The 68,584-nt window shown below is 46.5% G+C and overlaps 5 protein-coding genes across 6 annotated transcripts in view; 2 read left to right on the top strand and 3 right to left on the bottom strand.

Annotated features, from left to right (window-relative positions):
* Window positions 1-8,825, bottom strand: part of MANBAL (mannosidase, beta A, lysosomal-like) — an 8,979-nt gene extending 154 nt beyond the window's left edge. Inside the window, exons 1-5 of the mRNA XM_014941299.1 lie at window positions 8,782-8,825; window positions 6,839-6,887; window positions 5,415-5,497; window positions 4,886-5,084; window positions 1-2,353 (exon numbers count right to left, since the gene is read on the bottom strand). The exon at window positions 1-2,353 is cut by the window's left edge and continues 154 nt beyond it. Of these exons, the coding sequence (XP_014796785.1) occupies window positions 2,246-2,353; window positions 4,886-5,035 (258 nt within the window). The 5' untranslated portion in view covers window positions 5,036-5,084; window positions 5,415-5,497; window positions 6,839-6,887; window positions 8,782-8,825 and the 3' untranslated portion in view covers window positions 1-2,245. The remainder of the gene's footprint in view (window positions 2,354-4,885; window positions 5,085-5,414; window positions 5,498-6,838; window positions 6,888-8,781) is intronic.
* Window positions 8,826-20,391: 11,566 nt separating this feature from the next.
* On the top strand, window positions 20,392-28,159 carry GHRH (growth hormone releasing hormone). The gene is made up of 7 exons (XM_014941254.1): window positions 20,392-20,569; window positions 23,621-23,720; window positions 24,353-24,484; window positions 25,358-25,462; window positions 26,062-26,199; window positions 26,545-26,641; window positions 27,238-28,159. Exons 2-6 carry the CDS (start codon window positions 23,641-23,643, stop codon window positions 26,606-26,608), a joined length of 519 nt encoding a protein of 172 aa, XP_014796740.1. The 5' UTR covers window positions 20,392-20,569; window positions 23,621-23,640; the 3' UTR covers window positions 26,609-26,641; window positions 27,238-28,159.
* Window positions 28,160-35,252: 7,093 nt separating this feature from the next.
* On the bottom strand, window positions 35,253-40,923 carry LOC106887605 (dolichyl-diphosphooligosaccharide--protein glycosyltransferase subunit 2-like). Its single transcript, XM_014941231.1, has 8 exons — window positions 40,866-40,923; window positions 40,570-40,687; window positions 39,581-39,695; window positions 38,716-38,910; window positions 38,178-38,264; window positions 37,529-37,624; window positions 36,299-36,374; window positions 35,253-35,387 (listed from the first exon to the last, which is right to left on the bottom strand). Exons 1-8 carry the CDS (start codon window positions 40,921-40,923, stop codon window positions 35,254-35,256), a joined length of 879 nt encoding a protein of 292 aa, XP_014796717.1. The 3' UTR covers window position 35,253.
* Window positions 40,924-42,840: 1,917 nt separating this feature from the next.
* On the bottom strand, window positions 42,841-59,877 carry RPN2 (ribophorin II). Of its 2 annotated transcripts, none has more exons than XM_014941281.1 (16): window positions 59,728-59,877; window positions 59,448-59,650; window positions 57,310-57,405; window positions 56,475-56,650; window positions 55,527-55,602; window positions 55,039-55,173; window positions 52,763-52,939; window positions 51,395-51,513; window positions 50,876-50,981; window positions 48,179-48,270; window positions 47,191-47,305; window positions 46,326-46,520; window positions 45,788-45,874; window positions 45,139-45,234; window positions 43,909-43,984; window positions 42,841-42,998 (listed from the first exon to the last, which is right to left on the bottom strand). In XM_014941281.1, exons 1-16 carry the CDS (start codon window positions 59,813-59,815, stop codon window positions 42,865-42,867), a joined length of 1,971 nt encoding a protein of 656 aa, XP_014796767.1. In that variant the 5' UTR covers window positions 59,816-59,877; the 3' UTR covers window positions 42,841-42,864. The 2 variants fall into 2 exon arrangements, with proteins under 2 accessions (XP_014796767.1, XP_014796768.1); XM_014941282.1 differs by lacking the exon at window positions 51,395-51,513 and adding an exon at window positions 52,008-52,126.
* A 7,399-nt stretch (window positions 59,878-67,276) lies between these two features.
* Window positions 67,277-68,227, top strand: LOC106887621 (caltrin-like protein 2). The gene is made up of 3 exons (XM_014941252.1): window positions 67,277-67,426; window positions 67,595-67,756; window positions 67,956-68,227. The coding sequence occupies exons 1-3, from the start codon at window positions 67,363-67,365 to the stop codon at window positions 67,958-67,960; spliced, it is 231 nt and encodes a 76-aa protein (XP_014796738.1). The 5' UTR covers window positions 67,277-67,362; the 3' UTR covers window positions 67,961-68,227.
* Window positions 68,228-68,584: the final 357 nt, after the last annotated feature.

Below are 68,584 nucleotides of genomic sequence, written 5' to 3' on the forward strand. Positions count from 1 at the left end.
TTTATCTTAATCCCTCTTCCCCCCAACAAAAACAAACACCAATATCCAGGATTTCTACTTAGCCATGAACAAGCCAGCCTGCAAACAGCCACACAGAGATGTTGATGGAGTAGCCTGCTATTTCAGGTGACAACCACACAGCGCTCATCACTAACTGGTTCTCAGCCATAGAGGCACTTTTATATTTCGGGTAATGCCTGTGCCTCTTTCAATAGTTGCAGTTGTGTTAAGCATCAGCCCCCTCCCCTTTAGGTAACCTGCAGAAAGCCAGAGTTGTTAGATTAAACACCCACCTTCCCCATTTATTAAAATGGAAGAAGTGCTCTGCTGTACCTACCCAGGGCAGTAGCAAGGCTTTTCTTTCCCCTGCATATCACAGACAGGAACACGGGTCCATAATGGAAACTCATAGCACAATATTGTTCTTTGTTATTTGCGTGGGAAATTTGTGTAATGTTTCTTTGTACTGGGAACTCAAAGCAACTTTAGAGTGCTTGTGTCTCCCGTGCTTTGTTCTCTCCTCCTAGTACTGCTTCATGTAGCACCAGAAAAAAAAAGAAGAAAAGGAAAACGCTGAATTTAAAGCAGAACTCTAAGCTGGATTTTAAGCAGTGTGACTCGGTGTCAGCATCCTGGTTCAGAGAAGCAGAGAGCCTGGAGCAGGGAAGCAGGGAGAGGTTAGAATCAAAGGGGTACTGGGATCCACCTGACACCCACCAAAGGCAAGAGCGAGCAGAGAACGTGGCCATTCTCAACACTGATGGTTCCTGTAAACGTGCTGTTCAACTCCTGTTAGAGAACACGCAGCACAACACTGCTACCCTATCTGGGCTCACGAGGCATTTGTGAAATGAAGATGGGAGTCTATATATGCAAAGAGGATGGCAGACTTGCAGCCCTGCCAGAGAGCCCTTTCCATCAAAGCCACTCTGAACCCTGGGTGCGCCTAAAAGAGCAGGTTCTCCTCCCATTGACTCATTCGTGATCAAACAAACCAAGATGTGAGCTGGCATCAGGAAGCTGGAGCTGCCCTACAGAGACTCTGTGGCTACGTCACCACCTATCTCTTCCCAGTCCTGTCTAGCCATATTTAAATCTAATACTAGATTGTCCCTGGGCCTGGAGAACCGGAGCCTGAAGGAACATAGTGTATGTGTCTCTTGCCATATAGTCATGCTACACAGCCAGCCTGCCACCCCTTGGATCTTAAAATACCACATCTCCTCAGGCTGAGATTGTATTTAACTCCAGGCAGAACAGAGCGAGGGGAGGTGCAGCAGACCGTAGCAGGTAAGGCTGGGAGGAAGTTTGCAGATGCAGCAAACACCAGCCGTGCTGAAATGAGCAGAGGGTCAGGACTCAGCTGGCAGGAGGGTTTGTCACCAGCACAGCCAGGTCATGCTGTTCCATACACGAGCAACACAGCACTGTGAGACTCCCACCCCGGAGCAGCTTTTCTCCAACATGCAGTACCTTGGTCTTCCCAAGTTTCCAAGAAAACCCCTTTAGCACAGGCATTAAATTCTGCACCTTCCAGAATGATATTGCTCCCTTGTAGTCAGTGCAGTCCCCACCACAGCCTCAGTTCCCTGAAACGTATCTGCTTTCAAAGGTGGGAACAGAAAAGAAAAGTGCATGGGTGGGGAATACGAAAGAGGTAGCGACGCTGGGGAAATGAAAGCTTTCATCTACAGCAGTCTGGAATCTGATGAGTTATTACCTAAAGAATTAAAGAATATAACAAAGACATTAGTATTAAGCCATAAAATGCAGCTATGTATTTCAGACTAGATGACAACAGAGATGAATACAAAGCTGTGTAGTGTGGTATCCTTGATCCATTTGATCCCTCTGCCTTCAAAAAACACAGCACAAACCAGTATCCAAAGCAGCAAACCCATGCTCCACCTTCCGCAGGGACTTTACTACAAACCCCAGCCAGCACGGAGGAGCTACAACAGGCCTCTCTACCCAGGAGAAATGACAGAAGTCACTTTAATGGTGACTGATGCATTAATCATGTCAAACGAAGTCCTGGATATGTGAAGTCCTCTTTGCTTGTAAGAAATCTATGGCAGAACCCTGCCCCTTCCACTCTTACAAGTACCTTCTCCCTTGTCCCCGAAAGGTAAAGCATGGCAATGCCAGAAAACCATGTAATATAGTTAGTTGCCTTTGATGTCATGTCCGAGGAAGCATGATTATAGCTGATTATTTTGTCTTTTGAGGCTCATCGGTCATGGCTTTATCGTTTCTTTTTGGTTTCCTTCTTGGGCTTCTTGCTGATCTGTGGAGCAGTTGCCTTTGGCTTCTTCACTGTCTCTGCATTCTTGGGCTCAAAACCGTCCGAGTCCTACAAGAATCAAATAAGAAACAGTCAGTAACTTTACTTTACAATCTGCTGACAGCTCACTTTGTGAATCTCAGTACAAGCCAAAGGAAGCAAATGCTGGGTATCTCTGTTGGAACGTATTTATATCAAACTGAGTCCACATTTAATGAGAATTGAGCAGCACCATCTCTGCTTCTTCCACATGTGCTTTTTGATGAGTGTGAGTTTATGCACAGAAACAGCTTGTTACCAGAGAAGCCGTTAAAAGCTGAAGTGTCTAAAACAGGCTTTGGAGAAGAAAAACAAAATCAACTTTAAAGGCAAGAAGAAAATGAACACTAAATGAAAACTATTCAAATCAGGAAAAGGAGAAGATACGATATAATCAATCACCAGTGTGCATGGAAACACTCAGCAGGTATTTCTGCCAAATGTTAATCATCATCATGTGCAAGACGAATATTCCCCAAAACAGTAGTAAGAATGTAAAGTTCAGTCTCTAAACCAAGCCCAAAATCCAGGAAGGGAACTGCAAGCAAAATTTTCTTCACCTGGACTAGCAAGGAATGTTTAGATACCCTGCTTGTTTCCTTCAGGGGAGATGACAGATAATATTTCAGCCATGGGAAATAAAGTCTAGTTATCTTGTAAAAACACAAGGGAACAGCGCCAGTCTCATCTGAGAAAGCACACACATGCAGATTGCCTCCTTTCATTAAATGCATTTGAGTATAAATATTGCTTTAGCATCTTGGTTTCTATCAGTTAGAGCGTGCCAACTGAAAAAGGACACACAAAAAACGGCTGAGCAAGACGTGCTAGTTTCAAGCTTCCAAGACAGCGCTCCAGATAATGGAGGGGGAGGCGAGCATCTGACAGTATCCTTTTAATCAGGGAGCTTGGTTCAAACGTCTCTCAAGTTACTGGGCTATTACAGTTCACATCTGTGTGGCTTTCCAAGGAAGGAGACTTGGCTGGCTTTCCAAAGGCTGGAATGGGCGCACGGGGAGCTGGCAGGCTCTGGAGGAATGGAGCAACGTGGAGTTATTAGTCAGGGATGCAGCGTGCTGCTGCCGTCAAGTGAACACTGCTGCCTTCTAATGTTCAAAGCAAGGTAGACTTCAAAGCCTGAAGCTTCCAAGACAGAGAAGCTCCTCAATATCCTACCCAGACTCAAGCATCATTCCCAAGATCTGGAAGGGTGGCCTTTGGTGTTTACAGTCTTGTAAATTAGTCATATGGACAGTAAATCAAGAGGACAGTATACATATGGAGAAAATAAAAAGTAGAGCATGCAAACATCAAAGCACACTTGCAAATTTAAACAGTAACAGGTCCTTGAGTTTTTATCATCTAAATTGGGGGCCTGATCTTCAGTTTCCCACTTCAAACTAAAGCTCTCACCCTTTTCAGCTCTCAAGAATCAAGCTACTCGAAAATTTATCAGGGGAAACCATGGACTCTGACAGACAGGTGCTGGTGGCTGCAAAATAACAGTGCAAGACTTGTGATGCCACTGCATCGTGACCAGCGGCCACCTGCTTCATCTGCCTGCTGGGAGCCACAGATCCTGCCGCAGGGAGCACGCACCCCTGCCGGGGCAGCATCACTAATCCTGTACAACAACACATCACACCTACAGTTAGAGGTGAAAGCTTTGGGTCACAAACTGTACCCTTCACACTCTACCTCACCCTCAGGCATTCCCTTCCCCAGACAGGCTGAAAATTTCCATGCTTCCTCTGCACATGGCAATAAAGATAGCCTGAAAACAGAACTTCCCCTGCCGAGCTCTTACTGAAAATACATCACACACATTTAGAGAAAATCTATTTCAAATCACCAAACTTGCAGCCTGATCACCAACACTGAAACACCTGTCCCCAGCACCACTGGCATTACCAAACACATGGAGCTCTTTTATCAGGAAAGGTAGGTAGATGCAGGTCATCCCACTGTGGCCCAGTCTAGGGGAACTGGAATCCTGTAGCTCACCTCAACCTTTCACTTCAACCTTCTCCTCTACTCACTGCACCAAAGGACCCTCCATTTGCCAGTGCAGGATTGGGTGTCAGGACTGAAAACTGCCTTCCTCATGTTAGAATATACTAGAAGTGTATCTCTTTGCCAAAAGTCCCCCACAAACTAGAGCCCAGAGTCATTTCCTGAAAGGCAGGTCCCGCAAAGGGGACACCTGGCTGGCAATTCATAAAGTAAATCAGCAGAAGGATGACAATATGGGGTTGGGACTAAAGGCTTCTCGCGTGCAGTCAGGAACATACTTTTTGCACGATTTGCCAGTGCTTTAGGTCACTTTTTTCACTGACATTGAGAGAGACCCTGGCTCAGGTATTTGTGCCTGACTCTCTAATCTGGGGGTATATCACAAGACAAAAGCTGGAGGTGGCAAAGCTAGAAGGAAGGAAAGAGAACAAACAATGATAACTGTCATCAATCCCACGGCCAGACCTCTGTGTCTCTACTCAAAGTCCCCTCCCACCCTATTTTCTCTGCCTCTGCCCATCTATGTCAATAATAAAGAGCACTACTTACTGTTTTATGGGACTTTGAAACTGGCAGGATTATGGCGAGCACACAGATAAGCTGGAAAATGGCTCCAAAGAAGAGTCCGTAGCGTAACACATTCTCCATGAACGTGGGCTCAGGGATTTCGGGTGGGGAGAAATCCAACTCTGCAGCCATCGTGAGTGCACCCTTCTTCTCCTCTAATGCTCTCCAAGAAAACTGGTTACTACAAGGGTGAGGGTGGGGGGAAGAACAATAATTTGCATCACGCTTTCTGGTATTCACTTTCCATTATCAAAAAATTACAGACTACCTCATGCAGGTTTTTTTAAGACACCCCTGAGCTACAGAACCCATAACAAAGAGCGAAACAAAACTTGCATTTTATTTGGATGCTTGCCTTTTACCACCTGCCTAAGAAAATAGTCCTCAAATGCTGGTATTAGTCCATTTGCAGGTGAGGGCAAGACAAACAAAGTAAGAAGAATAATCATGAAACAATAAGGGAAAAGCTTAATAAGATCACACAGGGTGACTATTATTCACTTTTACTTACATTGTATATGTGGTCACAGCCTCGCTGTTCCAGATGGTGTAGAAAACCAACTACTACTTAAACAAACCACACAGGAGGCAGATCTGTTGAAGAGAGAGGAATGAGTTATGTGTTTAAAGCTAAGCCTGGTTTTAGCCACCCGTTACACTAAGCCCTCTATACCTTGCAACGGTCACACAGGTAGTTTGTGGCAGAGTTAAAATATTGATCTCCTGGGTCCCAAGCTAGTTTCTGATCCACCAGACCAACCTTTCTTCTTTCCTTTATCTTTTGCTAATGGAGTTGTCAATTCATTCTATGAATGACTAATGGCTTTCTACAAAAACAGAGAACTCTCCTGCCAGATTTGCTGGAGTAGGCCACACAAAGTCCCAAAAGGGAAATTCAATTAGTCTGAGATGCCATCAGAGCTCAATTGTGATTAGTGCCTTACTCAGTTTTCCTGACCTGTATGATCCCAGTGTGTGCTTATTGAATCAGCATTACTTATTGATATTTACAATTGTCTTTATTACTAAAGCTTGGGTGTGAGGTTGTGCTGCATGCACATTTCAGTTGAACAGTAGTTATCTGCTTCCTAGAAACGATCTCCAAAGCTGGCCCTATATTTCTCAGGTTAGGAGGAGATTTCTACTACCTGCAGATGTGACCGAGCTCAGAAAGATGGCAAACTCGGAGTGTAATTTGAGTAAAGTTATAGTTGATAAATTTGAGAATCAATCAACAACTCAACGCCATTGCATAAGAGGCAAATATCATTTGGAGACATATTAAAAGGAGTGGTGTATAAATTACAAGAAATAATTATTTTGTTTTAATTCAGCAGAGGTACGGGATCTTATTTTGAATTTCAAAAGAAAGGAAAATATTTCCAACTGCACAAACCGCCAGCCCCTGGACTGGAGACAGTGGAATCCCTGTTGCTGGTGATTCAGAAGAGCAGATCAGATAAGCATTCGCCTGGGATGGGGTGTGAGTGTATATAATCCTGCCTTTGAATCAGGAGATATGAATAGGTGACCTCTTGTGCTCCCTTCCAGGTCTGTTCTTCAGTGAGAGAACATTTTTCAAATTCTGATTAAAATTCAATAAGCAAGGGCTGCATGGGACTTGTACATGAAGCCAGAATACACACTGGGCCACTCAGGCTCTGCAAGTCCCAACGCAGACCCAAAGGCTGCACCAGACACACAATGGTGACAACAAAGAAGTGGCTCATCCCTAACTGCTTTTAACTTCTAAAATGCCCTCTCTCCCAATTCACTAAGGCAGCAGATCCTAAGCAAGAAACAGAAACGTGGGAAACTTCACCCCTGAGTTGCATTTTATCTTGACTTTATTTATTGGGATATCATTTGAAAATGTTATTCTTGCCCACCCCCTTCCTCAAACAGAGCAGGAAGTGGTGTGGCTTCATTACTCACCCGGAGTTTTCTCAGGACAAACTCCTACTGATAATCCTGATTCATACACCTGAAACACAACACGCGAAAAATACACCAGGAAAGGAAACTGATGCAATGAAAACAAACAATCTCCATCCTAATCTTCTGAAAGTCTCTTTCTATTTCACCTCCCTCGAGGGTATTAGCAATTCCCTAACAAATCCCAGGTGACACAATCAGTATCAAGAGCTCCCACGCAGGCTGACAGCAGTCACCACTACCATTTTAAGCACTAACCCATGAAACAGGCGCAGAGAAAACCTGACAGCATGCACCAACTAGTCATATTAGAGTGTCCTTGCTTGCACAGCAGCCACAGCAGGCGACCCATATTCAGACCATTAGTTTTCCTGCTATCAGTGGAGCTGACCTAATATTAGCAAAATATTTCCCTGTTTGGATAAAAAAAAAAAAACCTCCTGTGGTTAATGCAAATCCCAAACCTGCAGATGCAGGGAGGCTAAACCTCATGCAAATGATCAGGCCAAAACTGAACAGCGGGGAACCGGGCTCAGTGTCAGGCACGTTGCCTTCTGCACCGAATGCAGGCTAAACCTCATGCAAATGATCAGGCCAAAACTGAACAGCGGGGAACCTGGGCTCAGTGTCAGGCACGTTGCCTTCTGCACCGAATGCAGAACTCTCTGCCTTGCAGCTAATCCAGCAGGTCCCTGCATGATAATGGAGTCTTCCTCCCTGTTCCCAAGAAGCTAGCAGCTTCACCACCTCTTCCTTAGCTAACAGCTCTTCTTCTCCACAGGTCATCAACCACCTTTTTCCTCAGACCGTCTCACTTATTAACATGGCTACACTTAAAGTCATTGTTCTTAAATTGCATTTAAAGATCAGTACTCCTATTTCAGGCCCTGAGAGGAAGCTCCCTCCCTCCAGTTTACTCATTCGGTCTAACAGCAGCTCCCACCTCTCCCCACAAGCCTGGCCATCTCACTGGAACATAACACCAGAAATAGGTCACAGACAGTTGCGCTGCACTACAGGAATTGATTTTGACTATCTGTTTAAAATAGGGTCTTGACTCTATTAGGGTTTTACAGCAAGCCAGCTACCCCCACACAAAAGGACTCAGATCTGTAGCAAAGCCAGAGCTGTACCACAGCACCCGCTGGGGGCTACTGAGGGCTGCAGGATCATGCTTTTGCTGTGCCATCACTGGAAGATGATGTGCTTGTCTCCCTGGGCACAGGATCAGGCCCTGCAATCAATAACCATGTGTCTTCAGGATCAGGGCCACAAAACAGCCCCCTCAATAGAGCTAGGACCGACTCAAACTTTTCTTTTTGCTGTCCTCTATTTCCCAGCTAACATCTTCGAGACCTAGCACTGTATGTTAGTATAGGAGAAAGCCACAGGAGCACTTCAAGTAATACATATTAGCTTCCTCTTGGTGTGGAAAGAACCAGCAACAGTATTGCTGCAGAACATGAACGTTTCTGACAAAGGATGAGGCAAAAAAACCGGGCGTTAGGTTTCTGGAATGACTTAGTAGGTGTTGGGATGGCAACTGACCGATTCATATTGGCTTCAGGGGGGTGTGCCAAACCGGGCACCGCCAAAACCACGACCCTCAGCGAGGCCGAGGAGCCTGTCAGTAGCCTCATCACCCCGGCTCCAGGCAGCCGGGTTTGCCAGCCCGGGGACTGCAAGGAGCGGCAACTGTGCAGCCCCACAGCAGGGAACACCCCGAGATCTTCCTCCCTCCTCCAGAGAGCGGCTCTGTGCCGCTCCCTGCGGCCAGCCACGGCACCGGCCAGGCTCCCTTGCACCCGGGGCTCTCCCGCCACCGGCTGAAGCCACCGCTCCACCCCTCCCAAAGGAGACCTTTCCAGCAGACCCCTCCTGCAGCCCCCGAACCCCCCGAGCTGCCCTCAGGCCTCCCCCTCACGGCCGCCCGTCCCGCTCACCGCCCCTCTCGGCCAGGCCTCGCCGTCCCGGAAGTGGTTCCCGCCCGGCAGGAAGTACAGCCCACCCCGCCCCTAGCAACCGCCCGGGGCGCCGCGTTGCTAAGGGCGGCCTGCGGGCGGCTCCGGGGCCTGCGGGGCCGGGTTTCCCCCAAAAAGCTCCTGAGGCCGCTCGGCTTCATGCAGCCGTGGGCCCCGTCCCGCCTGTGGGCGTCTGTGGGTTCCGACCCCGCGGCTGTGGGTACCCACGGTCAGGCCCGGGGTGCTCCACTGCCATAAGGGCTGCCCCGGGCCTTTAGGCCTCTGGGTTAATGTACTTGCCCCGAATTCAGTGCAAGCATTTTAATTCCTTCTATCAATAGGGTGGCCTTTCAGTCCTGGCAGGTTTCTCCTTATCTGCGAGGTTTTGATCTGCTCCCTTGAAGTGCTCTGGCAGCAACAATTAAGACACACGCTTCTGGCTTTGCTCTTGCTGGGGATATATTTTTTTTTTAAACTTTTAATGCCCCAGTTCAGTATCCAGCTCTGAAATGGAGATGTCTCGATAAGATGACCTACAAAGGCAAAAAATGGCTTGTGGTCTGTTTTGCTCCTTTGTGGTATTTAAAGAATCCGATTTGTTTTGTCCTTTTCCTAACCCTAAAATATCAGTAGTGCCAGGTTAGTTTTGCTGTAGAGCTATATTATCAGACAGCCTAAATACTCTGGGGAAAACCTAATCAGTTACTTATCTACTGAGGGAGTAAGGTATGGCATTTGTAATAAAAGGATTTTCTAGGCTGTTACCAAGCATTTGAATTAAATGGGTATTAATGAAAACAATTTCAAAGGTTTTGAGCAAATGGATTAAAAACCTTTCATCTTTTTTTTACTGCAGAAGACTTTACAGACAGCTGGAGAACGTGTAGGGCTGTGAGTTGCAGAGGCCAGAGACACTTGTACAAAGAAATTCTTCCATCATAAAAATCCTAAGGGAAAAAAAGGACTCTTATTAAAATAATTACCAGAGCTTCCCCTGCCCCTGGTGAGCAGCTGCACTGGCCAAGGAATAAATCCAGAGCTCAGGAAAGGCAGTCAATTCTGCCCTTTCAGCTCCCAAACACCGACTATTTAGGACATAAAAACATCGAGGAGGGAGAAATAATTCTGTGAATGTCGGGAGAGATCCTATCGGTATGGATTAAATGGCCAGATTAAATTCTTCCCAGTACAACTGGTACCCTGAATTTGGTGGGGCTGGTGTCCACATGCACCTTCCCATGGGCTCTGATCCTCGCAGTTTGAAGTTTGCAGGTGAAGGGGAAAATACACACTTAGATCGCACCAATACTGTGCGTTTTCTTCCTTTCTCCTCCTCTCCTGCAAAGAAACGGCATGACTTATTCTGAGCAGAAATAGGTGGAGGGGGGAACCACCAGTCTGTGACCCCCTGAGACTTTCAAACCCTTTGAGGGCAAAGCCAGGCTCTGCAGAGGAGACACTCCTTTGCCTTTGAGCCGCAAGCAGGTGGTGCCATTAGCCTGCGTTGGCTGCCTGCCTCCCGCCAGCACCACACTGACCCCTGTGCCTCAGCTGATTGTGAAATGATAAAAAAGGAAGTTATTTATTAACAAAACGGGAAGATACTTTTTTTCCCCAAAGCCTACGGGATGTGAGGGGGTTTCAAAGCTAAAATTGACTCAATAAGGGGAAATGGCAATTTTGTCAGCATCCAATTCCAAGTCGAGGGAGAGCTCAAGCATGAAGTCTCTCTCCAAAACCAAAACCAAATCATACTTAGCTCTTTTAGTTTTTCCTACATTTTTTCTTCGGTTTGCATTGCAGTATTTCCTGCATGTCTTTGCGGCGAGATCTATTTATTAACATTCATTGCACGTGTAGCGTATCCTGGTGCACCAAGGTCTTCTCACCCTCAGGTTGCATATCATTATTCAGCCAGGAAAAAATTAGCAACAACTGCTTTCATTTTTCAGCCCTTACTGGAAACCTGGCCTTCCTCACTCCCTCTCCATAAACTACATTTTACTTTTTCAATACCAGTAACGCATTTCACTCAAATTCTGTTTTTTTTCATGAGAAGCTTTCAAAGCACTTTCCCAGGTGAGCAGTAATAGCAGCGTTTGGATTCTGCTGGGAAACCAAGTCACAGAAAACACGCAGCCCAACACCCTCCCTGATGGGGAGGGGGGACGTTGAGGTAGTCACTAGAGTTCTCTGCAGAAGGTGGGCATCCGCAGACCCCTTCCTACACTCCCTCTCCATCCCAGAGCACGGATGTCTCAGTGCTTCCAAAAATCAGGAGTAGGGTCCTCAAATGGGGCACCAGCACCCAAGAGTTGGCAGCTGAAGGACCTTTGTGAGCCTGTTCGTCACGAGTCGGTGGCAGGGTTAGGACTGAAGCCCTGTTCACTGATTTTGGCTGGAACATGCAGCGTAACCTTCCAGCCCAGGCTCCTTTCCAAACTTAAATAAGAGCGGTAAGACCAAAGACAAACCCCTTGATTATTGAGATTCACCCCTGGAGTCCGAGCTCTGTCTGCCAGGGTTGGAAGAGAAAGGAGATGGTATGTAGAGAGCCAGAAATTCAGGAACCAGTAACTCTCAAGCCTGCAGCTGAGTGTAACATGCTGACACCTGGCTGAAACTCTTGGCAGTTCACTTGGGCGACGCTGAAGCTCTGCCAGGAAATAAACAGCCAGACAGGTACAGGCTCCATAAGTGGATCTCACCCGCAGAGCTCATCAGGCCTCCTGACAGATACACATCTCCCAGGCTGGTGCCATTTGTTCCATTGTAGTCTCAGTGATAGGTTAACGTTTGAAGATTAAGTAGGCTTTTCAAGCAGGCTTTTAACACTGTGAGACAGTCCTTTCTGATCGCGCTTCTTGCACATGTTGAATTACTGATTTATTTTGTCTATTTTTAATCTGATCCCTTGTTTCAGACTCATTCTCGCAGTGCAAACCGCCCTCTCATCCAGAGGGACTCCTTCCTTGAGATTATTTTGATAAACGTTCGTATTCAGCTTCCTACCACTCTGAATTCCTCAAGGGAAAATTCTCCCTGGGAAATCTATTGATGTTCAGAGGATTGAGTCCGTAGGATCTGAAGATCCAAATGCCAGCACTTTATCCGTCCAAGGTGGAAAAACCAAGTCTCATATAATTTTCTAATGGCAAGTCTCACCACACCTGCTGGGTTTAAGTTTTGGCTCCTCTGCTTCTTCCTTAGAAAAAACTGAGCCAAATCTTGTCTTTTTCATCTCATTTTTGTTTGCTTGCCTTCCACAGAAATGACTGCTTTTTTCAAAGAACTCAGGAATGAAAGTTACTGTGTACACACCAGTAACGGACAATATAATTAAATGATTGATGAACAATTAATTTATAACGTGCCTTAGTTCTGCCACTTGCAATAAGACAGTTGAACCAAAAATGTCTTCCATTCTCCCTCTAAGATGGCAAACAGGCAAAAAATACAACTTTTGATCTTAGACAGCTCTGTTTAGTTTACAATTAGGGTATTTGTGATAAGTTAGTCACCACCACAGCTTGCAAGTAAAAGAAAACCTGAGACAACAGCTGTGTGGGGCTCTCTCAGGAGTGGTGGGGACTGGAGAAGCTGGGGACCGACAACCACCATCTGTGCCGTTTTGGAGAAGTACAGAAAAGCTTTTGATAGCTGAGAATACGGGATGGTTGGGATTTTTTTTGCCATTTGATGAGTTACTTCTCAGTGTCATTAGCTGCAGCCTCACAAGGTGAGCAGGACCATTTCACATGCTGCTGGGCTTAGCTGAAGCCATACGTCGCACACCCAGAATAGACAGGGGCAATTTTTTAAAGCATGGCATGGAGACTGGAGGAGGCAAAGCTAAGAGGAAATCAATACCTGGGAAATTGCTGCAGGATCCTAACACTGTGTCCTTTGTCAGTGAAGGACTGGCACTGAAATAAAACTATCTGGCATGTGCTTCACCCAAGGACCATAGGGAGGTCAGGTCTGCATGGATGTGACTCCAAAATCCAGCAGTTCCAGCCGCAGAAGGTACCTGTGGCAGCTCAGACCTGGCTGTAGACTCCATTGGACTTGTGCTGGTGTGGGTTTGGAGGGCAAATGGACACTTGCCCACCATGTGCTGCTAACCTGAAGTGATGACCTGTGGGAGGGTGTTACACACCTCTGTTTGGGGAGCCAGCAGATGCTGATAACACTAGCTGCTGCGGGGCCTAGGGACAAATCAAGAGATATTCTCAAGAGAAAAAGCTGCTCATTTTGCAAAACAAGATGTCATCTGCTGTGCTGAATTATTATTGATACTAAAATGAAGTTGCCCCAAGGAATGCTACCACACAACTAGTACATTTAGAATTTGGACGCCACTGATACACACAGAACAGCTGTTGGGCTGTGAGGAGAGCAGGACTGTGGCCAGGGCCACCCTCCTGTGTGTGTAAGGGGTACCAGCTCTACCTGTGTGACTATTCCACTGAAAAAATGACCCTGAGAACAAAGACCAGAGTTGCCAGCTCAAATATACACTGCAACACTGGCAAAAACTGGCTCCAAACAACACAGGATCCTATCACAGTCTGCAGCATCTTCACCCAGAGATGTCAGCAGCCAGAGCACCCACTGTGGGAGTCGAGCCGAGGCTGAACTGCTGGCAGCAGTGGGGGTCTGGGCCATTGCTGCTGCTGCTGAAGTAGCCTCGCTAGCCAGAGGGAGAGCCCAAGGAGTCTGGCAGAGGAATTCCACAAATGACCTTTCTGGGTCCTGGGAAGATACAAAGGTTCTGACTAAAGCTGGGACAGGAAATCCTGGGGACAGAAAAGCTGCTCTATTTATGCTATTTCAGAACTCCTATACACCCAACGGAGCCTTCAGGGGTTTTTAGAAATTTCTGCTGCCTCCCGCAATTAAACTGAAGTCATAAAGGGAGCTTGTTGTTGCATGAGTCTTGCTGGGTCCAGCTGTGCAGGGCAGGAACCCAACCCCAGCAGCGCAAGGAAACCCCTAGGATGATGGGGCTTTATAAAGCCATCTTAGAAAGCAGCTCACTTGAGAGATGAACACAATCACAGCCCTCCTAATCTAAGCTGGGCAGCAGACAGCTACAAAACAAGTCAATTACAGACTGATTCCCCTTGATCTGAGAGATATTGCCCCGTATCTTACTGCAGCGCTGGGGAAGGTGATAGGCCAGGAGGACAGGGAATTAGCTCAAAACCATGCTATAGGATAATACCTTAGAACAGCGTAGGCTCTCGACTGGTTTAACAATGTGGTCTGATTCATCTGTTCAGCCAGTGTAGCACCAAGACAGTGGAAGCAGAATAAGTCATGCTGAAAAATTGGTGCAACCGGCCTCACACATGAGAGAACATGAACAGATTGTTTCAAAAAAGCAAACAAAAAAATCCCTTTCCAGTTTGCAGAGACAGCCCACAGCTGTGTGGACCAGTACAGGGCTTTTGGAAAACCTGCTCTGTGCTATCCAGAAATGCCCTTCTCTGGTGTTCAAGAGTGGATGGCACACATGATACACCTGCCTAATTTGCACGGCGGCTCCTCTCCCCATGAACAAGCTGGTGCTGCTGTTTTGTTTTTTTTTTTTAAACTGGAGGAAGGAGGTAGTTCTTGCTTCTCTCACATCGTTGTTCTGTTTCTCGATTCCACTAGAAGGGTCCTGGTCAGCTGCTCAGTTCAGAGTCAGCTCGAGCTCCCACTTTGGTCTGTTCAATCCTTTTTCATGATTTCTCTGCAAAGTGGCCTGGTCCTGATTTGACACCAAAGGGAATGTGAGCCCTCGGAGCACTCAAAGCAGGGAGAGCCCAAAGGTGTCGGTGCACATCTGTCTGGATACAGAATGACTTCTTTCCACCCAGTTTGGAAGGAAGATATTGCCTCATTGTGAAGTGAGCCATGATCACAGTGCTGATTTCTCACCTCAGCAAGAAGCAAAGGGGCAATGGCCCCACATTGCCATATACACATAGATGGCATACACACCAGATGTACCCTCCTTCCCTATGATCCACCTCTGCCACCAAGAGCTGCCATGAGTGCTCTGGTGGAAGGTGCAGGTATTCAGCAGCAGGCAGGTATGAGTCATCTCATCTGCTGAAACTTCTTCCCACCATCGAGTCACGCAAGCTCCAAGACAGGAAGGTCTGGGTCCCCATCAATTCTGGGCATTATAAAGTCAATACTAAAAATCTGGCAGGTGGAACTAATGCTGGCACCTCATTTTTTAACTCCTCTAAACTGTCCTGGTCTTCTTGGCACCAAGACTGTGTGTTCTTTTTAATGGGGCTTTCACAAACCTTATTCCAGGAAGGAAACCAGCTGCCAGCACACGCTGCACCCCAGGGAAGACCCTCGACTTTTTCCAGCGCACACGAAGGGAGCAGGGCTCTCCGACTTTGTGTGCTTGATATGAAGCTGTGATGTTTGCGAGGGACTGAAGCACGAACTGCCCCGCTAACGCTAGCAGGGGTGAGTAACAAAGGAGAGGGAAGAAATTATTAACATTCATTGCACGTGTAGCGTATCCTGGTGCACCAAGGTCTTCTCACCCTCAGGTTGCATATCATTATTCAGCCAGGAAAAAATTAGCAACAACTGCTTTCATTTTTCAGCCCTTACTGGAAACCTGGCCTTCCTCACTCCCTCTCCATAAACTACATTTTACTTTTTCAATACCAGTAACGCATTTCACTCAAATTCTGTTTTTTTTCATGAGAAGCTTTCAAAGCACTTTCCCAGGTGAGCAGTAATAGCAGCGTTTGGATTCTGCTGGGAAACCAAGTCACAGAAAACACGCAGCCCAACACCCTCCCTGATGGGGAGGGGGGACGTTGAGGTAGTCACTAGAGTTCTCTGCAGAAGGTGGGCATCCGCAGACCCCTTCCTACACTCCCTCTCCATCCCAGAGCACGGATGTCTCAGTGCTTCCAAAAATCAGGAGTAGGGTCCTCAAATGGGGCACCAGCACCCAAGAGTTGGCAGCTGAAGGACCTTTGTGAGCCTGTTCGTCACGAGTCGGTGGCAGGGTTAGGACTGAAGCCCTGTTCACTGATTTTGGCTGGAACATGCAGCGTAACCTTCCAGCCCAGGCTCCTTTCCAAACTTAAATAAGAGCGGTAAGACCAAAGACAAACCCCTTGATTATTGAGATTCACCCCTGGAGTCCGAGCTCTGTCTGCCAGGGTTGGAAGAGAAAGGAGATGGTATGTAGAGAGCCAGAAATTCAGGAACCAGTAACTCTCAAGCCTGCAGCTGAGTGTAACATGCTGACACCTGGCTGAAACTCTTGGCAGTTCACTTGGGCGACGCTGAAGCTCTGCCAGGAAATAAACAGCCAGACAGGTACAGGCTCCATAAGTGGATCTCACCCGCAGAGCTCATCAGGCCTCCTGACAGATACACATCTCCCAGGCTGGTGCCATTTGTTCCATTGTAGTCTCAGTGATAGGTTAACGTTTGAAGATTAAGTAGGCTTTTCAAGCAGGCTTTTAACACTGTGAGACAGTCCTTTCTGATCGCGCTTCTTGCACATGTTGAATTACTGATTTATTTTGTCTATTTTTAATCTGATCCCTTGTTTCAGACTCATTCTCGCAGTGCAAACCGCCCTCTCATCCAGAGGGACTCCTTCCTTGAGATTATTTTGATAAACGTTCGTATTCAGCTTCCTACCACTCTGAATTCCTCAAGGGAAAATTCTCCCCGGGAAATCTATTGATGTTCAGAGGATTGAGTCCGTAGGATCTGAAGATCCAAATGCCAGCACTTTATCCGTCCAAGGTGGAAAAACCAAGTCTCATATAATTTTCTAATGGCAAGTCTCACCACACCTGCTGGGTTTAAGTTTTGGCTCCTCTGCTTCTTCCTTAGAAAAAACTGAGCCAAATCTTGTCTTTTTCATCTCATTTTTGTTTGCTTGCCTTCCACAGAAATGACTGCTTTTTTCAAAGAACTCAGGAATGAAAGTTACTGTGTACACACCAGTAACGGACAATATAATTAAATGATTGATGAACAATTAATTTATAACGTGCCTTAGTTCTGCCACTTGCAATAAGACAGTTGAACCAAAAATGTCTTCCATTCTCCCTCTAAGATGGCAAACAGGCAAAAAATACAACTTTTGATCTTAGACAGCTCTGTTTAGTTTACAATTAGGGTATTTGTGATAAGTTAGTCACCACCACAGCTTGCAAGTAAAAGAAAACCTGAGACAACAGCTGTGTGGGGCTCTCTCAGGAGTGGTGGGGACTGGAGAAGCTGGGGACCGACAACCACCATCTGTGCCGTTTTGGAGAAGTACAGAAAAGCTTTTGATAGCTGAGAATACGGGATGGTTGGGATTTTTTTTGCCATTTGATGAGTTACTTCTCAGTGTCATTAGCTGCAGCCTCACAAGGTGAGCAGGACCATTTCACATGCTGCTGGGCTTAGCTGAAGCCATACGTCGCACACCCAGAATAGACAGGGGCAATTTTTTAAAGCATGGCATGGAGACTGGAGGAGGCAAAGCTAAGAGGAAATCAATACCTGGGAAATTGCTGCAGGATCCTAACACTGTGTCCTTTGTCAGTGAAGGACTGGCACTGAAATAAAACTATCTGGCATGTGCTTCACCCAAGGACCATAGGGAGGTCAGGTCTGCATGGATGTGACTCCAAAATCCAGCAGTTCCAGCCGCAGAAGGTACCTGTGGCAGCTCAGACCTGGCTGTAGACTCCATTGGACTTGTGCTGGTGTGGGTTTGGAGGGCAAATGGACACTTGCCCACCATGTGCTGCTAACCTGAAGTGATGACCTGTGGGAGGGTGTTACACACCTCTGTTTGGGGAGCCAGCAGATGCTGATAACACTAGCTGCTGCGGGGCCTAGGGACAAATCAAGAGATATTCTCAAGAGAAAAAGCTGCTCATTTTGCAAAACAAGATGTCATCTGCTGTGCTGAATTATTATTGATACTAAAATGAAGTTGCCCCAAGGAATGCTACCACACAACTAGTACATTTAGAATTTGGACGCCACTGATACACACAGAACAGCTGTTGGGCTGTGAGGAGAGCAGGACTGTGGCCAGGGCCACCCTCCTGTGTGTGTAAGGGGTACCAGCTCTACCTGTGTGACTATTCCACTGAAAAAATGACCCTGAGAACAAAGACCAGAGTTGCCAGCTCAAATATACACTGCAACACTGGCAAAAACTGGCTCCAAACAACACAGGATCCTATCACAGTCTGCAGCATCTTCACCCAGAGATGTCAGCAGCCAGAGCACCCACTGTGGGAGTCGAGCCGAGGCTGAACTGCTGGCAGCAGTGGGGGTCTGGGCCATTGCTGCTGCTGCTGAAGTAGCCTCGCTAGCCAGAGGGAGAGCCCAAGGAGTCTGGCAGAGGAATTCCACAAATGACCTTTCTGGGTCCTGGGAAGATACAAAGGTTCTGACTAAAGCTGGGACAGGAAATCCTGGGGACAGAAAAGCTGCTCTATTTATGCTATTTCAGAACTCCTATACACCCAACGGAGCCTTCAGGGGTTTTTAGAAATTTCTGCTGCCTCCCGCAATTAAACTGAAGTCATAAAGGGAGCTTGTTGTTGCACGAGTCTCGCTGGGTCCAGCTGTGCAGGGCAGGAACCCAACCCCAGCAGCGCAAGGAAACCCCTAGGATGATGGGGCTTTATAAAGCCATCTTAGAAAGCAGCTCACTTGAGAGATGAACACAATCACAGCCCTCCTAATCTAAGCTGGGCAGCAGACAGCTACAAAACAAGTCAATTACAGACTGATTCCCCTTGATCTGAGAGATATTGCCCCGTATCTTACTGCAGCGCTGGGGAAGGTGATAGGCCAGGAGGACAGGGAATTAGCTCAAAACCATGCTATAGGATAATACCTTAGAACAGCGTAGGCTCTCGACTGGTTTAACAATGTGGTCTGATTCATCTGTTCAGCCAGTGTAGCACCAAGACAGTGGAAGCAGAATAAGTCATGCTGAAAAATTGGTGCAACCGGCCTCACACATGAGAGAACATGAACAGATTGTTTCAAAAAAGCAAACAAAAAAATCCCTTTCCAGTTTGCAGAGACAGCCCACAGCTGTGTGGACCAGTACAGGGCTTTTGGAAAACCTGCTCTGTGCTATCCAGAAATGCCCTTCTCTGGTGTTCAAGAGTGGATGGCACACATGATACACCTGCCTAATTTGCACGGCGGCTCCTCTCCCCATGAACAAGCTGGTGCTGCTGTTTTGTTTTTTTTTTTTTAAACTGGAGGAAGGAGGTAGTTCTTGCTTCTCTCACATCGTTGTTCTGTTTCTCGATTCCACTAGAAGGGTCCTGGTCAGCTGCTCAGTTCAGAGTCAGCTCGAGCTCCCACTTTGGTCTGTTCAATCCTTTTTCATGATTTCTCTGCAAAGTGGCCTGGTCCTGATTTGACACCAAAGGGAATGTGAGCCCTCGGAGCACTCAAAGCAGGGAGAGCCCAAAGGTGTCGGTGCACATCTGTCTGGATACAGAATGACTTCTTTCCACCCAGTTTGGAAGGAAGATATTGCCTCATTGTGAAGTGAGCCATGATCACAGTGCTGATTTCTCACCTCAGCAAGAAGCAAAGGGGCAATGGCCCCACATTGCCATATACACATAGATGGCATACACACCAGATGTACCCTCCTTCCCTATGATCCACCTCTGCCACCAAGAGCTGCCATGAGTGCTCTGGTGGAAGGTGCAGGTATTCAGCAGCAGGCAGGTATGAGTCATCTCATCTGCTGAAACTTCTTCCCACCATCGAGTCACGCAAGCTCCAAGACAGGAAGGTCTGGGTCCCCATCAATTCTGGGCATTATAAAGTCAATACTAGAAATCTGGCAGGTGGAACTAATGCTGGCACCTCATTTTTTAACTCCTCTAAACTGTCCTGGTCTTCTTGGCACCAAGACTGTGTGTTCTTTTTAATGGGGCTTTCACAAACCTTATTCCAGGAAGGAAACCAGCTGCCAGCACACGCTGCACCCCAGGGAAGACCCTCGACTTTTTCCAGCGCACACGAAGGGAGCAGGGCTCTCCGACTTTGTGTGCTTGATATGAAGCTGTGATGTTTGCGAGGGACTGAAGCACGAACTGCCCCGCTAACGCTAGCAGGGGTGAGTAACAAAGGAGAGGGAAGAAAAGGCTGACAATCAAAGAAAAAAAATAGCAAAAAAGATAAACCCCCCCGAGCAGCCAGTGTGAGAAAGTTATTAACGGTTAACTCTCTCTCATTGTGGAGTAGGAGGAAAAAATGCAATTGCAAAGGGAAAGAGAAGTTTACCATGCAAAGCAAATTTGTCATTCACTTTGCCAGGTTATCGTTGTTATTATTTGCTTTTCACTCTTTTAACGATAAAGGGAAAGCATGAAAATGACCATCGACTACAGGCTCTAGCCCTCTCCCCGCACGCACGAAAAGGAGGATGCTAAACACAGCCTTTGAAATTCAGGAGGATAATTGATTCTCTGACGCGTAGAAGCCCACAGGACTCCTGAGGGAGCACAGGTATAAAAAGAGGAGCTGCACCTCCCCTGGCAGCCAGAGGAGAGCTGGGGGGAGATCCGAGAGTGTCCTCCCCGCTCAACACCCTCCTGGGTCCTGCCCAGGCAGCGTGCGGAGGGGACGGACCCAGCAGGGCTCACAGGAGCAGCTCTACAGAAGAAGTTGTATTTGCAAGAGGGAAAGGAAACACCTGAGCAAGAGCTGATCTGCGAAGCGCTTCTTTTCTAAGGGAACGGTAAGTGAGAGTCTGTCTATGCACACTTAACAAGATAATGTCTATTTGGAAATTTGAGACAGTTAAATGACAGCAAAATGCAATCAAAGCTGGCATCAGCAATTAGCTTTCTCAGGTATAATATCCTTCGTATCATATAAGATTTTTCTGGTACCGAGTTACAGAATGAACTAATAATTGAACTATAGAATGAATGCAAATCAATAGAATTGTAACATAGATGAGCTTTGTATAAACATGTTAGACGTTTAACTAGCTGTAGCACAGTTTCCCTCTTATGCTCTATTGGTGCAAGTTCCTTTTACCCTGGAAAATGAATGCTGTTTTACTCACCCGTCAATAAAACTGTGTTTGAGCCAAACCAAAGTGTGAGGAGAAACGCAACAGCGTGTTACAGATAAGGCAAAGCCAGCTACAACGAGGCACGGCAAGGCACTTAAAAGGATTTCTGCTTTTCTAATGTGGTATTTCATAGTATAAAACTTTGAACTTTATAAAACTGGAGGCACAGTAAAAGCTTCGTTTCATCTACATGGTGGTATTTTTCAGACTGATCAGGCTCAGGTTTCAGGAGCAGTGAGAGACAGTTACCCCATCTCTCCAACATCACTGTCACAACGCTGCTGCTCACGCTGCACAGGATGGAACCAAGCCATTACTCTTTATCTGCTGGAATGGCACTAAAAGCTCTTCATCTGAAGAGGGATTTATTTATTAATAACTTTTTCACATGTTGCCAGAATGGAAAGTAAGGTGTCCCTCACCTTAAGAGTATTTCGAAGGTGATGAGGCTTCGCAGAGCTGTCGAGCTGCCTGTATGTGGGGTGAGACTTCAATTCCCCGGCTTCTCCTCTGAAATAACAGATGCTTCTGGGAAGGGGTTAGAACTTTCATTTCAGACTGCTTCCCGAGGGGAAAAAAGGGAGACAAATGCCCAAAAGCAGGGATGAGAAGCAGACCATAGTTATGGGAAAGAAGACAAAGCAAGACAGGGGAAGAAAAGCAAAGTCAGAAACAAACAAACAAAATATTGCCAAGAAACTAATAACAGAGAAAGAAAAAAAAAAAATCTCAAAGGGACAAAAAGCGGTTCTGGAGAAAACCCCAGCATTCAAAGAAGAAAAACCAGATACAGAAAGTGATAATCAGGGCTGTATCCTAGGAAGAAAAAAGGGAAACACACAACATTGGGCTAGGTTTTCTTTTACATTGATATTTCACTTCTCGGCTCACACAGCAGCTCTCGTGGTACTGATTACATCTCCTGGTTGGCACTTCCTATAGATGCTGGTGCCACAGGCTCCTGTTACCCCCTGACGGATGCTTTAGATCATTTCCTCTGTCTAGAAAGATCTGATTTGAGATTTGTCTTGGAGATATTTAGGGGAGAGGCACAAACGGGGAAGGCTTTTTCAAGTTAAAATGAAAAAGAAAAAAAAACAACAGGAAATTTGCTCTTTCTCAAAGTCACCTTTTTGCTTCTTTGAGCATTCCTCAACTCTCTGAGGGCCAGAGCGATTCCGTAAGAGAGTGGGTACCAGAGGTGGGGGGTGCCACCCGTGAGTTCACAAGAAGCTCTGCTGGAGCCAGGAGCATCAGCGCTGCTCCCAGGGAACAGAAGGGGAAGGTGCTGGTTCCCTGGGGGGAGGGCATGAGCAGGGAACAGGGACCAGACTGAGGATGAATTTTTGATAAGAAACCCCATTTCTTAATGCACCACCTCTTCCCAGGTCTGTCCCTGCACTTCTGACACCACCACTAATTCTGCTATTAACTTCCATGGTATCAAGATTGGACCCACTTCCATGAGCATCGGCCCTTAATTAGCACCCCCCCCATATCCTGATCTACTTTCAGGAGAGTGGGCAGCTGTGTCTGAGCAGAAAACCAGAGCCCTCTGCTGATGTCTCCCATCAGAATGGGCCCCCTCCTGCCACAAAAATCCATCCATCCACAAAATCAACTGCTTGGAAAGTGCACTTGGGAAATTAGAAGCCCAACCAAACCCTTTCCATTTGGAAACTATTCTTTGCAACAAAGTATTACTATACATTTGAAAGATATATTTTTTTTTTTAAATAAATCAAAATCTAAAGTTTCTTTTTCCTCTTCTGGAGATCAAACATCTTTCTGCTCTTTTCTTGTGTAAAATAAGACAGGGAACAGGGAAACTTGGTATTTTAAAGGTTTCTATCCACATTCTTAAAGAATCTTCTTTGAGCAAAAGATCAATCGCTTTCAACCAAAACTGAGGGAGAGCCTTCACTGCAATACCTTCCTACTGTCCCTCGCTTCCAATGACAAAAACATGGCATTCAGCTCCCGGGGGTGTGTGACCTCAGAAGACTCAGTCCTGAGTCATCTGCTGCGCTTTCAGCCAGCCCTGGGACGCGGAGCTCCGCAGGGTGGGCACACACGGCTCGTGTCCATCTCACCTTCCAGCCAAGCTGGTGCTCAGAGCTGTGCAGGGGCTCCTCCAGACACAGCAGCCATCCAGCTCTCCCAAAAGGATGGATTTCCATCCAGCTCCTCCCCTCCCCAAGCACGACGACTGAAGGGACAGCTTGTGTTTTGTGTGGCTGACCGAGCTCAGCACCGTTCCCTTTGAGAAATGGGTTTGCCAAGGCTACCTCCGAGCCACTATTACCCCTCTGCCCAGGAATTTTATTTGGATTTCCCTGTTTCTCCCCAGTCTCTGGACAGCCAGCAAGGCAGCCCACTCAGCTGTCATGCACTGACCTGTGCCATACACCCAGACATCTCCAGAAAAGGTCCCAGATGGTCCTGTGCAAGCAGTGAGGGTCTTTTGATTGCCCCTGTTTGCTGCTGCCCTCCAGCATCCACCCACCCTTACGCTGGTACTGACAGCCCGTGCAGTGGTCCCCAGGGCTATCCCAGCCTGAGACCCCTCCATCAACCCCAGCAGGGGGGACAGGTCAATAAGGGGGTCCCAACACTGTGTGCCACTGACTGAGCAGGGGGACTGAGAACATGAAGGTGGCCTTTGGCCTCCCCTCCTGGCCCTGAGCATCTCACTGCTCTGCTTTTCAGGTGACCCCAAAGGGTGGAAGATGCTGGATAAGGCCACCCTGCTCCTGTTCCTGCATTTAGTCGCATGCTCCATCTCCTCTCCTCTGTACCCAGCTCTCAGGTAAGCTGCTGAGTGCTTTATCCACCCTGGCACTCCCCGCCTCAGCTCTCACCTTGGGCAAAATAAGCACGTGCCAAATTAAGGTTGCCAGCACTTTGGAAAGCCAGATGAACTGTTCCTGAGTTGGTAAGCCTATTTCTTCACCCTGGCTTAATTTTTTAGGTACAGCACTAGCCTAGGGGCAGTTTCCAAGGAAGGCAGGCACCTGCCATGGAATATTTCAGCCCAAGCAGTTGGTTTTGGAACTGAATGCTTGATTCTATAAAGGGAAATCTGGGAATATCCAGAGCAGGCAGCACCTCCAGCTCCATCACTGATTGAAAATTGTGCCTGCAGGCTACCCGCGTTGAAATCAGAACTGCAGATACTTTACTACATGAACTTTACAGCTGCCTGCTAATATTTCAAGTATTTCCTTGCTGAAAAAAAGCGTGTTTGAGGCAGGTCAACCATCTTTTCACTGCTGAAATAAGCTCAGGGCAGTTGCTAGTTGGGAAAAGTGGCGGGCACCACTTGTGTTACTGATGAGATGGGCATGGCAAAAGGAGAAAGAAAAAGAAAAACAGGGAGTAGTGGTTGAGAAGACTGGAAATTGAGCAGCTCTCACAGTGTGCCTTGGGTTTGCCTTACAGGTACAGCCCAGGGCCAGGTGCTGGCAAGGCTGTGAACTTCCAGCTACAGCACAGCAGCCCATTGCAAAGCCATAACCCCTTGGTGGAGGAACAGGACGAGGAGGGTTTGTTACCAGACCTCACTGAGAAAAGGTTTGTACCTCCCCTCTCAGCCCCACTGAGCAACAGCACGCTGGTTACCATCTTCCCCCAGCCCTGCAGCAGCCCGACAGGTCACTTAGTCCCACCAGCACCATGAAGTCCAGGCTCCAGGGGGAGAAATCAGCTGAGTCCCACAACCAGAGCAGAAGGCTGGGACTGGGCCAGCTCTCAGCATCACCAGTGTCCAGAGCTGCTCCCCAGCAGCAGGGATGTACTGACAGATCGCAGGGTCACACACCCAGCACTCCTGTAGGCTACATAATTTTCCACCGAGCTCTGGGAATCCATCTGTACAGTTGTTAGAGCCTCTCCTTTCCAGCCCTGCCAGGAGACAGAGGATGGTTATTTCTGTCTGACTCATCCTTACAACAGCGGGACCAGCCAAGTGGCTTGTGCTTCCCTCACCTGTGGATTTTTGGGAGCCTGGGTCTAATCACAGGCCAACGACCTGCTGGAGGCTCCTGCCACCCCATCCCAGGCACAGCCCTCCCAGGAGGTGACAGTGCTGCTGCAGAGCACAGGGATGTCCCAGCCCCAATTCTGCTCTCTCCCAGCCTGTGGTTCTTCTCCTCGGCACTAGTTTTCTGACCCCTTTGGTTTGCAGGCACTTCTCCTTACTTGTTTTAGCGTGGATACTGATTTACAGACCTTTTATTTTGCCTGCTGCCTCCATGTCAGAACTGAGCTCCCTCAAACCCTTATACCCTCCAACACTAACACGGTCCAACACCAAAAGGCATGTGCGATGGTTACCCACCCAGCAGTGCTACATCTTACATTCTGTCATCAGAAACACCCTTTTCCCACCTAGGAGGTTCGTGGCTAGCTCAGAGAGCACACCCTGCCCTTGTCTTTCACCCCCAGGATGCAGCGCCACGCTGATGCCATCTTCACCGACAACTACCGCAAATTCCTGGGGCAGATTTCCGCCCGCAAGTTCTTACAGACCATCATTGGCAAGAGGCTTGGGTAAGTCACAGAGCTTTGCTCTCCGAGGGCTAATGCTTTGCTTATTACACCGGGCAGTTTCTTTCACACACGTAGCAGAAATAACTGCCTTCTGCTGCAACAGAAGCGATCTCTCCCGCTGTTCCACATCCCACATCCCAGAGTCTTGGATCCCCCTAATCGCAACTATCATTAAGCAACCTAATTAATCACCTCCTCTGAGGCTGTGTCAGATCAGCTGAGAGCTCTACCATAATATCAACAAGCAATAATATTTGCAAATCATAGTTGCAATGATCACTCACTGGTAGGAAACAGTTATCCCTGGCATGGTTTGAACATCAAAAACAGCCTCTCCGCTACCACTCGTAGCTTTGGCTGGATGGATCACTGACTGACACTACATAATACCAACTAGTCAGATGTGAACCAGCTTAAATCCCTCCTCTAACACAGGAGCAAATACAGCTGACTAGTTTCTTACTGAAATTAAGCAGAAGGGCCCCAGGCTCAGACCCAGCAGGTTCCCATGCTGTGCTGCTCAGCCCGAGCCAAACTTTGAGCGAGAGACTAAAAAAGCCTCTCTGAAACAAAGCTGATTTCTCATCTTTGCATAACAGAAGCAGCGAGAGCAGCCCAGGAGAAGGGGTGCATGAATTTCTGACAAGGCGCCAGTCTGACAGCATCCTGATGGACAGCCGCTACCACCAACAGATGGTCCTGAGGGACTTCCTGGGAGCCATTCTGCAGAACCAAAGGTAGGTGGGAATCAGCTCATTATCTGCTCACCGCAGGAGTAAGACAAGGTCCTTATTGCTGTCTGCCTTCCAGATGTGAAGCTACTGGATTAAGTATCATCTTTCAGGTACACTCAGGGAAAGAATAAATCTCTTGCCTGACCCCATAACTCAGCCCTTCCCTTACGTGGGCAAGTAGGGTGCAGATAAGGAACAGCCTGTCCCGAGCCATCCCGCACGCCGCACAGTAGCGTATCATTATGCTGTCTTCTCAACCCCATAATTCAGTAAAACAGAAGTGGAAAAAGAAGAATTTCTCTCTCAACCCCAATTATGCCATCACTGTCCCACTTCCTTCTCTGGCAGGCCTCAGGACATCAACAGCAGTCGGTTAGAAGGCTTCCCCAGCACCTTGGCTAAGCTCATGTAAATACTTCTCCCTTTCCCATCTCCCCATGCTCTGGTGAGTACCATTCCCTGCTCAATTCTATACACACTACTTCTGCACTGCTTAAGCGAAGCCAATTCCCACTGCTGTCCATGAAAAAGGCTGGCTGCTGGAATTTAAGGGGGAAAAACTCCCAATTAATTTTGTCAAGTAGCTAAAGTCTGGTTAGTCTGACAGACAGACCACGAGTGTTGTGAAGCTGCATGTGGACATCTGGGAAGAGGCTTGCAGCATCCAAAGGAAGCTTTTAAAGCTGCCTGAGATGGTGTGCCCAAGCGTCTAAGCCAGGCTAAAGGCAGACAAAGTCTTCCCTCAGGAGCAGAATCTGCCTCTAAATCCCTGGGACATTCTAGGTTTTCCTTGCCCTGGACAGGAGAGGAAGTCTCACTGTTTTCGGTACCCCTTACACCTGAAAGTAGTCACCTGGAACTTGAATTACCCTCCAAATCTTGCCAGCTCTGGGCAACTGAGAGCCAGCATCCTTGGGAATACCTTCACTTGTACAAATGTCAGTTGCCCTGACATAAAAAGCCTCCAAAGAGTGATAAAACTTTTGTGTGTGCGTTCACAAAGTTTTGTTACAATTCTCTTTCCCTCCTGCTTCTGTCTAGAGTCATTCAGAGCTCGTGGATCTAACTGTACAGTAACCCCTTCACAGCAACAGAGACATTCCTGGATGTGACCAGCTGGAAGCTGATGCACACACTCCTCAGATCCATTCAAAGGAACACAGTTCTGATGCACCACCTAATTTACTTCAGTCTTAATGATTTAACTCCCCTCACTAAATACCGGTCCGTGCACTGAATCAGAAAAAAAAACAAACCCACACCTCCTGGATTAACCTCAGGCTGCTTTACATAAAAAGACTAAAACAACCAGTACACTTGTAATCCTGGGGACATATTGTCTACTAATTAAGGCTTTCAAATTACAAAGCGTAGCAAAATTTCTGCCAAGTCATCATTCTGGTGTAGGGCCTGATTAATAAACATGAGGCCACCAAAAGGCACCTTTAGGCAACTTAGTAAATCGATTACAGCCTCCTCTAAATAGATGCTGATGGCACAGCCACACACGCAGCTGGGATCCGGGCGAGGGAAGACATGAATCCACACGTCTTACCCCCCATTAGGAGCGTGGCTGTGGGCTGCTGCTCCTCCACACACAGCCCCGGCAGCAAAACTGAGCTCAAAAAAGCTCAGCTACAGCTGCTGCTCAGCCCTGAGGTGCTCAAACCCAAGCTACAGCTCTGCAGGAGTTAAAGGAGATCCCTGTGCATCAGATTGGGCTGTCACCGGGTTTTAATTCAAGGTGCCATCCAGTGGGTCTGAACTCCACCCTGGCGAGAGTTACAACTATAAAGGTTTTCAAAGAAGTAAGTTATTAAGCCAGCGATCTCATACATCTACTTCCTTCCCAGTCGCCCCAATTCTCCCATTGTTTGTGTAATAATTATGTCTTCAGAAATGTAAATAACGCCAGGATGGGGTCTGCTTTCCCATCGTTAGCGGGAAATAAAAGTTGTTCTAAATAAACCTGTCCAACAGCAGGTCAAGATGGCTCTTTGTCTGTCGAGATGTTAGTTTCTTGATCCTGTGCCCAGGCTGGAAGATGTCACTCAAAGCCAGTGCTCAGGTGCGACCCAGAGCTGTGCTAACACAGGCACCAGGTCCAGCACCCGTAACTCAACATCAGGCTGGAAATACAGTGGGATGCAAACACACAGTAAGGGCTCTGAAAGCATCCCTCCTTGCACCCGAACAATTCCTGGAGAGTCTGCAGTAGACACAGTCTCATTTTTCCACAGGTGACCATCTTTTAGGACAGTGGGTTCCCATGCATGGGAACGAGCTCACACTTGCACTAAATCCCTATAGATTCTCTCTGTTCCCATTTTACAATTCCAGCACTATGAAAATATTACTAACTGCCCAGCAGCATGGGAAGCAAGGAGGGGATGCCGAGGGAGATGGGTGAAGCTGTGACAGCAGCAAGTGCAGTAAGGGGTAATCCATCAGCCCCTGGCAGGCAGGCAGCTGGCACAGCCAGACAGGAGCCATCCTTCTGCTCCACGGTACAGCTGGACAGAGAACCCGCAGGAGGAAAACCAACCTCAGCAGGCCTGGTTCAAAATGGGTTTGTAAACCTGCTCTCTAACAACTAACACTCCTGAAGCCATTAGGACTCATGTGCTTCAAGGAAAGGAATTTAAAAAAAAAAATGAAGCAGCTTCCTAAAGCAGTAATTAAACATGGTAGCAACAAAAAATAAAGTGGTATAAAAGCTACCTGCAAACACTAGATTGGATACGCCCAATAAAATCAAAAGACCTATCAAAAACACTCCACAAAGACTTAAATCTGCATGATTGAACAGCTGGGTGAGTGCAGCTATTTGGAATAGAAGGGACTCCTTTGAAAGTTCAGTTTGTGTCAAAACGAGGGAAAAAAATGCTCAAACTCTGAGAGATTAAATATAAAACCAAATAAAGCAAATCAGAAAGTGTCTGAGGAAAAGGTCAAAAGAATAAAACCCACCTTTCCTAATGCACACCAAGGAGGTAAAAAACCAATACCAACACAGCTTAGAGAAGACACATCACAGCAGCACTCCATGGTTTTCTCTTTGCGTCCGTGCTCTCCTTGGATAATGTGCCAGAGCTCTACAGGCACAGAGAAAGTATTGTCCTAGCATGAGGCAGCACTAAAAATAATTAATTACAAAACAAAGCGGGTAAGCGAGCAGTAACAAAATACGAGGCTCAGAAAGAACTCACCAGGGTGAAAAGGAATTCCAGGGTAAAATACTACAAATAGTAGCTTAACTATTTCTTGCTTAAACCTCCAGAGGGCTTGAATGCAGCATGAGATCAGGCTTTTGACGAGCGTAGAGGAGGTCAGAGGAGCAGTTCATTAAACCTCTATGGCATCCAGTGTAATGCTCACAATGAACAAAGGGGTAGGAACTATTACAAAGACCAGAAAGGGTGAGCTAAGTGTGAACAACTGCTGTGGGGAAGAGGCAAGATGGCTTTTATAAAGCGGAGTTGCATCTCATACATGTGAGGTTCTGTGGAGGGTTTGGCTCCACACCCTTTCTCCACATGTTTGCTGGCTGATATCATTCTCTTGGATCTCCAAAAGACATTTGATAAAGTTCCTTGGCCAAAAGGCCTTTAAAGAAACTAGTCTGACAGGGGACAAACAGGAGCCAACACCTAGATGCAGGGAGGGAGCACATGCTAAGTTTCCCATGTGGGAGCTGCTCATCAGGAAGAGATTTTGGCCTTTGGTTACTGATATCAGAGTGTCCTTCAATAAAGCCCAAGTCTGTGCCTCAACACTGTTTGAAGGTGGTAATTCACTGGGAAGTTAGAGGTCAAATAACTCAAACGTGGCCACATGGCAACGACCAGATTCTTGGCATTTGGTTTCATAGAAGAACAGAGACAATAACCTCAACCAAACTCGTATTTGGAGTGAAAAGGTGACTTCCAGAGGCTGAAAAGAAAGTGAACCCACTGCAGGGACCCACTGAACCCTCCAGGGTCAGACACAGCTGGACACACCACACCAGCTGGCTCCCTGTAAGTGCCAGGCTCCCATGACCCGCAGCAACTGGTGCCACCAGTTCTCACCAGTTCTGAAGTCAGAGAAAAGATCCGTTAGCAGAGAAATGAAGATGAGAGCGTCACACAAGGGACAGGCAGGAGTGGGAAGTCACCCCCCAATAAACATGTCCCTCTGGGAAAGGGCATGAAAGAACAGGAAGCTTCACACAGCAATGACTCACACACAAAATTACCCGCCAGAAAAAGCTCTTTTCATTCTCATGTGAGCCCAACTTCCAATCAGAGCCTCTGAGACAGCCAAAAAACAAAGTTCAGGACCGTTCTTTCCTCTTTATTCACAAATCATTTAGGATGAGGAGAGGGCACCTGGGGAAACGCAGAATTAAATTTTCTTTTTCCTCTTTTTCTAAAGGAAATTCAAATGTCCTGAGGGGGAAAAAAAGGGGGAGGATCGAGGGAAGAAAGGATTTTCTGGATTCATATGAAAAGCACACAAGTAACATGAACACAACGATGAAAATCAGATTTTTTAAAAAAAGTATAACTGGCACCCTTTTGACTTCAATATTAAAAAAAAAAAAGTCTGCTTCTGCCTTCTTTCTTCAGGTCTTTCAGTTATTTATTCACTTCTGTTCTGAAGGCATTTGTTTTGTTTTTCCCCATTTCTTCCATTCTTCTGGTATTAGTGTGTCCTGGAAAGAAAAACCCAAAATATTAACTCTTCCAGCCAACAAAGCACTTCCAGTAAAAGTGTCCCCAGACCCCTCATTCTCTCTCAAGGGAAGCTTGTCAGAGTGATAAAACCAGTACTGCAGTGGAACTGAGGACTGAATTCAGGGAGGATGGAAACAGTCAGGCAAATGAAGGTTAATTTCTGGTGCAAAAGGGATGAATGAGCCTTGTAAAATACAGAACTGAACAAAAAAGCAGGGCTGAACGCAAAGCCTGCAGGTACCTTAACTGCTCTTCTACTTTAAAAAGGGCAAATCTATCCACTTGGAATCAGCTGGTTCATGTAAACACAAAGAGAAGATCTTCATGTCCCCAAGAAGATGAAGTAGCCTAATGTGGGCACAGCAGACCCACCTTTTTGGGGTCCTTTTCTGAGCACTTGATGCCGAGCACTTGACAGTCCAGCCCTAGAAGCTGGTCACAATCCAGTCTTAGCTGTCCTAACTGGGGCATCAGAGAACCCAGCAGGAAAGACAAACGCTTGTCACTGCACATGGCAGCAAAACCCAACTTATGGTTTGTGGATAATAAGTTATTTGCAAGATCTTCCAGGACTACTCACAGCCCATAGGGAATTAAGGAGTTAAAATACCAGACTGAGAAAGAGAAAACATGCTAGCTGTTGAGAAGCACTTGTGAGGCATTTGGTAACAGGCCACCAAAAAGCTGAAAACCACTGGCCCAAAGCTATGGTAAAATAAAAAAAGCATCCAGGGACCAGAACAGCACCAGCAAACACAGGCAGGGTGCAGCCAGCATTCATCTAGTAGAACAAGCGACAGCCATCTCCAGTTCCTCTCCAGTTACTTGTCATAGCTTGTTCTGTGCTCAAATACCTCAAAAGACTCCAGGGAAAGAAGAGATAGTAACAGGGTGTCTTTCTATGGGACATGATGCCAAGTTCTCTATCAGTAATTTCCATGAAACCATCCTCCGTATTATCTGATCTGCAGACAGGAGCTTATACCACAGTGCACATCGTTTTTGTGACACGGCCACCCACACTGGCTTTGTTTTGCACCAAAAAAACTGAGTTACATTCAATGCACTCTGTCTGTGTATGTGCCTGGAGCACTAACTACAAATATGAGAGAAAGCAGATGCTCATGAGATGTAGCGGTGAAACAACATTGTACAAGGATTTCAGCCTCTTCAGGATTTGTCCCAGATGCTCTCTCCCTTCCCCAAAATAAAAGAGTGCACTGAACGAGATGTGAAGCCACACACACACACTCAGAACTGGGCAGCATGCAGAGCAGCAGGCACTCCTGCCTCCTTCACCACAGTGGATATCACAAACTGGGATCTTACCTGCCCAGAATGCCAGGGAGTGAAGGGCTTTGTGCAGGTAAGTGATAATGGAGACCTACCAGATACTGAATGGAGGGGGCTGGGGCTGCCACCAACTGAGCCATCATGACCAGTTCAGTCTAATGGGAGGCTGAACCCTGGATTGGGTCGTGTTCTCAGCTGAATGAGGTGGTGCTGACCTGGCTCTGCTGCACACAGAGCTCTTGCCACCCCAAGTGAGGACATAACTGAGCAGTCAGAGTGCCCGGCAGCTGACTAACCAGAACAGTGCAGATGGGGATCAGGGGTACCAACAGCAGGATGGGAACAGCCCAGGTATCAGCTACTTTCATCATGTTCTCCTCCAGCTGGTGTTACTAATAATTTATTTACAGGAAAAATACTGCTTAAACTAGGTTTATTTCATCACCTGATAGCTGCTTGATGCCCAAGACAGCATATTCACACGTGCACATATTACCATACAGATTTCAAATGATTAAAGAAATCACAAAAGGCAATTTAGTCTCAGGGGACATGTACTGCTAATATGCAAACCCAGCTGTAGCCAAGGACACCCAAGGACTGATTTAAAGCCCAATAAGCGATGTTGGAAGGAAGCAGCTTCAGCTCGGACATCTTGTTGTACCAGGAGTGAGTGATGATGTGAAATGAAACAGGCAGCATGCCCAGGAAAGGCAAATTCCAAAAAGGCCCTTACTTCTAGAAGAGCTGGTCACTAGCAAAACCCCCTTCTACCGCAGCGTTCTATACTTTGCCAACCTACTGCTCTGCTCTGCAGCGATCCTGCCAAAAGGAGAGAGGAAGAAAAGGTTCAGAGAATATAGGAAGGAGGAAAGCAGCCCTGCTCCAGGAACCAGAGCCAGTGACAGAAACGCAAAAAGCAAAACCAGGCCTTCTGGTAACTTCTGTGAAGAGATGGTTTATGCAGTCCCCGTCCCACGCCCACCAGCTGCCTCCATGGTGCAACAGCAGCTTTGCCTCAAAGTGCAATCTAGTTAATTATCACTGCACTTCCAACATCTGAGACAGGCTACCAGCACCTTAACAAAAAAAGATGTCTTTTTGAACTTTAAAGTCAAATACAAAAGGTTTAACTTTAGCCTAAGGCAGAAGTTTTACTTTCAAATTTGCCATTGTAGTTGCAGCTTCATGTCATTTACAGTGAAAAAGCAGAGCGACACCCCCTGCAGTGTTTTGAAGTAGGAACCAACCACCTGCATTTCTGTGCTAACAGAAGCCCTGGTTGAGCGAAGACACTTAGAAGTAAGCTCCATTGTATTCTTTTTCCCCAAATTTGTATCCTAAGCAGTCCGCAATAATGATTTTATACTTATTCTTGAAAAGTATTATTTAATGACATAACATAGCCCCGTTGGCAACAAAATCCCCGTAGGAACTGTTACACTAACAAGAGAAAGTGCCACAGTGGAGAGGGCTGCTCATCCGAGAAAGCTGGGAGGATGGTATGGAAAGGGTTAACAACAATAATCATCTCCCCTGCTACAGCCATGCAAGTAGAGATGTTTTGAAGACAACAAATCAATGTAAACCCCCTGAAAATTATATTCTTGTAGGTTTGCTGTTGTTTGGGGTTTTTTTTGGGGGTGTGCTTTTTGTTTTGGTTTTTGTTTTGTTTTTTTCTTTTTTTACAGTTCTTGTCCTGGTTTTATTACAGTGTAATCAAGAAAAGTGAGCACCCAGGGACATCTGTGCAAATATGTATGCAAGGATAAACAACTCCCAGGTGCTCAAAAAGGGGAAAGTAGGAAAAGGACAGGTTTGATGGCAAAGCAGGTCAATAAGATCATCTTCAAAGCCAAATTCTACATTAGTACAAAAGAGATAAAACTTAAATGTCACATGGAAACCCCATGCGGCAGAAGTGAAGGAGAGGGAACAGCTGGACCTCTAATTAACCCACTGTATTGGAAGCTCAGGTCAGCAAACTGCCTGCAGGTTGCCTAAGCCATGGTCTGCCTATGAGACACCGTGTGGCAGGAGACACAAATGTGAAGGATCAGTCCAGTGCCAGTACAGAAATTAATGTTGTATCCCTGACATTTACCAGGATTTTCCCTGTTTTCCCTTGTCTGTTGCTGCACACCTCTGTTAAGCATCTGCCTCTTTTTTTTCCTCTACAACCCCTCTTTAGGGAGGGGAAGAAAGCAGTAAGATACCTTCCTCTTCTTAAAACTTATCACCTGCACAGCTACAGAAGAGTTGGGCCTCTGCATTTATAGTGGTTTTCATTATCTAACAATATTTTATGAGCTTGATATATCATGTAGTAAAACAAATTTGTCAGGGAATGTGCGTTTCCCTGTGTCAAATGTGGGGAAACTTCAGCCCATTGCTTTCTGTGTGTCCCTGATGGCTCCAGCAAGTGGCCACCACTCTCTCCAAAGGAGCTCTTCACAGTATCTCAGCGAGAGCAGCCCTTTGCCCTATTCAGTTCAAGCCCTTAATCTGAAAACAGGCCCAAAAGAGGGACTGAGCAGTCCATCCCCACACAGGAGATCCAAGAACCAAAAGCAGTGTTCATTACTGTGTCAGTTACTGACACATGACAGCATCAATGTGCTCTCCTCCCCACTGATTTTAAAAGCAGCTCCCACCGACGCGTCCGTCCCTGCCTTACCGTTTGACTGCCTTCTGAGCCAGCATCCTGTTGCCTGCCAGGAACGTGACGCCACCCAAAATGGCCAAGTACTTCAGAGTCTGGAACATGTTGAGCTGAGTCCAGTAGACATACATGAGTCCCAACATGGCTGTGAAAGACAGACAGAGCCCATGGCTGAAACTGCATTTCAAAAGACCAACCATTTGTTATCTATCCCCAGAACAATCGTTATGTTGCACTGTGAGGCCTAAGCATTAGGTTTCCTCTCTCATCTCTGAAATGCCAGATCGTTCATTACTGCGTCAGTTACTGACACATGACAGCATCGACGTGCTCTCCTCCCCACTGATTTTAAAAGCAGCTCCCACCGACGCGTCCGTCCCTGCCTTACCGTTTGACTGCCTTCTGAGCCAGCATCCTGTTGCCTGCCAGGAACGTGACGCCACCCAAAATGGCCAAGTACTTCAGAGTCTGGAACATGTTGAGCTGAGTCCAGTAGACATACATGAGTCCCAACATGGCTGTGAAAGACAGACAGAGCCCATGGCTGAAACTGCATTTCAAAAGACCAACCATTTGTTATCTATCCCCAGAACAATCGTTATGTTGCACTGTGAGGCCTAAGCATTAGGTTTCCTCTCTCATCTCTGAAATGCCAGATCTACAGACTATATACACTAATGCCAGGAGAAGGAGGGGCCTGGGTCTCCATACTGGCGAAAAACGTAATGCTGATGGTTGGAACTGACCCTCTTGTGGCAGAATTATGGACATATTATAGACAAAAAGGGCTATTAAATAGAGGAGGATACTCTGGATTGCAACAGTGGTTATTAACCTTTGCACATTTATAGCAGCTTACAGCTTTACAAGGCTTCCAAAGGAAACTGGCTTGGATTAAGCAACACACCATCATTTGGGAAAGAGTAGATCCAATGTTCTCTCAACCTGCTATATTTTTGAAATTCTGTCAAGACAATAAATAACTGTGCAACTAAGGGTATGATAAAATTGATGAAAAAAAGTCAGCCCAGCCAAAGAACAAGAGCAGCTTTGACAGGAAGAGCTGTAAAGAAAAGATGTAGGCCACAGTTTCCCAGGTTTCAATCCCCACAGAAACTCCCTGCCTACAAAGGATAAACACACAATAAAGGAAGTGTGACCTCTGGAAAGAAGAAGTTCTATTAAGTACAGATAAATGGTGTGTGAGAGGAACCCGGATAATGACTGCTGTTATAAGCTGATGGCCAAAACAGGTTTAGCACCATATTAACAATCATAAAAAGCAGGAAGGCAGATGAAAACAAGAGAACAAATGTTATGCTATTATGTCATTATAGTTAATAGACCACAAGCCCATTAACCACCAGGGCTCTCATCTGTAACTCCCAGGTGAGGAGGTCAAACAAAGCAGAAAGCCTCTGACACTTACCAGCATGTCCCAGGTGAAAAACAATGGTGCTGGGAGCAAAGCTGAAGTTGGAGATGTTGGCACCTATCTTGATCCACTAAAAGGAAAAGAAACAAAACTTAAGTTACAACAGCCTTGTAAACACAGGCTTTTATTTTAAACTTCAGTATCTTTCAAGGCCATTTGCTTCAAGATCTTCAATTAATACAGTGTTTTCTCAACAGAAGCACTTGTTTCCCACTACAAGAGGACAAAGTAGTAATTTTACCAAGATGGCACTGCTGAGCTCCTTCAATGAAAATTTCTCTGGCTGCTTCTGACTGACCAAAGGCAGTTCCTCAATCATCTTAACCTGATGAGAGGGTATTGCTCCAAATCTACATTTTCCAGGAAAGTAAACATTGCTATTTCTATCCAGCTGAATTAATTTAAATCAGAAAAACAAGAGATACAGTTCTAGTTTTGGACTCAGCAAAAGAACAGCCGTAGTTTTTACGAGCACACATCTTGTATCTATTTCAGTTTTTAAAGCACAAAATAGAAAGGCTCGAAATGCTGGAAAACAGGAGAAGTAGCAAAGAGATTTTTCACTGAAGTGTCATCAACATGTATTTTGTGAACGCCAGAGACCAGTGGACACAACTATGTGAACTCCAGCTTTCAGTGAGACGAGCTAATGGGAAATTACTGACAAGCAAAGGATCAGTTTCATCCTCCAAAAAAGGACTAATTTAACTTGACTAGATGAGATTTTCGTATTGCATTAAGTTCAAAACACTGATCTGATGAGATGGTGAGTAGCAGTAGATGTTTCAACTACAGACACACAAATACCAATTATGTCCATAAATGGGAATCAATCTGATAGGATTAAGTCACAGAGATGTTGTGATGGATGTATTCAGTGCCAGGCAGTGCTATTTTTCCCCTGTGGAAGTCTAATATTAACAATAACTTAAGCTGCCCACTGTAATTCAACATCCCCAGCAGTAGCATACTGGAGAAACTCACCCCACCTACTGCTGCATGGCAGCAGCGTTTTGCTATTTTGACTATAAACCCAAAAACTCCCAACAATTTAGGAAAGAAGCAATACCAGCCCAACGCCCTGAGCTGACATTTGCTAGCTGTGACTGCAGGACTGTGGTGCTAGTCACGATTAACCAAGAGTTTTAATACCAAGTTGAGCTGGTCAACCTCCTAAGGGACCTTGGACTGGGAAAAACTTCTTCTGTGGCCCAGTTCACTCACCAGAATGAGCAGCAAAAGCAGCGGGGAGAGAATCAGTGCTGTGAAAGTGTTAGATACCACAGTGGGAGGCCTCTTCTCAGGTTCCCTGAAGAGGTGCTGCAAACAAACAAAACCAACTCATAAGTAGGAGTATTCCAGCAGAGCAGCTTCTCAGCTCCCCAGAGGGCCACCTGCAGCACGTTCCCAGACATTCCTTTGGATGATAAACATTCCTCTTAAGGCAAAGACTAAAGTAGTGGCTATTCAAGTCTCTGCACATTTGATCTCTTGCACAGGTAACTTTTCCTTGCACTCACAGAAGCACTCGGTAGCTTGTCATCAGCACAGATGGCTGGAATGAAGCAAGAAAAGTCTTCAGAACAGAGCACTTGCTGTGGTGCTCACCTAGTCAAACCTACATGTTTGAACCATCACTGACACCAGCTGCCCTCCCACAGGCAGGGCACAGCTTATTTATTCATATGCCAGGGGACTGCAACACATTCTTCCCATTAAGCAGTAACTCTATTCTTTCGTTAATTACTTATGCAGTATTAGTTTTTTTTTTTTAAATGAGAGATGACTTTTCAACAATAAATTATGATGATAACAAATAGCACTAGTAGGATTAGGCCCCAGCTCTGCAAACAATTTTTGATTTTGACTGTACCTGGATTTCAGGTTTGGGAACAAAGAGGTTCTTGGACTGGACTGTGGATGGTGCATCCTCTTCTGGGAATTTGATCACAACATCAGCCTGAAATGAAATCATGCAGCTTCATGAAGTTTGATCTTAACATATTAAAAGTTTTATAAAACCTATTCCATTGCTGCAGCCTATTTCCTTATTTGTCCATCTACAACTGAAATGACTTTTAAAGAAAACTAAGCCATCAGATTTTTTAAGAAGCAATTTTTCCTAAGCAGAGGCAGTCATGCCATTCACCCGTCATCGTTCACCCATAAACGTTCTCAAGTTTCTGTTCCACCATATGATGAAACAAATGCTCATTTCAGCCTTGCTTTGATGTTCGCTTAAAAACTTCAAATGACCAGCAAACCTCAGAGTCCACAAATGGCCAAAAGGATTCTGGTTCACTACAAAGAACAAAGACACTTGAGCACTTTTTCTTCCAAGCCTGTACCATGCCCTTCCGTTAGACCACTAGTTACCTCAAAACCACACCACCACACTTCCAGCTACGTACCACGTTCCACAGGATTGGATTTTCCAGAGTGGCGTCTCCAATTATCAAGTAAAGAGTGTAGGTACCAGAGGCAGAGTCAAATTCAGTCTTCCTCTCAGAGGTATCCAGTTCAAACTTGTACACGTTCTTGCTATCTGGTTCTGCAACAAACACCACCTCCTGGCCAGTCTTCTGGTTGTGAAGTCGGACAAAAGTCTGAAAGGAAAGTTCGTTAAGATTTCTGGAATATCTCACACTGCATTTACAAGTGCCAGTGAAATGAGAGATTTAACCCCCCAAAGTGTAATATTAACAAAATCTGGAGTATAAACTAGGACCCTGTGTGTCTAGATCCCTACAAATCAGCGAAGTTCTATGTCTCTGAGCAAGTACATTAACACAGGACCAAGACTGTTCAGTGGCCCACTGGGGTGTGAGGCAATATATTGAATGTGACTCAACAGGGTATACGCAACAGCACACAACAAGGATGTATGCATCTATGGGGTTTGTTGGGGTTTTTTTCCCCTTTTTTCTATTTTATACAGGGAAAATAAAATTTTGAAGAAAGTCTAAATTCAAGGACTTTATCAGCAAACAAAAAGAAGTGTGCTTTTTCCAGTGCAGCCTACCTGCACTCACTTTGTTGAGTTAAATAAGACACAGCACCAGAGCCAGAAGAGGCACCATTTAGTGTACAGCCCAAACAAATGAAGTGAATCCACTTTCCACCAGTGAAAGATAGACTGAAACATTACTGATCTTTCCATGTCAGAAATATAAGGCTTCTCAAAACCCATCAGATCTTTTCAAGAGCAACTGTCACCTCAAATGCTTCAAGATGGAACATCTTCATGACATAGCAACGACAAAAATTTGTCCTAACCTGGTGAGGGATGAGTTCAGCTCCACTGTTCACGTCTATCAGCTGGAAGGATAAAGCAAAATTCTGATGGCTGTCAGCAGTGAAGGAGCCCTTGGCTTTGGCTGGGTAAGCTACCCTAGGAAGCAAAAAACAAACAGAACTGAGATGATCTTCCCAGAGAAGGCCTGGCATTCAAAGAAACTGAGGCACGTGTGCCTGTCCAGCAGTACTGCATTCTGCTCAGCACAGATGAGCTATCTTATCCAAAAGTCAGGTGAACTAACATGACTGGAATTTTTAGAGGGATTTTTGTGAGCTACATACCCGGCCCATTTTCAAGTAAAGCAGTAGTTTGTTTTAAGGTTCAAAGGAACAGCAGAAGGAGGTTTTGCTAGTGCTACACCCCACGTTTCATCTAGCCAAGGCTGCGCTACAACCAGAGGTGTGATGGCAGCAGAACAGGAAAAAAAAGACACTCCAACTTCAGCACAGAAAAGCTGTATCAACACACACAAAAGGGCCTCTCAGTGAGGCTGGGCAACCTATGTCAAATTCTATACATCTGTCAGTTAAAAAACCCACTACATTAAGTTCCAGTACATCTAGCAAGCCTACAGCCACAGCCCCCAAATACAGAGTACGTGTTGCTTTAGACCATCTCTTCAAGAGCCAAATAATACCAGAGTTAACACAGTTATTTTAACTTGCTTTTGCTACACAGAGGTGCCAACAAAGGCACAGAAGACTCAGGTTGCCTGGCTTCTGGTAGCACTTATTTCAGTATTAAGGAAAACCACCTATAAAAATAATCAGTATTCTCCCAAAGAACTCAAGGGTTTAAGAGAAACAGCACAAGTTGCCCTGGTTTGAGAAACCACGACACGGGTATAACTCTGTAGTTATTCCAATACAAGATTCCTTTGCTTCAGCTGCAGTAGGTAAAGCTCAGAAGACCTCCACTCCAGAGCCAGACTTACCCTTAAAAGCTCACACACCCTGAGTTGTTTTACCTGGTTGTTTTTGGTGCAATGCTCTGATCTTTATCCACAGTAGAAAGATCTACGTTGGTAATCCCAACTTCCGTGGAAACTTTTACTTTCAGCTGCAACAAAGCACAACAGAAAATTACTCAGAGCACTCTATACATACTAATTATGGTCAAGTTCACAGAAGAAGCTTTAGCTCTAACTGTCCCCTTCCCCAAAGAGGGTCTTACACCATGTCAAAGACAGAATCTAAGCAGAAGAGAAGGATCTACAGCAATTTACCTTCTGGCAAGGCTCCTGCACCAGTCACTAACCTTAACCCATGCCCTTCCTCCCAGCACAAGCAGCCAGCTCTGAGGGCACCAGCTTCTCAGTCATGTTGGAGTTAGTTGTACTGCTTCATTAAAAACAGTTCTCCAAAGGGCAGCTATCCAGATCCAACTAGTTTTCCTTTTAAACCAGCAGAAACTAGCTATTAAAGATTACATCACATATGATACAAGTTAAAACTGCACATGCATATGTGCTTCTGCTTACTGGAGAGCAATTTGAGACAAGAGAGGTCTCCGGACAGCAACCAGTTATGGCTTTGTTGGCTCCTAAAGCCTAACAGGTTTCTGCTGATTTTATTACCAGCAGGGAAAAGCCAAAGCATTCCTGCAGACCTGCACTTTGTTCAGCAAGCCTTCCTTCGGAGTCACGGCATTTATCACTTAGCACAGGGCCCTGCCATTTATCACACTCCTCTGTGCTAAGTGCTGGATAAACCCGGAGCAGAGAAATGCCTCCCTGCCCTCTCTCCGGTCCCAAACCACAGACCATCGAGGCAGTGAACTTCGGTGGGTTTGACTGATTTCAGTCCTACTCTCAAACATAAGCAGTCGCTGCAGTCTGTGGTTTTTAATTAGCACATTTGTTCTCACAGCTTACAAACGCTCCCCCGGAGAATTCAAGTTTCATTGCCAAGATATTTTTCAACCTATACTACCATTTGTTATTACAGGTTTGCTCATGTGAACCAGTCCCACACCCTCACCCTGAAAAATAATTCACAGAGAACCAGTGGGAAAAATATGTAAAAAGCACAAACCAAACTATTAAGGTCAGACTTCAAACACAACAATCTTGGCAGCTCCTTTACAATAAAAAGTGTAATTTAAGGTACAGGTTACGCCTGGAACTGGATCCATTAACATGTAGACAATTCAGGTTAACTTTAGCAAAGGCTTAGTTGTTTTCAAATGGAAGTAAAGAAAGATGGACTAATGAAATATTAATTTAAAAAAAGTTATGTGAAAGCAACTCGGAGCTGCTGCACACAGCCCCTCCAACTGAACAGTACACAAACATATCTCAAATATTTTAATGCCAGGAAATGCAGTCTCTGCCCGGAGTAATAACCCACTGGTTTAGCTCATTACTGTCAAAACGATGGTGCATTAAGGACAATTAATGCTAATAACAGTAAGGAAAAAAAAAAAAAAAAAAAGCATCTTCAAAGCCAAATTCTACATTAGTACAAAAGAGATAAAACTTAAATGTCACATGGAAACCCCATGCGGCAGAAGTGAAGGAGAGGGAACAGCTGGACCTCTAATTAACCCATTGTATTGGAAGCTCAGGTCAGCAAACTGCCTGCAGGTTGCCTAAGCCATGGTCTGCCTATGAGACACCGTGTGGCAGGAGACACAAATGTGAAGGATCAGTCCAGTGCCAGTACAGAAATTAATGTTGTATCCCTGACATTTACCAGGATTTTCCCTGTTTTTCCTTGTCTGTTGCTGCACACCTCTGTTAAGCATCTGCCTCTTTTTTTTCCTCTACAACCCCTCTTTAGGGAGGGGAAGAAAGCAGTAAGATACCTTCCTCTTCTTAAAACTTATCACCTGCACAGCTACAGAAGAGTTGGGCCTCTGCATTTATAGTGGTTTTCATTATCTAACAATATTTTATGAGCTTGATATATCATGTAGTAAAACAAATTTGTCAGGGAATGTGCGTTTCCCTGTGTCAAATGTGGGGAAACTTCAGCCCATTGCTTTCTGTGTGTCCCTGATGGCTCCAGCAAGTGGCCACCACTCTCTCCAAAGGAGCTCTTCACAGTATCTCAGCGAGAGCAGCCCTTTGCCCTATTCAGTTCAAGCCCTTAATCTGAAAACAGGCCCAAAAGAGGGACTGAGCAGTCCATCCCCACACAGGAGATCCAAGAACCAAAAGCAGTGTTCATTACTGTGTCAGTTACTGACACATGACAGCATCAATGTGCTCTCCTCCCCACTGATTTTAAAAGCAGCTCCCACCGACGCGTCCGTCCCTGCCTTACCGTTTGACTGCCTTCTGAGCCAGCATCCTGTTGCCTGCCAGGAACGTGACGCCACCCAAAATGGCCAAGTACTTCAGAGTCTGGAACATGTTGAGCTGAGTCCAGTAGACATACATGAGTCCCAACATGGCTGTGAAAGACAGACAGAGCCCATGGCTGAAACTGCATTTCAAAAGACCAACCGTTTGTTATCTATCCTCAGAACAATCGTTACGTTGCACTGCGAGGCCTAAGCATTGGGTTTCCTCTCTCATCTCTGAAATGCCAGATCTACAGACTATATACACTAATGCCAGGAGAAGGAGGGGCCTGGGTCTCCATACTGGCGAAAAACATAATGCTGATGGTTGGAACCAACCCTCTTGTGGCAGAATTATGGACATATTATAGACAAAAAGGGCTATTAAATAGAGGAGGATACTCTGGATTGCAACAGTGGTTATTAACCTTTGCACGTTTAGAGCAGCTTACAGCTTTACAAGGCTTCCAAGGAAACTGGCTCGGATTAAGCAACACACCGTCATCTGGGAAAGAGTAGATCCAATGTTCTCTCAACCTGCTGTATTTTTGAAATTCTGTCAAGACAATAAATAACTGTGCAACTAAGGGTATGATAAAATTGATGAAAAAAAGTCAGCCCAGCCAAAGAACAAGAGCAGCTTTGACAGGAAGAGCTGTAAAGAAAAGATGTAGGCCACAGTCTCCCAGGTTTCAATCCCCACAGAAACTCCCTGCCTACAAAGGATAAACACGCAATAAAGGAAGTGTGACCTCTGGAAAGAAGAAGTTCTATTAAGTACAGATAAATGGTGTGTGAGAGGAACCCGGATAATGACTGCTGTTATAAGCTGATGGCCAAAACAGGTTTAGCACCATATTAACAATCATAAAAAGCAGGAAGGCAGATGAAAACAAGAGAACAAATGTTATGCTATTATGTCATTATAGTTAATAGACCACAAGCCCATTAACCACCAGGGCTCTCATCTGTAACTCCCAGGTGAGGAGGTCAAACAAAGCAGAAAGCCTCTGACACTTACCAGCATGTCCCAGGTGAAAAACAATGGTGCTGGGAGCAAAGCTGAAGTTGGAGATGTTGGCACCTATCTTGATCCACTAAAAGGAAAAGAAACAAAACTTAAGTTACAACAGCCTTGTAAACACAGGCTTTTATTTTAAACTTCAGTATCTTTCAAGGCCATTTGCTTCAAGATCTTCAATTAATACAGTGTTTTCTCAACAGAAGCACTTGTTTCCCACTACAAGAGGACAAAGTAGTAATTTTACCAAGATGGCACTGCTGAGCTCCTTCAATGAAAATTTCTCTGGCTGCTTCTGACTGACCAAAGGCAGTTCCTCAATCATCTTAACCTGATGAGAGGGTATTGCTCCAAATCTACATTTTCCAGGAAAGTAAACATTGCTATTTCTATCCAGCTGAATTAATTTAAATCAGAAAAACAAGAGATACAGTTCTAGTTTTGGACTCAGCAAAAGAACAGCCGTAGTTTTTACGAGCACACATCTTGTATCTATTTCAGTTTTTAAAGCACAAAATAGAAAGGCTCGAAATGCTGGAAAACAGGAGAAGTAGCAAAGAGATTTTTCACTGAAGTGTCATCAACATGTATTTTGTGAACGCCAGAGACCAGTGGACACAACTATGTGAACTCCAGCTTTCAGTGAGACGAGCTAATGGGAAATTACTGACAAGCAAAGGATCAGTTTCATCCTCCAAAAAAGGACTAATTTAACTTGACTAGATGAGATTTTCGTATTGCATTAAGTTCAAAACACTGATCTGATGAGATGGTGAGTAGCAGTAGATGTTTCAACTACAGACACACAAATACCAATTATGTCCATAAATGGGAATCAATCTGATAGGATTAAGTCACAGAGATGTTGTGATGGATGTATTCAGTGCCAGGCAGTGCTATTTTTCCCCTGTGGAAGTCTAATATTAACAATAACTTAAGCTGCCCACTGTAATTCAACATCCCCAGCAGTAGCATACTGGAGAAACTCACCCCACCTACTGCTGCATGGCAGCAGCGTTTTGCTATTTTGACTATAAACCCAAAAACTCCCAACAATTTAGGAAAGAAGCAATACCAGCCCAACGCCCTGAGCTGACATTTGCTAGCTGTGACTGCAGGACTGTGGTGCTAGTCACGATTAACCAAGAGTTTTAATACCAAGTTGAGCTGGTCAACCTCCTAAGGGACCTTGGACTGGGAAAAACTTCTTCTGTGGCCCAGTTCACTCACCAGAATGAGCAGCAAAAGCAGCGGGGAGAGAATCAGTGCTGTGAAAGTGTTAGATACCACAGTGGGAGGCCTCTTCTCAGGTTCCCTGAAGAGGTGCTGCAAACAAACAAAACCAACTCATAAGTAGGAGTATTCCAGCAGAGCAGCTTCTCAGCTCCCCAGAGGGCCACCTGCAGCACGTTCCCAGACATTCCTTTGGATGATAAACATTCCTCTTAAGGCAAAGACTAAAGTAGTGGCTATTCAAGTCTCTGCACATTTGATCTCTTGCACAGGTAACTTTTCCTTGCACTCACAGAAGCACTCGGTAGCTTGTCATCAGCACAGATGGCTGGAATGAAGCAAGAAAAGTCTTCAGAACAGAGCACTTGCTGTGGTGCTCACCTAGTCAAACCTACATGTTTGAACCATCACTGACACCAGCTGCCCTCCCACAGGCAGGGCACAGCTTATTTATTCATATGCCAGGGGACTGCAACACATTCTTCCCATTAAGCAGTAACTCTATTCTTTCGTTAATTACTTATGCAGTATTAGTTTTTTTTTTTTAAATGAGAGATGACTTTTCAACAATAAATTATGATGATAACAAATAGCACTAGTAGGATTAGGCCCCAGCTCTGCAAACAATTTTTGATTTTGACTGTACCTGGATTTCAGGTTTGGGAACAAAGAGGTTCTTGGACTGGACTGTGGATGGTGCATCCTCTTCTGGGAATTTGATCACAACATCAGCCTGAAATGAAATCATGCAGCTTCATGAAGTTTGATCTTAACATATTAAAAGTTTTATAAAACCTATTCCATTGCTGCAGCCTATTTCCTTATTTGTCCATCTACAACTGAAATGACTTTTAAAGAAAACTAAGCCATCAGATTTTTTAAGAAGCAATTTTTCCTAAGCAGAGGCAGTCATGCCATTCACCCGTCATCGTTCACCCATAAACGTTCTCAAGTTTCTGTTCCACCATATGATGAAACAAATGCTCATTTCAGCCTTGCTTTGATGTTCGCTTAAAAACTTCAAATGACCAGCAAACCTCAGAGTCCACAAATGGCCAAAAGGATTCTGGTTCACTACAAAGAACAAAGACACTTGAGCACTTTTTCTTCCAAGCCTGTACCATGCCCTTCCGTTAGACCACTAGTTACCTCAAAACCACACCACCACACTTCCAGCTACGTACCACGTTCCACAGGATTGGATTTTCCAGAGTGGCGTCTCCAATTATCAAGTAAAGAGTGTAGGTACCAGAGGCAGAGTCAAATTCAGTCTTCCTCTCAGAGGTATCCAGTTCAAACTTGTACACGTTCTTGCTATCTGGTTCTGCAACAAACACCACCTCCTGGCCAGTCTTCTGGTTGTGAAGTCGGACAAAAGTCTGAAAGGAAAGTTCGTTAAGATTTCTGGAATATCTCACACTGCATTTACAAGTGCCAGTGAAATGAGAGATTTAACCCCCCAAAGTGTAATATTAACAAAATCTGGAGTATAAACTAGGACCCTGTGTGTCTAGATCCCTACAAATCAGCGAAGTTCTATGTCTCTGAGCAAGTACATTAACACAGGACCAAGACTGTTCAGTGGCCCACTGGGGTGTGAGGCAATATATTGAATGTGACTCAACAGGGTATACGCAACAGCACACAACAAGGATGTATGCATCTATGGGGTTTGTTGGGTTTTTTTTCCCCTTTTTTCTATTTTATACAGGGAAAATAAAATTTTGAAGAAAGTCTAAATTCAAGGACTTTATCAGCAAACAAAAAGAAGTGTGCTTTTTCCAGTGCAGCCTACCTGCACTCACTTTGTTGAGTTAAATAAGACACAGCACCAGAGCCAGAAGAGGCACCATTTAGTGTACAGCCCAAACAAATGAAGTGAATCCACTTTCCACCAGTGAAAGATAGACTGAAACATTACTGATCTTTCCATGTCAGAAATATAAGGCTTCTCAAAACCCATCAGATCTTTTCAAGAGCAACTGTCACCTCAAATGCTTCAAGATGGAACATCTTCATGACATAGCAACGACAAAAATTTGTCCTAACCTGGTGAGGGATGAGTTCAGCTCCACTGTTCACGTCTATCAGCTGGAAGGATAAAGCAAAATTCTGATGGCTGTCAGCAGTGAAGGAGCCCTTGGCTTTGGCTGGGTAAGCTACCCTAGGAAGCAAAAAACAAACAGAACTGAGATGATCTTCCCAGAGAAGGCCTGGCATTCAAAGAAACTGAGGCACGTGTGCCTGTCCAGCAGTACTGCATTCTGCTCAGCACAGATGAGCTATCTTATCCAAAAGTCAGGTGAACTAACATGACTGGAATTTTTAGAGGGATTTTTGTGAGCTACATACCCGGCCCATTTTCAAGTAAAGCAGTAGTTTGTTTTAAGGTTCAAAGGAACAGCAGAAGGAGGTTTTGCTAGTGCTACACCCCACGTTTCATCTAGCCAAGGCTACGCTACAACCAGAGGTGTGATGGCAGCAGAACAGAAAAAAAAGACACTCCAACTTCAGCACAGAAAAGCTGTATCAACACACACAAAAGGGCCTCTCAGTGAGGCTGGGCAACCTATGTCAAATTCTATACATCTGTCAGTTAAAAAACCCACTACATTAAATTCCAGTACATCTAGCAAGCCTACAGCCACAGCCCCCAAATACAGAGTACGTGTTGCTTTAGACCATCTCTTCAAGAGCCAAATAATACCAGAGTTAACACAGTTATTTTAACTTGCTTTTGCTACACAGAGGTGCCAACAAAGGCACAGAAGACTCAGGTTGCCTGGCTTCTGGTAGCACTTATTTCAGTATTAAGGAAAACCACCTATAAAAATAATCAGTATTCTCCCAAAGAACTCAAGGGTTTAAGAGAAACAGCACAAGTTGCCCTGGTTTGAGAAACCACGACACGGGTATAACTCTGTAGTTATTCCAATACAAGATTCCTTTGCTTCAGCTGCAGTAGGTAAAGCTCAGAAGACCTCCACTCCAGAGCCAGACTTACCCTTAAAAGCTCACACACCCTGAGTTGTTTTACCTGGTTGTTTTTGGTGCAATGCTCTGATCTTTATCCACAGTAGAAAGATCTACGTTGGTAATCCCAACTTCCGTGGAAACTTTTACTTTCAGCTGCAACAAAGCACAACAGAAAATTACTCAGAGCACTCTATACATACTAATTATGGTCAAGTTCACAGAAGAAGCTTTAGCTCTAACTGTCCCCTTCCCCAAAGAGGGTCTTACACCATGTCAAAGACAGAATCTAAGCAGAAGAGAAGGATCTACAGCAATTTACCTTCTGGCAAGGCTCCTGCACCAGTCACTAACCTTAACCCATGCCCTTCCTCCCAGCACAAGCAGCCAGCTCTGAGGGCACCAGCTTCTCAGTCATGTTGGAGTTAGTTGTACTGCTTCATTAAAAACAGTTCTCCAAAGGGCAGCTATCCAGATCCAACTAGTTTTCCTTTTAAACCAGCAGAAACTAGCTATTAAAGATTACATCACATATGATACAAGTTAAAACTGCACATGCATATGTGCTTCTGCTTACTGGAGAGCAATTTGAGACAAGAGAGGTCTCCGGACAGCAACCAGTTATGGCTTTGTTGGCTCCTAAAGCCTAACAGGTTTCTGCTGATTTTATTACCAGCAGGGAAAAGCCAAAGCATTCCTGCAGACCTGCACTTTGTTCAGCAAGCCTTCCTTCGGAGTCACGGCATTTATCACTTAGCACAGGGCCCTGCCATTTATCACACTCCTCTGTGCTAAGTGCTGGATAAACCCGGAGCAGAGAAATGCCTCCCTGCCCTCTCTCCGGTCCCAAACCACAGACCATCGAGGCAGTGAACTTCGGTGGGTTTGACTGATTTCAGTCCTACTCTCAAACATAAGCAGTCGCTGCAGTCTGTGGTTTTTAATTAGCACATTTGTTCTCACAGCTTACAAACACTCCCCCGGAGAATTCAAGTTTCATTGCCAAGATATTTTTCAACCTATACTACCATTTGTTATTACAGGTTTGCTCATGTGAACCAGTCCCACACCCTCACCCTGAAAAATAATTCACAGAGAACCAGTGGGAAAAATATGTAAAAAGCACAAACCAAACTATTAAGGTCAGACTTCAAACACAACAATCTTGGCAGCTCCTTTACAATAAAAAGTGTAATTTAAGGTACAGGTTACGCCTGGAACTGGATCCATTAACATGTAGACAATTCAGGTTAACTTTAGCAAAGGCTTAGTTGTTTTCAAATGGAAGTAAAGAAAGATGGACTAATGAAATATTAATTTAAAAAAAGTTATGTGAAAGCAACTCGGAGCTGCTGCACACAGCCCCTCCAACTGAACAGTACACAAACATCTCTCAAATATTTTAATGCCAGGAAATGCAGTCTCTGCCCGGAGTAATAACCCACTGGTTTAGCTCATTACTGTCAAAACGATGGTGCATTAAGGACAATTAATGCTAATAACAGTAAGGAAAAAAAAAAAAAAAAAAAGCCAGCCCCCCCACCAGCCCCCCCCCAAAAAAATGGCCTTTTTAGAAGATTCATGAACACCGTTTTCAAAGTCGAATCTCTGTCTTGCTTACCCTGCAGTCTCTGCTCAGACTGAAGCCTGGCTAGATGTACCTGTCTCAGCCTTCAGCTAAATTGCTAAGAGCAGTATAGCTGCAGGGGAAAAAAAAAAAAAAAAAAAAAAAAAAAAAAAAGCAGCTCCCCCAGCAGTCCTCCCCCATAACAATGTGTCTTATTAGAAGCGGTTCCCACAAAGCCGCTGCGGCGTTAATGCATTCCTCCCAGTACCTCTGTGTGCCAGCAGCCAGCTCAGGCAGCACCAATCCATCCCCTTCTGACACTCCTAAGTGCCATTACTAACACAACGACAACATCAATTTGATACACAGAGTAAAGGTCAGCAGCTGTAAATAAGCGTCTTCCTCCACCCCCGCTCCAAGCTGACGATGTCGGAAGACTTTAAAAGCTTATCTTTTCCTTAAATAGGGGACTGAAAGCAAAAAGTAACCCTGAGAACAGACATCAGTGGAGAAGAGCATTCTCTGCTGTTGACAGTGAGGTGACTCTGTGCATAGTCACAGAGGTCGCATTCTTCTCGCTGTAACAAACTTGAGGAAAGTAAAACTCTTGAGTGTTTGGCTAAAACTCCTCTTCAGAAACGGGGTATAACAGCTTTTGCCACCAAAAGGGGGTAGGTATATGTGAAATGAGGACTTCACCTGCATTTGCTTTTGTCACTGTTTCTCCACTACAAAAGCATCATTATATACACCACTAGGAGATGCCAAAAGATCCCCTTGACTCTTCCCTAGAGTTTATATGCCCAGCTTCCATACATCAGGCAATCACCAGACAACTCTAGCCAGGCCTTGAGATATGCAGACCCAAATCTTGAATGCTCTGAAGAACTAACATTCTTAGTAATCACTTTTGCCTAGATACTTGGGGCAGCTACATAAACACTTCCACTGTTAGCCTTTGTTCATGCGCTATCCGATCAGCATCTAAGTGATGTCAGTTTTGACATTTACCCAAATCTCTTTTGATCATGTATTAATCTGGTTACTGGTAATAATCCTGAGTAAAAACCCAACGCATTACAGAAAAACAGGTGATAAAAATGCCATACAACTGGCAACATCCTTAACGGATAAATAAAAAGCTGTTCCATTAAATAGCCACAAAATTGAAATGCCATCAAAAAATATACCCACCTCCACTTTGTTAGCAATAAATCGCTTATCTCCGTCAACACTGATAGAGAAATCATAATATCCACTTGCAGGTTTTACACTCATGAAGTTCAGCTCAAAGACATCTCTATAACAAAAGCAGCAAGGTGTTAAGTATCCTCTAGGACTAACAGCAGCTACAAATAAGTAACATCTTGTTATCAAAACATCTCCAAATATGCTAGATTAAGCAGGCAAACAGACAAATGCAACACAAAACTATCATGGCTAAAGTGCAGCAGGAAAGGAATTCTTAGAAGTGCCCCCCAAGTCAGAAGAATTGTGTGATTCCCCACTCCCAATCAAAAGAAAAAGCAACAGAAATTCACCATCACTACCAAAGGTGCCAAGCCACCCCCTATCAGCCAAACTACAGCATTTTTTGTTTTCCATCACATACGTGTCCTTCCACCAGAGGAATGCTTAACAAAAATAAGTCCAACAATGTTTAAATAACACCTGTTTGCCTTACAAACTGTAAAAATAAGATTATTCTCTTACCCTGACAGAGTAAATGGTGTTTGTTGAAGGACAGTGGCTTTGCTTGATGCAGACTTGGCGTAGTCGAGCTTTACAGAAGCTTGAGTCAGTGGCTGGGACATAACATCAGTCACTTGGAGCTACAAGAGAAAAAAAAAAAAAACAAATCATAATATCCACTTGCAGGTTTTACACTCATGAAGTTCAGCTCAAAGACATCTCTATAACAAAAGCAGCAAGGTGTTAAGTATCCTCTAGGACTAACAGCAGCTACAAATAAGTAACATCTTGTTATCAAAACATCTCCAAATATGCTAGATTAAGCAGGCAAACAGACAAATGCAACACAAAACTATCATGGCTAAAGTGCAGCAGGAAAGGAATTCTTAGAAGTGCCCCCCAAGTCAGAAGAATTGTGTGATTCCCCACTCCCAATCAAAAGAAAAAGCAACAGAAATTCACCATCACTACCAAAGGTGCTAAGCCACCCCCTACCAACCAAACTACAGCATTTTGTGTTTTCCATCACATACGTGTCCTTCCACCAGAGGAATGTTTAACAAAAGTAAGTCCAACAATGTTTAAATAACACCTGTTTGCCTTACAAACTGTAAAAATAAGATTATTCTCTTACCCTGACAGAGTAAATGGTGTTTGTTGAAGGACAGTGGCTTTGCTCGATGCAGACTTGGCGTAGTCAAGCTTTACAGAAGCTTGAGTCAGTGGCTGGGACATAACATCAGTCACTTGTAGCTACAAGAGAAAAAAAAACAAACAAAAATTTCTGTGGAACCTGTTGTCCCAGAAGGAATGCAGGGAGGGAATTCCCCGCAGAGGGAATGCACAGACAACTCACTACCCCTCTGCGTTACACACTCCCAGAATTGTCCCCTGCCCAGCATCCCAGATTCAGCTCATTCTTTCTAACATGACCAGGAAAGCCAAAGCCTGTACGTAGCTACAAGAGAAAAAAAAACAAACAAAAATTTCTGTGGAACCTGTTGTCCCAGAAGGAATGCAGGGAGGGAATTCCCCGCAGAGGGAATGCACAGACAACTCACTACCCCTCTGCGTTACACACTCCCAGAATTGTCCCCTGCCCAGCATCCCAGATTCAGCTCATTCTTTCTAACATGACCAGGAAAGCCAAAGCCTGTAGCCAGCAGAGCTGACTATCACACGGTGCCTTTTTGAGGCAGTGTCTGGTAAGCCCTGGGTAAGCAGAAGTCCCTAAGAATCACTTCATAAAAAGCACTAAAACCCCAGGATCTACTGGCAACTGAGTCCTGGAGCTCAAAATGAGAGGCATCACTTTACACCCTCAGCCAGCCCAGACCTACAATACTAAAGACAAAGCCAAAGAGTTAAGATTTGAAGCTACGGACTCACCCTGAGCACGGGCTGGTGGTGAGACACAGCTGCAGGCCCGTCGGGGACAATAATGACAGGCAAGTGGTAGTGGTTCCGTGACAAAGAGCCCGCAGCACAAGCAACGCTGAAGGCCTCTGAGAGCGTCTCAAAGTTTTTCTTGCTAAAAATTGCATTCATCAACTGGATAATTTGATCCTGAAAGAGGTAAAGCAAATCACATCAGCACCAGGACCTTACCACAACACTGTAAACTGGCTCAGTATAATGTTATTAATAAAAACACCATTCATAAAGACTTTAATTTCCCATTTGCTTTAAAAAATAACTCAAGTTATGAGGTAACCCAAAATGAGCTACCTTTTGAATATCCCATTAGCGTTCTTATTCTTGGCTGGGAGATTCCAACCACAACTGTTGTAATTGTGCTGAAAACTTGCAAAACCAGAAGGTGGATCTCCCTCTTCAAACTACACGTTTCAGAACAGAGGATGCCATCAGCTCAAGTCTCTGGACTGCATGCAGCTGCAAAAAGACAATCTGGCTCCAGGAGCCACACAACTGTCTTCATACAGTGGAGGAGGACTAGGCTAGATGTCCTGGCTACCTGCCAAGCTGGGAAGGCCACCGAGAGGTGATGCAGAGCATCCTAATGGCTCTGGAAGGAGCCAGTCTGGGCCCATGCAGGCTTATCCCCTTCGGCTCAGCAGTGTCCTCAAGCTAAGAGGATTAGCTTTAAAGCAGTACCACCAGAAGCACAGAGCCAGCTCTGCCTCTGGGATGTGCCAAAGCTAATTTGTTCTCTCCCAAGTAGGAGTGGGACCACGTCGCCCAGCTGGTTTTGCAGTCTGTAGGGTTAGAATATCTGAGCCACACTCCACAGGGCACGTCATGTTACTCACATTCTTCCATTACTTCCTGCTAGTCTGGCAAACAGAGGGTTTGGTTACCTGTACTTTGACCCAAGCAAAGGATTGTGGGCTAAATTAAAAGCAGAAATGAGAATAATCCAAGACAATCCCAAATAAAGCAATCCGCCATACAATTTAGTAACCTACAAAGAACACTTTTAGAGTAAATCCACTGCATCTCAAATTTTCACCCCCCTACTTTTATTAATGAGCACCAACACACGTGACAAATAGAGAAAGCATCCTGACAGATGCTACAAAACTCCCACATAGTGCAAATCCTGCAGTGTTTTTCATTGACATGTAGGGCATGGCATAGCTCCAGGCCCTAATCAGCAACTGACACTCATTTAAATTGTGGGGGGAAAAAAAAGGGGTGCTATTTTTGCAAACAATACTACATGTTAATTTTTAAAGAGAGTTTTGTGGCATTCTGGAGGCACTCTCACCATTCACCAGAGAGAAAGCTTTAAGTCCCAACAATAGCACTTCTGACAGCACAATTCTGATACAACGCTAAATGATTTTCCTTAATTGGTCTTTTTTTTTTTTTTAAAAGCATCATTTGGACGCTGACAGTTCGAATTGTGTGCAGCAGAATCACCACCTCAAAAATGACATCAAAATTACTTTGCATTAGCCTGTTTGGCAGGAGCATGGAAGGGAGCCAGGAATGAACTCAGACGTCTTACACCGGCTTTGGTCTCAACCCTGACACTTTGGCTTGTGCTTTAGGGAGCTGCCATTCTCAATCAAAAGTATATCTAACTCAATTAACTCGTTGTGGAAAAAAAAAAATATGCTAAGTGGATAGCTCGCAGTAATGATTTCTAGCTTAATCAAGCTCAAGAGGAATTTCCAACAGTCTTTCATTTTAAACAACAAGGTTTTGCATCTGAATTCCTGTAGGTGCACGAGGTGCCCAAAAAGGAGACCACATTAGTACCAAACTAGTGCGACTGCATTTCCTCACAGGTAAATAACATTTGCAAAACACTTTGAAATGCTGGAAAGTACCAGACAAGTGCCAAATACCAGAACAAACTCTGAAACAAGAGGGTTTGGTTGTTTTTTTTTTTTCACAGCTTGTGTCAATAAACAAAGAAAAAGTAGGCCTCACTTGCAATTTCCTTCTGTACATTTAAAAAAGTAAAGAAAAAAAAAAGAAACCCAAATACAGTCTGTGATCTTAAAGGTGGAATTTCCTCCTACATTCTATTATTTAGCCTTCCCTCCAAGATGTCTTTTTTCAATGAGTGTGTTCATTGTTTTTTTTCCAGTAGAAGCTCTACCCAGTCACACCGCCTCTTGCACTGGTCAACAGGGACTGGGCAGACCCTTTTTTGGGAGGTACAGGGTGCGAGGGAGGAAGAGGCAGACACAGACCTCCTTCATTGCAGGCTCCGTACCCACATGGTCCGAAAGCTTATAGGCAGCAGCAACGAACAGTGCAGTGGTCTCAATTCCTTCCTCAAACTGCAGATAAACTCCACCCAAGTCATCCAGGCGAGCAACAAGATCCTGACAGAGAGAGTTATTAGAATTTAAATTGCGTTCTAGCAGATCCACAGAGAGAGAGCATCTGTATGGGATCACTGAGGTATTTTGTAATAGTAATTGAGAAACAGGAAGAAAAAGAAACTTTCAGCGGATTTAATAATATTTAAGAGTCATGGCTTCCTGTGTTTCAGTCCACTGTGAAACCGTTAAAAGCCCAAAAGAAATATCTGCTTGAAAGCAATTGCCAAAGCAACCCACATCATGCAGGCAAGGAATTAACCATTTTTCATTTTGTGTTTCACATTAATACATCTTTCAGTACTGCAAAGGTTTAACAAATTCCTGAATAATTAGAGAGCACAGTGTGTTCCTACCTCTATCTCCTCAACAATGCCACTTAGATCTGCCTGCTGGGACAAGTACGATGCCGTCTCCAAAGCCTGGATGGTTCTTAAACAACAAACAAAACCAAACAATTGTATGATTCTCCTTCCTTCAAAGCCAAGCATCATTCAAATCAAAACAACTACAGCTTCTCTTCTGAATGAAGTGTAAAACAGCTGTTACTGCATTCAATTGACTCAAGGCAATGAATCTGAAGTGATTTAGTGGTAACTTAGAAGTCATAAGGAAACACCACTTTAGCTGCATCAGCGCTGCAATAAACTCATAGACTCAGAGGCAGAGAAGAAACCAAACTTTGATTCCTGCATAGCACAGATCCCCACACTTGCTACTGAGCCTTCTAGGAGTTGTTTTGGGGTTTTTTTTGGTCAATAAAGCAAGTTTTAAAGTTTCCCTTTCTTCCCTCGCTTTTAAGGAAATCCCTATTCTCTCCTTTCACAATAAAATTACTTAGTTCTTTGGTGATAAATTACAAGATTCCTCCACTGGCATGTTTTTTCCACCCTGCAGTACAGGCATCCCAACCTACAAACAGCAGGGCAGAGGCAGAGCATTAAGTCTATTGTAAGCAGAAATGACACAGAACCATGGTTGGGTATTAAGTCAAGAATTTGTTGTGAATCTTTAAACAGAGGAAGCTTCTTTGGGATGGGTTCTCTCTACTGACAGTTATTCTTCAATTAAACTGGATACATACACGCTCATTTGCAAAATCACACAAAAAATAGCCCCAAAACATATTTTTCATTCCCTCAGAGGGACAATAATGAACGGGACAAATCCATCAAATGAAAACAGCAACTATTCTACTACACCTATATTATAAAAATTAAGTGTCAAAAACCCCTTTACTCTCAAATCTAACTGCCTAGAGGATAAACATGCAACAATGAATAATTTCCATCTGAAAGACTTACGCCAGCACATTTTCTTCTTTGCTAAGACGAGCAGTAAGGGCACTGAGTGCTTCCTGAGATGCTAAAGGAAGGCCAAAGCTGCTCAGGGCCCCAACAGCATGGAAGATCTGGGTGATGGAGGAATCCTCACTGACAGCTGCAAGCAGCAGCTCCCTAGTCTCATTTGAAATGGTCACCTGAGGAAGAACACAGGGAAGACATTGATTCACACTTTAAAAAACAAGTATGCCCAGCTGCCACTGATTTCTTCCTGGAGCCACACACCTGACTGGTGAAATACTACAAGCTTTTGGGGAAAAGCCCTCTAGCATTCATTAACTTTTAAGGATTTAATTAATTAAATCCTTAAGTTTTGCTGTCAGCTCTCAATTAGTCAGGATAATCCACGATTCAGATTTATCCTGGTAACCTGCTACTGCTTTTCATCTGGCAACACATCATTGCACAGCAGCTGGAGATGCTGATGAAAAATGGGGCTTAGAAAACCCACCCGCAATGCAGCAAGGGGGGGCTGCATTTGCATTATTGTAGTGTTTCAACACAAGGTCTACATCCAAAGAGTTTCTAATTGATGCAGCTGCTGGGAATTCTATTAAAATGTGCTGCCTCCTTTTTTCTTAGCCACCCATCCCCTCAGAATTACTCTGGACCAAATACTTGCTTTGTATCTTTACACTTTGTATAGAGTAATCCCAGACACTTCATAAGCTATTTACCTAAAAGACAACAGAGTACAGCCCACTAAAAGAAAGTAAAAGTATACATAAAATGAAACTGAGAAAAAGATGAAGGTAAATATATCCTTGATCTTCAGAGCTCAGGGCTCCAAACTCACCTCACAGCCAGAGAGGACGCGGATGGACTGTGCAGCGTAGAAGAGGGAATCGACACTGCTGGAGTCCACGTGAGATTTGATGAAATTACATGCAGCCTGCAAAGAAACAAGTTAAATTACAGCAACAGTCTTGACTCAAGCCACTGAGAGATTTAAATGATACTCTAAGACAACTTCACGTACACTGCTGTGTACTTTTGTACTGAAAAAAGGCAAATGAAATCCCTAGTAATTTTGTGATGTAGCAGAGCCTGTAACTCCCTGGATCCTACTCTGCCAAATGCTGCACAGAAAAAAAGCTGGTTCCTGCTAAAAGAGATGTGTTTTCATGTAAACTCTACTGCAACAAGAATTCAATAATATAAATTATATTATACTTTATAATAGTATTATTATAAATTATAATTATAAAACCTATAAAAATAAAAGCCTCATGGGTATATTTAGTAGGGAAAATCTCCCAAGATAGAGAACAGATGAACAGAAATTCTGTGGGCGAGCTTCCTTCCCAGCTGCATATCACACACAATCATTAACGGATGTAGAACACAGAATTTCAAAGCACAGAGAACAAAAAGTCGGGGAAGCAGCTACAGTTTGAAGGCAAGCAACGAGACTACTCATTAATCTGCAGCAAGGTTATTATTAACTGACAACTAGAAAGACAGATCATTAAGAATCCATTTTAACCAGAAAATAACCAAGAATGTGACTGTTCATATTCAAACCCAGTGATTTATGTATGTGGAGAATAGGTCTTCACAAGTTGGCCAGGATTTTCATGCTACAGTTACTTAGGAATCATAGGATGGTTTAGTTTGGAAAGGATCTTAAAGACCATCCAGCTCCAACCCCCTGCCCTGGGCAGGGACACCTCCCACCAGACCAGGTTGCTCAAAGCCCCATCCAACCTGGCCTTGAACCCCTCCAGGGATGGGGCATCCACAGCTTCCCTGGGCAACCTGTGCCAGGCTCTCACCACCCTCACAGTAAAGAATTTCTTCCTATATCTCATTTAAATCTCCCCTCTTTCAGTTTAAAACCGTTACCCCCCCAATCCTATCTTTACACTCACTATTGTATGTTCAAGTGTTATGTCTAGCTGTTATTTTTACCACCTCTACCCTTTAAATAGTCTCACCCTGTGAAGGGTACACTATCCCAAAAAATCTTATCACAAACCTCAAGCAACAAATAATTATTGTTCACCTGCAAAACCAAAGGCTGTATTACCATTGCCAAAACTAAGAACTATTAGAGAACGACAGCCACAGTGACATAAATGCAAGCAGTGGTTCTCAGCCCAGCCCACAAATGACCAGTAATCAGCCACAGAGAGGTGTGTGGTGTGGTGAACCACAACACCTTCAGAAGCCTCACAGTTATGAATTTAGGGAGCAAATGCACAACACTCAAAGAGACACTAAGTGCAAATGGCTTAGAATGAGTGACCTAGATGAATTTAGGAGAGATTTATGTTTGCAGCTCAGGCGCATAGGTAAGTGTGTACTGGTGCATGTAAGCAGACATAGCTACGTAAGGAGATTGTTACAAGGACAACCTGCAACATTTAAACTAGAAATGCTTAAAGGCATGAAAGGACATGCTGATCCCACAGCCTTTGTTTCCAGCCTGCACACAAGGAGACATATTACGTACATAAAAATACCAAGATCAAGTGACCTGGCTGAATTTGGTGTGGGAACTGAAATGAAATAACAAGAGCTCTATTTAACAGAGCAGCGAAGCAAACATGCTACAGGCAGAAGTCTTTTTCACCAAACAGTGAAGCAAATTGATAGTTACAGTACTGTCACCACAGGCTATGGAAGAGCAAGCCGCAAAATCACCATTTAGAGGCATTTAAGCATAAGAGAGTCCGGGGCCCAGACAAAGATGCAATTCATTCAAGCAGCACACCTGAAAGACTGTCAGTAATTACTAGTGATTTACTCTGATACTTGCTAAGAGCATAACGCACACATGCTTTATGTTTCCCTCAGGATTTTGTCAGAGCAGAGCTCGCCACACAAGCTCCTCGGGCCTCCTTTTTTTGCCGCTGTGCAGCGCAGCGCATACCGCCCCTCAGCACAGCGAGGGCTGGGGAGCACCAGCCCCGCCGGGCCCCCACCGCTCACCTTTTCGTCGGCCACCCGCACCCCGAGGCTGTCGAGGCCCACGATGGAGTAGTAGGCGGCCTGCACGTCGGCGAAGGGCCGCTCCAGAGCCGCCCTCAACCGGGCCAGGTCGCGGGAGGTGAGGCGGTGGCTGGGGGCCAGGGCCTGGGCACCGGCGAGGAGGAGAAGGAGGCTGATGGCCGCCGCCAAGCGCAGCCGCGGGCCTGCGGAGAGACAAGCGAGTTACGCCTCGACCCAGCCCTTCCCCGCCATCCCCTCCCCGCCGCAGCCCTCGCCTCACCCGGCGCCGCCATGATGCCGCCCGTCGCCTGCGCCACGGCGCCGCTTCCGCCCCGCGCCCCGCCCCGGCCCACACCATTGCGCCGCATCACGGGGGAGGCGGAAGGGACGGCGTCTATTGGGAGGCGGTCTCAGTCCCACGGACGCCCGTTGCGGACACCGAAAATCCGTGAAAAGAAGCAGAGAGCGGGGTGTGTGCGGGAGGTGGGAGGGGAGAGGGAGGCGGCGCGGCTTTCCGAGAAGCGGCGGCGGAAGCTCCCCCTGTGTAGCGGGAGTGGTACGGACCGCCCGGCGGCGGGCGGAGGCGGCCCCTGGCGAGGATGTGGGCTGCGCTGATTGGCCGAGCCGCTCGCGGCGCGCGGGGCGCCATGGGGCCTTAAAGGGGAAGCGGCGGGAATGCGCGGCGGGTGGTGGGCACGTGTCCTGCTGTGTCCTGCCATATCATATCATATCATATCATATCATATCATATCATATCATATCATATCATATCATATCATATCATATCATATCATATCATATCATATCATATCATATCATATCATATCATATCATATCATATCATATCATATCATATCATATCATATCATATCATATCATATCATATCATATCATATCATATCATATCATATCATATCATATCATATCATATCATATCATATCATGGCTTATACGGTCGTGCCAAGTGGTGCCATGCTATGCCATGCCATGCTGCGTCACACCATGTCTTGCAATCACAGGATCTTCATGGTTGGAAGTGACCTTTGAGATCATCGAGCCCAACCACAAAAGGAAGAAAAACCAAAACCCAAACCAACAAACCACAAAGAACCCCCCCACAAACAGACACAAACCAACAGTCTTGGGCACTAGAGCATGCCCTGAAGTGCCACATCTATACGTTTCTTAAATATCTCCAGGATGGTGACTCCACCACCTCCCTGGGCAGGCTGTTCCAGTCCATGACCACCCTCTCAGGAAAGTCATTCTTCCCAATATCTAATCTAAACCTCCCCTGCTGCAACTTCAGACCATTTCCTGTGGTCCTGTCGTTATTCCCTTGGGAGAACAGGCCAACACTCACCTCTCTACAACCTCCTTTCATCCCTGAAGGATTGTAGAGGGCAATGAGATCTCCCCTCAGCCTCCTCCAAACTTATCAGGCCCAGTTCCCTCAGCCTCTCCTCATAGGACTTGTTCTCCAGACCCCTCACCAGCTTGGTGACTCTCCTCTGGACATGATCCAGCATTTAATCGTGTATGATGCTGTGTCAGACTGTGTCACACCGCATGATGCTGTGCCCCACCATGGCGTGCCATGCGATGTCCTGCCGTGCTGTTTCATGCTGTGCCATGCCCCACCGTGCTGTGCCTGCTATGCCACACTGTGCCATGGCCATGGGGGGCCTACGAGGGAGATGGGGAAGGAATCTTTATCAGGGAACGTAGTGATAGGACGAGGGGTAACGGTTTTAAATTGTAAGAGGGGAGATTTAAATTAGATATCAGAAGGAAATTCTTTACTGTGTGAGTGGTGAGAGCCTGGACCAGGTTGCCCAGAGAAGCTGTGGCTGCCCCATCCCTGGAGGGGTTCAAGGCCAGGTTGGATGGGGCTTTGAGCAACCTGGTCTGGTGGGAGGTGTCCCTGTTCAGGGCAGGGGGGTGGAACTGGGTGGTCTTTAAGATCCTTTCCAATCCAAACCATCCTATGATTCTATGCCAGCCCACGCCTTTGGGATCTGCCCATGCTGCTGGTCTCACAGCCCTGTTGCACCATTTCCCCACTGTCCCACCAGCTCCATCTTCCCTGCAGCCACGGTGGGAAGGCACTTACACACCCGAGAGAAGGGTCTGCTGGGGGTGTCAGTAGACCCCCAAACTCCCCAGAACTCAACAGAAATGCCACCAAGCAACGCGGGGCTGCCAATCCACCCGTGACGCAGTGACCTCTGCCACCCCGGAGTGACCAGCAGCGGGTGTCAGCTTCTCCCGTCACCCCCCTGCAATAACCTGCTGCTCTTAATTACAGCTGACCGTCACAGCTGGCCTCTGGCAAAGCCACCGGCTCTTCAGCTGCTGCTTGCCAAAAAGCTCTCTTTTCCCAGCAAAGCGGGGGCAGAAAGGGCAATGCCCCGCTGCACGCTTTCCACGGGGAGGGTGGGTGACCTCTGGCAGCCTGGAGTGGGCATTTCTCCTGGACTTCATCAGCCTGACCCTGGGAGCGATGCCCTCGCTCCTGGGCATGGGGTTTGTGGTGAGGAGGGAGCTCCCAGGGGGAACAGAGGGGCTTTGGGAAGGGTGTTTTCAGATGAAGAAGTAAATCTGTGCAACGCTGCTCGCTCAGATTCCTTGACGGAGGTGTGTGAGGTTTAAGGGATTGTTTCAGCAATCCCTGATTTAGGGGAGCCTCATTTTTTCCCCCCTTGTTTTTCCCTAAGTACCAAATTAATAAACAAAAATAAAATCAAAAGCAAGTGTAAGTTTAAGCCCCAGCTCTGCTGTGCAAAACCCAAACCTCTCAGTTAAACAAGCTGCATTTACCCCCGGGAATACATAACACCGTCTGTTTGCCCCGTGTTGATTATTTCAGGTGACTCTTGGGGGGAGCGGCAATTGGGGGACCCCAGATTCCTGCAGCAAAGCAAAGCTCACATCCATGTGCAAAATGTCCCCTGGGCACGGGCAGGTGGGGCTCTGGGTCCCCATCCCACAGCGGGGACAACAAGCTCGTCCTGCTGCTCACTGCCCTCCTGAAAGGCCCCCAAATTTGGGGAAAAGGGCTGTGCTTCCTCCTGCAGAGGGCACTGGGAACTTGTGCTTTTTGCTTTCCTGGGAAGATCCCCTGGAACTGGAGCAGCTCCCGCTCACACCACTGTCCTCTGCCTCTGCTCTCCCTGGGTTTGGGGACACTTGGTGTAACATGGCCAAGGCTCTAGGCCTCGCTGGGGGAAAACAAGAAGCCAGGGAGCTGATTCATGTGGAAAGCCACCGCCGAGAAGGCAGCCTGTTCCTGGCTGTGCTTGGCTGCCCTTGCTTCTCCCTCTGCGACGGAGCCGTGGTGACATTGGCTTCTCTTTGGGTGACACCGAGGTGGGGTTGGGACAGCTTCACTGTGGGTTTACAAAGCCCAGCCAAGACGTGCTTCCCATCAGCTCGGTTTTGACAGCACTGAACCACCAATCTCACCTAAATCCCCCAATTATTGAGCCTGGACGTGTTTGACCACCTCAACGCAGGAGATGCTCACAGCACAGATAGGTACCCGTACGAGGATACAGGCACAAATCCATCATGGATGGGCACGATGGGATGAGAATACAGGCACCCATCTGTGCCGTGAGCATCTCGCACGCACTGGGTTACTCCTCTCCCCTTTCCCCTTGGGAGATGTAGCTCCTCCAAAGCGCGTTCCAAAATCCTGTCACTGTAGCTTTTCTGGGGGAAGGGAAAAATGTTTTGCATCAGAGCGTCTGATTTTGATATTCTGTCCCAGAAAGGGTTTTTTTTTTGCTGAGTTGGGTTGGCATCGCCTTACGACTTGCAGTAACCCAAAGACACATATTGGCCAGCTGCGATGGCATTTCCCATCCCATTGCCCTTCCTGGAGAGAAACTGGGCCAAGGGGAAGGTATTTTGCCCAGGACTGGAGTGAAGTCAAACTAAAATGATCTCAAAATCCTTTGTGAGTTGGCATTTCTTTTCTGTTCAAGCTATCAGATGAGTCTCTGACCTTCCATTAGCCCTGCTCTAGTCCATATCAGGAGATGACCATCCAATCCCCAGGGATGCTGGGGACCCCTCCCAGAGGCTGCAGGGTGGCTGACCCCACCACCACCCCGGGGGAAGGCGCCAGAGCCTTGGGGACCCTCCAGCCTTAGAGACTGTGGGGAGCCCGGCCGGCTCCGGTGCCTTCCCCGGGGGCTGAAACACCCCGCAGGCACCAGCCCAGCCTCGAGAGGAGGCTGGAGACCCGCAGCCAAGCTCTTCTGCTGTGACAGATGGAAATGGGGAGGGTTTTTTTATGAGATGAGAGAGAAAAAGCTAAAGGCCACTTGTGCAATTAAGTGCCTTAAATGTGGATTTTATTTCGATGTAATGGGATGGTTATTGCATATAAAAGAAGTGCCAGATGGCTGTTACAACCACATTTACTAAGTTCTAATAACCATGCGTTTGACCTGTAGCCCATCAAGAACTGCAGTCCCTCATTATAAAATAGCTCAGGAGCTCTCACCCCAGGCAGAGCCTCTGGCTGCTCCTTGCTGGGACCTTTGCACGGCAGCAGCACTTACTGTCCATCGCAGGACTTGGCCTCCTGGTGTGGCTCTCCAGCCACAGGATGCTCTGCCTGTCTCTGAACATCAGTTGGTTGGTGATGGTGACAAGGACAGAGGGATAGGGAGATGTGAAATAAATCTGCCAGCTTGGGGAGAGGGGCCAGGACCCCTCCACGGGGTGCAGGACAGTGGAAGGTCTCTGCACACGCCAGGGCAGAGCTCTTCTCCCCTGCTCTACCTGGTGCCAAGGGGCTTGGAGGGTGGAGGATGAAGATTGGAAGGTGGAGGACAGAGGATGGAGGATGGATGATGGAGGGTGGAAGATAGAGGGTGGAGGATGGAGAGAGGAAGGTGAAGGATGAAGGACAGAGGGTGGAGGAAGGCCCTGGGAGGAGCAGAAAGCTGGGGTATGGCTTCTTCTGCCCCCGTGGGAGCCTTGCTTAAACACACGCAGGTGCAGGCAGGGAAAGAATGGGGTAAATTTACAGAGGGGACTGCAGTCTCATCCCCCACTGCCTCCTCACACCCACTGCATGGGATCTGGGTGGCTCAGCCCTGCAGCAGCCCCGAGGCTGGCAGTGCACAGCATCAGCCTCCGCAGCACCTCTGGGCTGGATCTGGACCCCGTGCATTCGAGGGGAGCCCAGGAGAAGCAGGGGAGTGAGCCCCCAAACCTGTGGGCTGTGCCACGGCATCCCTCCCCCCGGCTCTGCCTGCCGACAGCGCAGCCAGCCTTCCTTCTTTGGTAAAGACTTCAACAATTCCCTTTTTAGGCTTAATATCACCAGTCCTGGGAAGGAACAGGAGCCCTTCCCCAGCCCCCAGCCCGGCTCTGAGCAGAGGGGCTGCCCACAGGGCTACGGTCCATGCTCCGGCTGCCTGTAGATGGCTGAGACAGCCCTTCCTGGGGGTGCTCCCTGCCCCGGCAGCACCTGCCTCGCTGGAGGGACACCGTTGGTCCCTGCTCGGTGGGATCTCGCCTGCTCTACCTGCTTTCCCAGGAGCACACCTCGCCCTGGCCAGCACGAAGGCATTACTGCGCTGGCGTCTGCTTTCCTTATTATTACTCCTGGAAAGCTCTCCCTGATGAATCCCAGCTGGGAGAGTCTCTTTTTTCTTTTTTTTTTTTTTTTCTTTTTGAGTCTTATTAAATTGTTGATATGTATTTTTCTGCAGTGCTGTTCACCCTCCCCTCCCCATTCCACTCTGCATCCTGCTGGTGCCCCCCTTGTAGGAGGGGATGAGGGGCTGCCAAGCTGCTTGGACCCAAATTCATCCCTCCCCCCCAGGTGTCAGACCCGTGGGCTCCCTGTGAGCACTAGCCTGCTGTGGGGCTCTCCCAGTTAGCCCAGTCCCTACACTGGCAGGGGCTGGCAGTGCCTTCCAGCACCCCGTACCCTCCTGACAGCATCCCCCGGGCACAGCCCCCGTGTGAGCCCCCACAGCATCTTCTCCCATTAGCAAAGTGATTTACCGACCCCTCCTTGCTCCATGCTGCCCCAGCGAAGTGACCCGCATCCCAGCACTGCCCAGTCCCAGGCAGGAGGATGGATGGGGAGCTGGGAACTCATTGAAAGGCTCCAACAGATGGGTTGTGTTTACACCATTCCCATCGTACATGTTGAAACTCTCCTGTTTTCGTGGGATGATGTCAGATTTGGGCTCCTCGGCCAGATTCCCTCTGCCGCGGGGAGGGAGATGGAGTGGAGGAGGTGAGAGTGAGAGAGCAGGCTATGGGGAAAGGGAGGAATCTGACCAGGACACTCAGAAGAGTCCTACACCTCCCTCTCCATTGCATGAGAGATGGGATGAAGCAGGCAGGTGAAATGCCGCTGCCCGATCCACTGCTCTTCCCGGCTCCCGTTGGCTTTGTCATACCAAGACCAGGCATTTTCACAGCATCACGGAATTGTTGGGGTTGGAAGGGACCTTCAGAGATCATGCCCAGCCCAGAAAGTCTATTTGGGTTGGCAAAATACTCTCCCAGTTATTTAATAAATTATTTTACAAAGAGCTAAATGCAGCCACAGAATCATTAGGGAAACTGGACAATAATTAACAGATATCCAGTGAGTTAAGGTCCAGTTAGCGTGGCATACAGAGACATGAGAAGGGAAGTCTGAGCAGGAAAGGGCACGGTGAGATCCCACCATGCCCTGGATGGAAAGTGGGTGCTCCAGGGGCAGAGCGATGGCTCAGGGACTGTGTGGGGGACGTAGGGACGATGCTCCTCGTCCTGCCCGGTTGTGAAATCAGGTGCTGCCCAGGCTGGCCCTTTGCAGGGGCACGGGGTGTTTGGCTGCGGGGTGCCTTCTCCTCTCAGGACCTTCCCAGTGCTTGTTTCCAGCACAGCTCGGGTTCCTGGCAGCCCCAGAAATCCCAAGGAAAGGCCCCAGGAACCTGTTACACAAGACAAGGGGGACATTGACCCATTGGTGGGAAATGGAGTAATTTCCCATTGCCCAAGAGCACCCAAAGAAAACAGCTTTGCCTGGAGCGGGGGTACAACCTCCTTGTGAGGGAGAAGATGGAAGCCTGAAGGCTGATGAGATCTTTGCCCTCTGGGCCAGGACTACAGTCCCTTGTCCCTAGAGCCATCAGGAGCAAGGGCTTGGTCACAGCAGGGATGTTTGGCTGGTGACAGGGCTTTATGGAGCTAATGCTCCTACCCCAGTGAGGCCACTCTCTTCCAGCACCAACCTGCTTCCCACATGGCAGCAGCCTCCCAGAGAGAATGTTGGGGTTCAGGTGACCCCCACAGAGCTTGGGAAAGACTCATTCTTGGCTAAGCCAAGGCTGCTTTCCCCATGGGTGGCATAAGCAAGTGTGGGGAAAGGAGGACCCAGCAGGGATTGTGGCTGGGGCAGGTTTCCTCTGGAAAAACCTCAAAGAATCATCCCTGGGAAGGCACAAGCAGCCCCACGTGGATCTGGATTGTGCTGTAAGGTTTGGTTTGCAGGTCCATGTGGAAGCAAGGTACAGAGGGTAAACCCACATCACGGACCCCCAGAAGGGATCACAGCAGTCACCACAATGGTTTCTCCTGGAGAAACATATCTGCCCAGGAGAAAGCAGCTCCACTGCCTCCAGGCTGCTTGGAAGATGATGTCCTGGACCATCTTCCCTTGGCTTGTCCCTCAGCCCCAGGTGTGGCTGCAGGGAACAGTTGTGCAATGGAATAACAGCTTTTTGAGCAGTTGAACAATCCTGTTTGTGTCTTGTGCAAAAGGCTTCCGGAAACCACAATGCAACAGCAGAGGAAAGGGGTACAAACATCAGGACGTGCCCATCCTCCCCAAGGGTTTAAATGTTGGTGCCCCCCAGCTCCCCACGCTCACACCTCTCGGGGACACGGCAGCATGAAGTCGGTGGCCGCCCTCCTGCTGGTGGGGATGCTCATCCTCTGGACAGAGCTGCCGACAGGTACGAGATGTCCTGGGATAAGGGGCAGGGAGGAAAAGCCCAGGGGCTGGGAAGGAGCCATGTTTGCAGGGATGGGAGGGGAGAGGAAGGGATTATTTTCAGGGGGGGCATCTCCCCAGTGCCCCTCAGCTCTGGCAGCCTGGAGCAAACATCTCCTTCTTCTTACAGGTAGTGCCTGGTCCTGCCCACCCGTCCGCATCGTCTGTGCCATGCACAACCCTCCCAACCAGTGCTACACCGACCGGCAGTGCCCACGGTACCACAAGTGCTGCCCGTCCTTCTGCGGGAGGAAATGTCTCTCACGGCGGTCTACCCTCCCCATCTCCTACGGTAGGATCTCAGGAGCCCCCCATCCTGCTCCCACCTCCCTGGGTAGCAAAGGGGGGATACAGTGATGGTGGCTCTGGGCAGGGAAGCCGTGTCCAGCTGCCAGAGCCCTCCACTGCCAAGCTGGTGGGGGGGCTGATGGCCAAACGGGTGGGCTGGGGTCACTCTGACCTGGGCTGTTGCTTTCTCTCCCTTTCCCCAGCATGAGCTCCTGCTCCCAGGACAGACCCAGGGTCTTCTCAGCATCCCCGTGCCACCTTGGCACCAGCCAGCTGCCCACGCCTCTGCTAAGGCTTGTCCTGCCCGATGCCAGCTCCTGGGAGGATGGGACAGCCACCAGCCCACGCTCAGAGACCACCTCGGCTCCGGGACCACCCCGCTGACAGCTGCCTCACGGGGTTACCTGCCGCCTGCTCGTCCTCTCCCTCTGCTTCCCCACTGCTCCTTTAGCAAATAAAAGAACTTGTCCCAGGGGTGCTCACGATGTGCAACTCCTTTGCCCACCTCCTCCAGGCTCATCCCAGCACACACTCCCACCACAGCTTTCACCCCAGAACTTCTCCCTGGGGAAGAGGACGAAAACAGTCCAGCTGTGCACCTGGAGTGTGGGCAGGGGCTGGGTTTGGGGGAACAGATCCATCCAGAGGCAAAAAAACCCCAGGAGGAGAGGGTAATGGGGAGGGGTTGGAGCAAAACACAATGGGATGATTTAAGGGATGCTCCTGGAGGGCTTTGAGGGGCCCCAGAGAGCAGCGTGTCCCCTCCTCCCCAGGCACACCCCAAAGCAGACAGGGCTGGGGGCAGGGGGGACAGAGCATCCCTATGGGTACC

This window comes from Calidris pugnax, unplaced genomic scaffold (assembly GCF_001431845.1).
Source record: "Calidris pugnax isolate Ruff unplaced genomic scaffold, ASM143184v1 scaffold55, whole genome shotgun sequence".
NCBI lineage: Eukaryota > Metazoa > Chordata > Aves > Charadriiformes > Scolopacidae > Calidris > Calidris pugnax.

Bases quoted from the DNA above. Each gene is read 5' to 3' on its own strand.
- LOC106887621 (XM_014941252.1), top strand. From the start codon at position 67,363: ATGAAGTCGGTGGCCGCCCTCCTGCTGGTGGGGATGCTCATCCTCTGG. The intron at 67,427-67,594 runs GTACGAGATGTC...TTCTTCTTACAG, and splicing joins CTGGACAGAGCTGCCGACAG to GTAGTGCCTGGTCCTGCCCA.
- LOC106887605 (XM_014941231.1), bottom strand. From the start codon at position 40,923: ATGACTGAGAAGCTGGTGCCCTCAGAGCTGGCTGCTTGTGCTGGGAGG. The intron at 40,688-40,865 runs GTTAAGGTTAGT...GAGTGCTCTGAG, and splicing joins TGCTGGGAGGAAGGGCATGG to TAATTTTCTGTTGTGCTTTG. The intron at 38,265-38,715 runs GTACGTAGCTGG...ATTTCATTTCAG, and splicing joins ATCCAATCCTGTGGAACGTG to GCTGATGTTGTGATCAAATT.
- GHRH (XM_014941254.1), top strand. From the start codon at position 23,641: ATGCTGGATAAGGCCACCCTGCTCCTGTTCCTGCATTTAGTCGCATGC. The intron at 25,463-26,061 runs GTAAGTCACAGA...TTTGCATAACAG, and splicing joins ATCATTGGCAAGAGGCTTGG to AAGCAGCGAGAGCAGCCCAG. The intron at 26,200-26,544 runs GTAGGTGGGAAT...CTTCTCTGGCAG, and splicing joins GCCATTCTGCAGAACCAAAG to GCCTCAGGACATCAACAGCA.
- RPN2 (XM_014941281.1), bottom strand. From the start codon at position 59,815: ATGCGGCGCAATGGTGTGGGCCGGGGCGGGGCGCGGGGCGGAAGCGGC. The intron at 52,940-55,038 runs GTCTGTGTCTGC...TACCTCTTTCAG, and splicing joins CGGAGCCTGCAATGAAGGAG to GATCAAATTATCCAGTTGAT. The intron at 50,982-51,394 runs GTAAGAGAATAA...CTTTTGTTATAG, and splicing joins ACACCATTTACTCTGTCAGG to AGATGTCTTTGAGCTGAACT.